The 72,089-nt window shown below is 43.4% G+C and overlaps 1 protein-coding gene across 1 annotated transcript; it reads right to left on the bottom strand.

Annotated features, from left to right (window-relative positions):
• Positions 1-31,480: 31,480 nt before the first annotated feature.
• On the bottom strand, positions 31,481-59,334 carry LOC308323836 (uncharacterized protein). Its single transcript, XM_080775688.1, has 5 exons — positions 59,054-59,334; positions 39,975-40,082; positions 35,851-36,129; positions 34,510-34,815; positions 31,481-34,255 (listed from the first exon to the last, which is right to left on the bottom strand). The coding sequence occupies exons 2-5, from the start codon at positions 40,054-40,056 to the stop codon at positions 32,556-32,558; spliced, it is 2,367 nt and encodes a 788-aa protein (XP_080631814.1). The 5' UTR covers positions 40,057-40,082; positions 59,054-59,334; the 3' UTR covers positions 31,481-32,555.
• Positions 59,335-72,089: the final 12,755 nt, after the last annotated feature.

The raw sequence follows: 72,089 nt of genomic DNA, 5'->3' as shown, positions 1-72,089 counted from the left end.
TTAAATATATTTTCAAATGGTTATTGGCGCTCCATAAATAATGGATATCTCGGCCGTCTCTGGTCCGTTTTTGACGGGGGGCATCTCGTTGCGACCGGGCCGCCCTCGGGGACTCTGCCCCGTGGGTCTCGTGCCCGGGCGGGGGTCCGCGGGGGTCCCCAGCGTATCTCAGCCGTCTCTGGTCCGTTTTGGACAGGGGGCATCTCGTTGCGACCGGGCCGCCCTCGGGGACTCGGCCCAGTGGGTCTCGTGCCCGGGTGGGGGTCCGCGGGGGTCCCCAGCGTATCTCAGCCGTCTCTGGTCCGTTTTGGCTGGGGGGCATCTCGTTGCGACCGGGCCGCCCTCGGGGACTCGGCCCCGTGGGTCTCGTGCCCGGGTGGGGGTCCGCGGGGGTCCCCGGCGTATCTCAGCCGTCTCTGGTCCGTTTCGGACAGGGGGAATCTCGTTGCGACCAGGCCACCCTCAGGGACTCGGCCCTGTGGGTAAACAATCACCACCCCTCACACTGACTGTTGAGCTGCAGTGAACCATTTGATTGGCCAATGGATATGTATCTTACTATGTATTACTTGGCTATTGTTCACAATTGCATCGAATAAAAAAAATTAAATAAAAAAAGCTGGCGGAGTGATACACTAAGACAGTAAGGTTCCACTTCATTCATTTAGTGGCAGGAAACACATTTCTCTGTGTCAATGTGAGTAAAATAAATAAACAAGTCTGCATTCCTCAACACAACGACGTTATTATGGTTGACTATAAAGGATCACATTATATGCTACCCCTGAAAGAACGTATCAAAAGGTAGGAATGTGATTTTTGGAAGCTACTTGGCTCCAGCCAAACAGTGCTAATTATTTAGCAACAGGGGCCTGTGACAGATCACAGGACACCAGTCTGAGTGTCATGTACCTATACAGTATATTATACAGGAGAATTGATAACCTTGCATTTACCTGCATTTGTTATATGTTGCTATTGTAGGAATGAGGAGGGCCTATTTGTGCACTCTGAGTTACATATGCAGTGTGAGGTTTTAAAGTTAAAGCTATACGTTTTAATGAAGTTATCCCATCCTCTTTCCTGGTTCCATAGATCCTGCACTATGATTTTTGCACGAGATGTGAAAGGAGTCATACAGCCCAGAGGATCATAATGGCTTGACACTATTTTTTTTAAATGTTCCTCATTGTAGGCTGATGGTAAATAATGTACTTGTTCTTATAACTCAGTATGTCAGTAGAGCAGTTCCGTTCGAGGCCTAATGTTAGCTCCTTGGGGTCTCCTCCATTCTCTGATAGCCACGGTTCACTTTTAGGATCTGGTGAGAGATGGTTTATTGCAGCTGTGTCATTGCTAGCTCATTATCTGATGTCAAACCCACCAACAGCAAGTAGGGGTCTCATTTTTGTCAATTAGGGACTTGGCTTTGTGAGATGAAGGGGAATTTTAAAGGCAATTATCAACATAAGAACTATGGACAGAGTTAAGGATATCCTCATTACAACATGTTTTTGCCATTAGGGCCCTCTAAGCACAGCAACATTCCCACCAGAACATGGATAAGGGAAAAAATCATCCAAGGCCTTAACATTACTAATGCGAATAATAGGGGAATTCAATAATGTGACAATTTCACTCTGAAATAGCAGCCTTGGCAGGCCATATCGTTCTTGAAGTGCTCAGAGAGCAGTGGAATATGGATAAAAATAAGTGTGTAATATGCATATGTACATCATGTGTCTCCCTTTTCCCTTTTCCAAAAAAGTCTGTGCGATCCTGGGGGTAAGGTGGGGGGGTTAAGAAGCGGACTGGGTTGCTTAGCAACCACAGAACCGCCACTATCGGAGGAAGAGACAAAAAATGTTGCCAGTAGGCAAACCATGCGGGTACATAAACAATCACATAAGGACAATTTGTGTTCTAAAAATAAAAAAACATTTACTCCTGTAAGTTATTGTGATTTCGTATGTACATGCTCAGATAAATAATGTAATGTCTCCTCCCCTGAAAAGCTTTTAAAAGACAAATTAAATAAAAAGTTGGTCACAAGCAGTGGAATATGGTCTTGCATGCTGAATCTGGCCAATTTGAGTGTTGAAGATGGTCTCTAGTAGGATCTGATATTTATATTGTTCAGTAAGTTGGGGGTGAATATCTAGGAGGTTATCTAGAGCCATTTTCAGTAGGACAAATTCACTCTCTCGAACACTTTTGAACACAGGAAGTGATGACCTGGGTATCCCATTTGCAGAGGCTATGAACAGATCCAGAATGCATCAAAGCAACACAAACCAATTTGACATGGAATCCAATAAGTCTGTATATGTACTATTTGTGCATGACTTATTCATGTAGGAGCATATAGGGCAGCAGCATACTGTATTTGTATAAAAACAATGTGTTTGTATTTTGTGTACATTTTGCCTTTTAAGCGTCGTCCATTTGAAGTCATCTGTTCTGCTGAGCAGTAAAAAAACATTTAAACGGAGTGTAACATATTGCTGCTGTCGGGCAGAAACCTTGTATGCCCATATCATATATGCCATGCCAAGCTGCCAAAAAAGGGTGATATGAAATGTCCAGTACCTCCCCAGTGCCTCCCCAAGTGCCACCCCAGTGTCTGCCCTGCAGTGTCTGCCCAGTGGCTCCCCAGTGTCCCCCTGAGTGCCTCCCCAGTGTCCCCCTGAGTTCCTCCCAGTGTCTCCCCAGTGCCTCCCCAATGTCTCCCCAGTGGCTGCAGTTTCTCCCCAGTGTCTCCCCAGTGCCTCCCTAGTGTCTCCCCAGTGTCCCCCTGAGTGTCCCCTGAGTGCCTCCCCAGTGCCTCCCCAGTGTCTCCCCAATGGCTGCAGTTTCTCCCCAGTGCCTCCCCAGTGTCTCCCCAGTGCCTCCCCAGTGACTCCCTGAGTGCCTAAGCTCTTTTTACTCATAAAGGTCCTAAGTAGGTAGCAAATACGAGAACACAAACACACACACACACACACACACCTGTAATTACATGGGTTGGTCAGAGGGGGGCGATCTCAAATGTAAAAATGACAACTTTTTAGGACCATCCCAATTTCAACACCAGGCATGCTAAAATGGCACCCTGTATCTGTTGCAGTGGTAATCCTTATAAGGACCATGATTTTGGTCCTAACTTGTCCAACGGTCCTAATATGGAAGCTCCTTTTAGGACTTTTGGTCCTAAGTAGGTAAGTTATACGAGAACACACACACACACACACACACACACACACACCAACACACAAACTTCGGTACATGGACGTAGACCATCAAGAGGAACAAGCTGTAATGGCTTAATTGCTTAAGCCCCGCCCCTGTCTTCCTATTGGCCTGCCTTTACACAGCTCTAACTATTGTTTACAACCTGCTACAGCCTCAAACTTTGGTACATGGACGTAGACCATCAAGAGGAACAAGCTGTAATGGCTTAATTGCTTAAGCCCCGCCACTCTGTATTCCTATTGGCTGGCCTTTACACAGCTATAACTTTTGTTTGCAACATGCTACAGTCTTGAAACTTGCTCCATGCACTTAGACCAAGTTGACCACCTCTCACACACGCACACACACGCACATGCACACATGTGCACACACACACACACACACACACACACACACACACACATTGAAGGTCAATGGAGAATATCGGGGAAACACGTAACTTTGTCATTTCTCAACCGTTTCAGACGCGGGGCGGCTCGCCGGAACCGAGAACCGGAACCCCCCCTGAACGAAACCAAGTGGACCCTTACAGCTCAGACATCTTAGCATGTTAGTGTGGCAGGATGGACTTGCAATGACACGGCCCATCTCCCATCCTTGTTGGTGGATGGATCAGAGTCACAGCCATTCTCCGCCCACTTATTAGTGGGCTGATTGGTAACATTATAAAGGCAGTGCGGTTCCTTTGCTAGTCAGCTGGTTGTCTCTGCTGCTGGTTTGTGGCTGCCACACCTTGCTGGTTGAGCTGGTGTGTCCACACAGTTGATACCTAACTTGCTGGCCCGTCGGGCTACAGCGTGGGGTTGTGCATATTGGTGCAGGTATGTTTATCTTATTGTTTAACTGATATCTGGCATTTGATTGTTTGACCATGAACTTGACTATGACCGCTTGTCTCTTTAGCTTTGGGCTACGCTCTGCAGGCACTCACTCCTATTGGAGTCTTGTGCTGGGTGTGCAGTGTAGCTTCACCACGCCACCCAGGTACGTGGTTTATCCTCCTCTGCAGTATTTCATTTGGTGTATTTCATTTGGTGTATTTGACGCCACGGGAATGTAAACATGGGCTGTTGTTGTTGTTATTCCAGTGGTTTCCCTACCAGCTTCCGCTGCGTGAGGCACTACGTCGGTGCGCATTGTCCCTCATTAACGTGGTAGGTTTCATTGAGCTCTCACTGTTCTTGCCTCTGCAAATTGTAGTTTTAAGTGTTAGTTTAACATGGCCGTTTGTGCTTTTAGGGCCAGCACCACACCTGCTGCTTTGCTGGGGATTCTTTATGGGGCATATCCACAAGCTTCCCCGTTCCACACAGTCCCCCCCCACTCCTTCCACAACGGCCCGGTCGGGAATCGACCACACAACCACTGGCTGTATAGGCCACCAGGGGGTCGCCAGGATTGCTTGATTTATCTTATTATTATTATTATTAATTAGTTGTCGTGTTTATGATGTATTGGAAGGCTCATCAGGCATATAAACCGACACTCTAGTATCACTACCGGGGAGTGATATGATTTTAATATATTCCACTATGAATTGTGAACTGGAATACAAGCATTACATCTGAACCTCATTGTTGTCATAATCCTACCTTTTATCCTTTCTTAATATTATTGCTGAAATGTGTAATGAATTAATTGCTAATTAAACCATTTTTGTACCTTTTGTAACCACGTTTCTGCCTGCCCTTTATCCATTGTATAACAAATCTGTGTTGGGGAGTCATTCAGTGCTCCGGATGTTCAGTATTATATTCTAGTAAATATCTCCTGGGGCGCAACTCCCCAGGTGGCGTAGTTGGCTATAGGTTAATTCAGACCATCCTGTCACATTTGGCGTGGGTCGGCAGGACATACAAGTTAAAGGTCGGCAGAGACGTGTTTTTTTTTTTCTGATTAATATTTTTTTTCTTTTCTTGTTTGTTTAGTTATGGCAGTTATCATTTGAAAAACTGTATGGGGAGTGTTTTGTGGAGCTTGGGTAATATTTTAATTATTTATTTCCGTTCCTTCCAGTTTGAAGCAAAGCAGCAGTGTGTGGCGGCGGGACCAGGGTTGGGTACGACTCCAATTGGTCAGTCTTGAAAATTTCTGTTCCTGTCATGGCTATAGAGGCGGAGCAAACAGAGGTGGAGCGGCGAGAGCTCTACAGGGAATTGATAGAGATGGCAAAAATCCAACAGGAGCAGATAAACCAGCTCACTCAGACCATGGCACTCTCACACGCCACTCGACAGTCTAGTCGGCCTAGTCAGTCTAGTCGTCCACCACCTGGTGGTCTAGTGGTCTGTTGGAGGTGTCAGAAGCGTGGCCATTTGTCCAGGCAATGTGAGGCCCGATGGCCGACTCCTTATCTTAAGTCTAAACACCGTTCAGGCAGGAGTGAGTGGAATGCTGATCCTGGGTCTCGACAGCACTCAACAAGATCTAAGCCGGAATGGCAAGAGTGGGTTCCGGAGACAGTCTTCCCAACGCAGCCACGGATGGCGCTGCCGGAACAGGTAGCTGAGGCAACTCAGGCCACCATCACAGCACCCCCTGGTCATAGCTTGTCGGACTTGCCCATGTCCCAGATAGGTCACTCGCTTGCTTCCAGGCCCAACGAGGTTGTGGCTGTCGACTTTATCATCTTGAAACCTTATGGGACAGGGTTGGTGAATGTCTTAGTCATAACTGATGTGTTTAGCAAGTACACAGTGGCCGTTCCCACCAGAGACCAACGAGCATCCACCGTTGCCAGAGTCCTGGTCTACGAAAGGTTCTACAAACTGGGGGTCCCTGGTCATATTCAGTCGGGCCAGGGCCAGAGCTTTGACGCATCACTTATACAACAGCTTTGTGGCCTGTATGGAATTAAGGGATCCTGCACTGCCCCTTGCCACCGTGCTGGCGGCGAACAGTGTGAGGGATTCAATCAAACCCTTCTGCCACAATAACACCCCCCACCGGACCACCAGTGAGACTCCTTACTGCTTGATGTTCGGTCAGAAACCACATCTACCAGTGGCGGTTCTGTTAGAGAGGGCATCGGAACCGGTAGCAGGTAGTGTAAATGGCTGGGTCGCTGAACACTAGAACCGCCTTCGGATAGCCATAAAAGGGGCCCGGGATCGGGTGAAAGTGGGGGAAGAGCAACGAAAAGTATACCATGACCACACAGTCAATGATCCTGACACCATGGCACAGGGGAGAAAAAGAAATCAAGTTAATCATGTTCATAGCACCATCCTTAAACCACAGCTTGGGAGGGAACCTCCCACTGGTAACTTCCCAAGCAACCAACGGGTTGAGAGGTCACCATCCTTGGCAGACGAAGACTCTTATGATGGCGACCTGTTTGTCCTGGCCCCAGAAATTCCTCAGCCCCGTCCTGTTTCCACCACAGGCTCACTCCCAGCGGAGACTCCTCTGTGTCCTTCTGGCCAGCCAGATTACCCCTTGGCTGAGCCTGGTAACTGCCCTACTGGGCAGGTAGTCTTAGCTTTGGGTCCGTGGTCGGATGAACCGCTCAGCAACGGAGACATTGATCGACAGGTGAGTCCAGAGTGTGGGGAATCTGATTGTGATTCAGCCCCCACTGTGCTGGTGGCTCTTCAACCAGCTGCGGTTGTGCCGATGGACTGTCATCTCCTTGGTCAAGGGAAGCATCCCGCGACCACACTGACCACCTTAGTGGAGTCCAGCAGGTCACTTCCACTCCCTACATCACTGGTCTCCTTATCGGATGACGTATCTGAAAATGGCGAGGCAGTCCGGGAAACGGCGAGGTCTATAGCTGGCCAACATCCAAACCATCACCATCTCCCACAGGCAGTGGATAGGGGGTCTGCATCGAATGCTGTCTCAGCTTCGTTGATACAGCATTGGCGCCCTTGGCGTAGTCATCGTCGGGACGACGATGCAAATGGGTGGGACGGATTGTGGCAGGATGGACGTGCAATGACACGGCCCATCTCCCATCCTTGTTGGTGGATGGATCAGAGTCACAGCCATTCTCCGCCCACTTATTAGTGGGCTGATTGGTAACATTATAAAGGCAGTGCGGTTCCTTTGCTAGTCAGCTGGTTGTCTCTGCTAATGGTTTGTGGCTGCCACACCTTGCTGGTTGAGCTGGTGTGTCCACACAGTTGATACCTAACTTGCTGGCCCGTCGGGCTACAGCGTGGGGTTGTGCATATTGGTGCAGGTATGTTTATCTTATTGTTTAACTGATATCTGGCATTTGATTGTTTGACATCATAGGTTAATTCAGACCATCCTGTCACATTAGCATTAGCATATTAGCATGATAGCATGTTAGTATTAGCATGTTAGCATGTTAGCATGATAGCATGTTAGCATGTTAGCATTAGCATGCTAGCAATGCTAACATGCGCAATAAACTTAGACAAAATACCCCATTGAAAGTCAATGGAGAGACCTGGCTCACATGTAACACAATGGACCCTTCTGAGAGGCTAAATGTCATCAAATGGTGGTCCGTGGCGCAAATGCTGCACAGACTTGGCGAGATTCAGGCACTTCAGTTGATGTATTATTTTGTATAGGATAAATTCACGATTGATCCTCTCAAGCCCTATTTAATGTATTGTAGATGATGAGAAAATAGACAATCTAGAAGCTGAGAACATATTGTAAATGTTCCACCTGTCATCAACATAGGAAGAAAGTAGCTGTATTAGTTTTGACATGTTCTGCACATGTAGATGTCATGGACACTGGTCTCACTTCCTTCCTGAACTACATGTTGTCTCAGAAAGAGAATCCTCTCCCTCTCCACAAGTGCAGCAAAGCATTATGGTCATTGTAGTAATCCAGCAGTGAGACCAGTGTCCATGACATCAGACACTTTGGAAATACTAAAATGTCTAAAAACACACATTTCCCACATAAACCCACCAGGAAATATATGGTTGCAAAAGGGCTTGTGGTTACCTTGGCTTTTTCGGTTTTTGGGACGTCTGTATACCCTGTTTAGGAGAACAAAGTTCTAGCACCGCTGCACCTCTATACAGACTGAGCGACAACACACCACTCTTTCAAGAGAGCACTGCTGCTGCTCTGCTGGTCAAACATATTTTGTTAGTCTTAAAAACATTATCTGCAGTACACCAGCCTTCAGATATTTTATTTATTTATCTTTATTTTGTATTTATTTATTTATTTGTAAAGTAAAAATGTATAGGGGTGACAAATAGCTCAACTTGCTTGTGTCACCTTTCAGATACATGTCACAGGGATGCTAAGTATTTTCCAGTCTAAATAATTTAAATGCAAATGATTACCCTAGCCTACTGTAGGAGTAGGCTATATCCTCTCTACTTATCATACTAAAAGGATCACATGCAAATCTGTTGGTCGGTCCATTCAGCAATAGGGTTACACACCCTAACCCATTATCACCTGTTCATTAACAATGGTACAGACATGCTCCTAAACATTCCACAACATTCACAACCCATGTCTTCTAACAAGGTAAGATAAAGGTGGAATTCCCGTATCCTACGACTATAAATAATAATGCACTGGTATTGTAGGCTACAGTAAAAAATAAATAATAAAAAAATGTTTCATTCATACCAATTGTCAGATAACATATCAAGTCACGTCCACAACTACTATTATTTTGTCATAGTTTTAACCATCATCACAGTATGACTAAAGGATGTGTCACCATCCTTGCACACAATTGTTAGAAAATGAAGCATTTCTCATTATACGCTAGATCTACATGTAGTCACAGTTAAGTACAATGGACAGTATGCACTCTGTAACATTAAGATTTGCTCCTGTCATGTTCAATGTAGAAAGTTCAAGTAAAATACGTGTAGACTTTTTAATGTAATTAATACTCCTATCATGTTCATTCTAGTAATAGTTTGGCATGCAGGATGTAAAAGGAAGCAGTTCTTGTCACTGTATTGTTCACAGTACAAGTTGAAGGTGAAGGACATGTGTTGTGATGAGCTTTCTGTAATGAACACACAAAGGATGTGTAGCGGTCAACCCTTTATTTGAAAAAGAAGTAATTACGGACAGTGTTTTTTACAGAGTAAATATTTTCTCTTACAATTCTATGAAGACAACATAATACAGATAATCTAAACATATAATCAAAGTAATTGAAATACACTATGATGATATGTTAGTCCAAACAACACATGTCAACTAGGCATGTGGAAAATAATCGATACGTATCGATACATCGATTATGACGTGCGCGATGCGAGTGAATCGGTTCATTCACTGTGTGTCGGTAAAATTGACGGCTGAAATCTCGATGCATCGTTCGCGGAGTGCTTGCGTCGGTAAAATCCGTGGTTGCACCGTTTTTTCATGGTAAATTTCACCCTATCCTGTGTTTCCCAGGTGCATTGAATGCACCATCACTATTTCGCGTTTGTTTTGAACACGGACGGAAGCCGTGAGGCACAGTTCTACTTCCACAACAAACTAAACTACTAAAATGGGGGAGGCGGTCCGCGCGAGCAGCAGCGAAGAGGGGATTTTTAATGCACCTGGAACGTTTAAATCTTTTGTTTGGAAATACTTTGGATTCTATAAGAAAGACGGAAAGCTGGACAAGACAAACGTGATTTGCAAACAATGTCGTGCTGTAAAACTGTACACGGGCAGCACGACAAACATGCAACAACACCTGAAAAGAATACATGGCATCACCGATAAGCCTACTGCCGCTCCTCCTCCCGAACCCTCCAGTTCCTCTTCGGATCAACAAAACTCCAGCAAATCTGGTCAGAAAAGTGTCGTATCTTATTATGGGGGTCTTCTGGCAGCAAACTCTGCCCGCGCTTTGGCTATAACTAAGGCCATCGCCTACTTCATATGTAAAGACATCCAGCCTTACAGCGTCGTGGAAAACGAGGGCTTCAGACAGCTTATGAACATATTGGAACCCAGGTACCAAATACCAGACAGGTCTGTCTTCACCGACAAACATATCCCCGATCTGTACAACAAAGTGAAAAGTGAGATAGTTGTGTCGCTGACCAGTGCCCAAAGAGTTGCACTTACAACGGATGGCTGGACGTCTTGCGCCACTGACTCCTATATCACGGTGACGGCACACCACATTAACATGGAGTGGGAAATGCAAAACTTCGTTCTCCAGACCAGAGTGTTCCGCGAGGCACACACGGGAGCAAATCTTGCAGAGTTACTGCGTGATGTTAGCCGCGAGTGGAAGATTGGCGACAAGAAGCCTGCGTTGGTCACGGATAATGCAAAAAATATGATACTGGCTGGATCCGGTGCAGAAATGAAGCCGCATGTGCGATGCATAGCGCACACACTCAATCTGTCATCGCAAAAAGCATTCAAGGTGGATGAGGTGTCACCTCTCCTGGTGAAAATAAGGAGGGTGGTAACATTTTTTCACAAAAGCACCAAAGCATCTGATGCTCTCCATGATCAGCAGCACACTCTGGCCATGCCACAACACAAGCTAATCCATGATGTTTCCACAAGGTGGAATAGTTCCCTTGCTATGTTGGAGCGTTATTGGGAACAGCAGACTGCTGTAGCACTGGTGTCAAGGAAAGTCAAGCCAAGGGGAGAACCCCTGCCTTGCCTCACAGAGGATGAGATGAAACTGATACCAGAAATTGTCAAACTGATGTCCCCCCTGGAATTGTCAACCAAGCTCCTCAGTGAGGAAAAGACCCCCACTCTCTCCATCATTGCCCCACTACTGGCCAAACTTCGGTTGGATTTTGAGCCAAAACTCAGTGATCTAGAAGTCATTGGCAAGATGAAAGAAAAATTCAGACAAGACTTTGATTCCCGTTACAACTACATCCAAGACTTCCTCAACATCGCCTCAGCACTTGATCCCCGCTTCAAAGACCTGCACTTCATGGATGCTGACGACACAGCAAAGGACATGATATTCCTGAGGATAGCAGCAGAAGTGGAGGATATGGTAAGATATATGAAAATATATATATATATGGAAAAGAAAGCTCAGTATATTGTAGTTAGTCTCACTCTTATTATTTTCTCTGTCTCAATTAAGGTTTTCTGTTTTAGTTTGAATAATTCTAATGTTATATTTATTTATTTGACATGGACAACACAATCACATTGGGCAAAGCAAATCTATTGCTTAAAATGTATAGCACTCGTGCTAGTTTAACACTTGTTCAATATCCACAGGAGGCTTTTCTAAAATAATAATAATAATAGCTTATCTCTGCTGATTATTGTCAGGCAAAGGCTGATGGCATGCTGAATGAGAGCCAGGCAGTTCAACCAGAAGGTGATGGGAGACGCCACAGGGAGGAGGAGGAGGAGGAGGCGTCGCAGGACGAGGAGGAGGAGAATAATGACGTGGACTCAGAGATGGAAGAAGAGGAGAGAGGTTTGTTTTGGGACTTATAGTTATGTTATTTATAATAGTGTGTCGATTTGAAAATAGGTGTGATGATATTGTAATGTAGACATATGGTACTGTAACTTACTTAACTAGTTTAATATTATGTTGACATTAGAAAATGGGTGTGATATAATTGTAGACATATTGTTGTAACTCATGTCTCTCTTGTCTTGTCTTGTCTTGTCTAGATGGTGACCCAGAGCCAGAGCCTCCCAAGAAGAAGTCAGCCTTGGACCTGATGCTTGGCGGTTTCCTCAGTCCGAGCGCACCAGAGAAGACCCTGTGGGAGCAGGCTAAGGAGGAAATCGCTAAATACAGGGGGAGGGAGGGGTCCGGTCTGAATGAGGATGTGCTGCAGTGGTGGAAAAAGCAAGTAGATCTTCCACTGCTGTCAAAATTAGCCAGGAGCTATTTATCCATCCCTGCTACAAGTGTCCCCTCTGAACGAGTGTTCAGCACAGCAGGGGACATTGTAACTGCAGAGCGCAGTCGGCTTCTCCCTGAACATGTGGACCAACTCATCTTCCTGAAAAAAAACCTGAAAAAAAGCCATATGAAATAATTCACAAAGATGCACAGATCTTTCTGTAAATGCCACTCTCAGTACTGAGAGTGGCATTTACAGAAAGATCTGTGCATTTCTTTCTTTTTTCTTAAGACACAGAGTTGTTTGTTTTGTTTACACTGTGATCACTGATCTCACATTGCACTATTGAAAGTGTCACTTTAAGTTAGGTGTTGTGTTACTGTTTACAGCAGTAATTGTTTACATTTTATTTTACCCTTTTATTGTTTAAATTGTTAAATTCTTCTCATTCATGACAGTTAGACTGAACTCTAGCACATCAGTCTGGCAGACAGTTAATCCTGGGCAGTGAATTATTTACTATAGTTTGTACTGTAATATTACACAAACTGTCAGACAGAGAAAACTACCGGTACTAGTAGCGTACTGTGTAGGCTACTAGTAGTGTTCTCTCAGACAGAACACCTCAGACAGAGAACACTACTAGTAGCCTACACAGTAGGCTACTAGTAGTGTCCTCTCAGACAGAACACCTCAGACAGAGAACACTACTAGTGTTCTCTCTGTCTGACAGTTTGTGTAATATATGCTCTGTAGGCCCTACAGAGCACTTGTGAGTTGCAGGTCGGTGTACTCTGTGTAACTCTGAACAAATGGAACGCAATGGACACTTACGGGTTCATTTGGTTCCATTTGTACACTCTTTAAGATAACGTCCTTGAAATGTAAATGTTAGAGAACCACTGGTATTGTAATTGCATAGCAGATGTGAAATCCACATACAAAGTGTGAGGGAAGCTGGGAACAGAGTCCTGTTCCTCATTCCTGTTGAGTTCCTGTTCCTGTTGAATAGTAATATCTTGAAAACAAAAGGCCTGTTTTGGAAAAGTGCTGTTTAAGAGGCCAAAAAGAAGTTGCATAAAGTGAAGTGATGCATACAGTAGTTACATTTACTGCCTAAGAAATAAAACCAAATGCTTTCTGTAGTACCATACTGAATTGCATCTTATTTTTGATTGAAATGTTTTCTTTGCTTTTTCGCATCATGTTGAATCGCATCGTATCGCATCGTATCGCACCGTATCGCATCGTATCGCATTGATTTGAACTAAATGGTTATCGCATCGCATCGCATCCGGAAGAGGGAGAATCGTATCGCATCGTATCGCCAGGGGATTCCATGTATCTCTAATGTATCGTTTCGCTGGCAGTGCATCGAGATGCGTATCGAATCGTGAGATGAGACGAGATTCACATGCCTAATGTCAACACAGAGACAAGTTACAATTTCACACAATTTTCTGTGAATATTAATTAATGTGACATTTTAATTGCTGAAGAATGTGGGCAAACACTGCTTCTCATATTGTTATATCAATATCATCAGGTCATTATGCAAGTTGAAAATGATTACATTTGAAAATTGATTAAATTAATTGATGTATAGTCCATCATGTTTAATGTATATAGCTGGACTAAACTGAATACTTGACATAAGTCTCAACATAATGCCACTCATCATTTAACAGCCTTTTCCTCTTTATGACACGTCTTCATGTGTGTTTTTAGATTACACTTTTGACTACAGCCCTTGCCACAAACTGTACACGTAAAGGGTCTTTCCCCTGTATGAGTCATCATGTGAACTTTTAAATCCCCATTATGACTAAAGCCCTTGCCACAAACTGTACACGTAAAGGGCTTTTCCCCTGTATGAGTCATCATGTGTCTTTTTAGATCAGTCTTTAGACGATAGCCCTTGCCACAAACTGTACACGTAAAGGGTCTTTCCCCTGTATGAGTCATCATGTGAACTTTCAAATCCCCATTATGAGTAAAGCCCTTGCCACAAACTGTACATGTAAAGGGCTTTTCCCCTGTATGAGTCATCATGTGTCTTTTTAGATCAGTCTTTAGACGACAGCCCTTGCCACAAACTGTACATGTAAAGGGCTTTTCCCCTGTATGAGTCATCATGTGCATTTTTAGATCAGTCTTTTGACTACAGCCCTTGCCACAAACTGTACACGTAAAGGGCCTTTCCCCTGTATGAGTCATCATGTGTATTTTTAAAAGGCTATTACGAGTACAGCCTTTGCCACACACTGTACATGTAAAGGGCTTTTCCCCTGAATGAATCATTGTGTGCGTCTTCAGAGTTCCCTTGCAATTAAACATTTTACCACAATCTGCACAACTAAAACATTTCTTACCAATTTGACTACTCGTGGAGTGCCTTTGTTTTGGTGATTTGAGGTCATGGAGCAGCTTGTTACTCAAAGACAAACTATTTCCTCCCATGTGTTGTTTATTGTGTGATTTCAGTGTGTTTAAACTTGACTGGTCATCCATGGTCTCATCCCACTCATCACTGTCTTCAGTGATGTCAGATTCAGAACAGTGTGAAGAGATGAGCTGATGATCACTAGTTGGTTGTGATTCCCCACAATCATGTACATCAGCTTGTGTTTCCATGTGTTGAGATGAGGTGCTGGCTACAGGTTCTGTTTGTATGCTTTCGTCATGTTTATGTTTCACTGATAGTAATGTCTCTGTTGATCCACCATCCTCCTCTGATCTTTGAAGTAGCTCATCAAGTTCCTCTTTAATCTGTAGAGACTCTGGTTCCTCTTTGATCAGACTGGAGGTTCTCTCCTCCTGTTCATCTTTAATCTGTGGAGACTCTGGTTCCTCTTTAACCAGACTGGAGGTTCTCTCCTCCTGTTTTTGTTTAATCTGTGGATACTCTGGTTCCTCTTTGATCAGACTGGAGGTTCTGTCCTCCTGTTCATGTTTAATCTGTGGAGACTCTGGTTCCTCTTTGACCAGACTGGATGTTCTCTCCTGCTGCTCAGTAAATACCTCCTCTTTACACACAAGGAGGTGTAGGGAGTCTAGACAGAAGATACAAATGAGAAACCCATTATTATATTGAACATTGGTGTCTTTGTATTGGTCAAGATTAGATGTAGCTAGGCGGGAAATAGAGGTGATAGTTCAGTTGGTGATACAAGCATGAAATTTGGTACAGATGACCTTTATATGACCATAATCGATAATCAACCTCGGGCCACGCAAAATTCCTCCATTTTCCAATATGGCCGCCAGTTTGCAATTGGACCTATACGTTTTGGACTACACCAATTCGCGGGGCCTATAAAACTTAGAATTTCCCCTAATTTTGGTATAAGATATGTCCTGGAGGTATTTCTACCAAGTGAGATAAAACAATAACATTAGGTTCCAATATGGCGGCATATTTTTCAATATGGCTGCTGAGAAATTGCATAAATATACATCTGCTTATGGTTAATCCACAGTTGGCGATACAAGCATGAAATTTGGCACAGATGACCTTTATATGACCATAATCGATAATCAACCTCGGGCCACGCAAAATTCCTCCATTTTACAAGATGGCCGCCAGTTTGCAATTGGACAGCTAGGCGGGAATAGAGGTGATAGTTCAGTTGGTGATACAAGCATGAAATTTGGTACAGATGACCTTTATATGACCATAATCGATAATCAACCTCGGGCCACGCAAGATTCCTCCATTTTCCAAGATGGCCGCCAGTTTGCAATTGGACATACGTTTTGGACTACACCAATTTGCGGGGTCTATAAAACTTAGAATTTCCCCTAATTTTGGTATAAGATATGTCCTGGGGGTATTTCTACCAAGTGAGATAAAACAATAACATTAGGTTCCAATATGGCGGCATATTTTTCAATATGGCTGCTGAGAAATTGCATAAATGTACATCTGCTCATGGTTAATCCACAGTTGGTGATACAAGCATAAAATATGGCACAGATTACCATTATACCACCCTAATTGATAATCAATTAATTATTTATTTTTCAAGATGGCCGCCAGTTTGCAATTGGACCTATACGTTTTTCAATATGGCTGCCGAGAAATTGCAGAAATATAGGCCTATATGGTTATTCCACATGAGCTTGTAACACATGCATTTGTAAATTACCATACACAGAATCCATTTATGGCACATTTTAAAGTAGGTAGGTAGATAAGTAATAGGTATACAGAGATTGGCCTACTGGCAGTATCATATTCTGTCCTCTTGGATGTATATTCAACCAGTGTTTCCCAGGCTGCACCACGGGGAGGTTTCTGTATATTCAGCCCATTTAAAAAAAACAATATGTTTACATTTTAAAGTGATTTGAATGATTTTGAATGATTTTAAATGACCTAAGATCAAATAGGGTGACATATGTTAAATATTATTATATCACCATACACAAACTTGCATCCCATAAAGCTTAGTGCTTTTTTTCTTCTTTTTTCTTTCTTTCTTTTTTCTTTTTGTTGTATTCAGGCAAGTCATTATAAACACATGGTGGCTGGACAAGTGACAGGCCAGTGTACTAGCAACTGCAACCACAGAGGTGTGTGCAAATAAGCCCAGACTTAAAACATTTGCAGCGGCCACAACATTCCTTTTTACAACCACATCGCGTCAGCTCCTGGCATGATTTGGCCACTGCTGGAAGATCTGTCCAGTGTGGAAGCCATGTTCTGTCCGTCTGGTGCCATCCCCAGTGGATTGGACTTGGCAAAACAGGACTGCACAAGAGTGACTGGCCCCATATATGTCCTGCTTGGTATGCAGCTCTCTTGCAATGTTCCTTTAGAGCGGCACTTGTTGGTGGAATGCAATCATATAATCGCTGCTTTCTAGCAAACAAGTCCAGTCGTGCCTCATTCACTTCCTTGTAGGAACTACTTTTATCGTACATGAGTACTACGAACTCCTCAAGGACTTGCATGTCTTCATCGGTTTCTGCAACAGGTGTTTATATCACCAACTGTGCATTAACCATGAACAGTACATGTAAGTACATGCAATATACCGGCAGCCATATTTGAAAAAATGCCGCCATATTGGAACCCAATATATATTTTTTTAATTGTACTTGGTAGAAATACCTCCAGAACATATTCTCTTATATCAAATTGTGGGGAAATAAAATATTTACAGCCCCAGCAAGGTCATATAGTCCAAAACGTATTTACAGTTGCAGTCATTTTTAAAACTGGCGGGCCACCTTGAAAAAATTGGAATTCTGCGTGGCCCGAGGTTGATTATCGATTAGGGACATATGAAGGACATCTGTGCCAAATGTCATGCTTGTATCACCAACTGTGGATTAACCATGAGCAGATGTACATTTATGCAATTTCTCAGCAGCCATATTGAAAAATATGGCGCCATATTGGAACCTAATGTTATTGTTTTATCTCACTTGGTATAAATACCTCCAGGACACATATCTTATACCAAAATTAGGGGAAATTCTAAGTTTTATAGACCCCGCAAATTGGTGTAGTCCAAAATGTATGTCCAATTGCAAACTGGCGGCCATCTTGGAAAATGGAGGAATTTTGTGTGGCCCGAGGTTGATTATCGATAATGGTCATATAAAGGTCATCTGTACCAAATTTCATGCTTGTATCACCAACTGAACTATCACCTCTATTCCCGCCTAGCTGTCCAATTGCAAACTAGCGGCCATCTTGGAAAATGGAGGAATTTTGCGTGGCCCGAGGTTGATTATCGATTATGGTCATATAAAGGTCATCTGTGCCAAATTTCATGCTTGTATCGCCAACTGTGGATTAACCATGAGCAGATGTACATTTATGCAATTTCTGGCGGCCATCTTGGAAAATGGAGGAATTTTGCGTGGCCCGAGGTTGATTATCGATTATGGTCATATAAAGGTCATCTGTACCAAATTTCATGCTTGTATCACCAACTGAACTATCACCTCTATTCCCGCCTAGCTGTCCAATTGCAAACTGGCGGCCATCTTGGAAAATAGAGGAATTTTGCGTGGCCCGAGGTTGATTATCGATTATGGTCATATAAAGGTAATCTGTGCCAAATGTCATGCTTGTATCGCCAACTGTGGATTAACCATGAGCAGATGTACATTTATGCAATTTCTGGCGGCCATCTTGGAAAATGGAGGAATTTTGCGTGGCCCGAGGTTGATTATCGATTATGGTCATATAAAGGTCATCTGTACCAAATTTCATGCTTGTATCATCAACTGAACTATCACCTCTATTCCCGCCTAGCTGTCCAATTGCAAACTGGCGGCCATCTTGGAAAATAGAGGAATTTTGCGTGGCCCGAGGTTGATTATCGATTATGGTCATATAAAGGTCATCTGTGCCAAATTTCATGCTTGTATCGCCAACTGTGGATTAACCATGAGCAGATGTACATTTATGCAATTTCTGGCGGCCATCTTGGAAAATGGAGGAATTTTGCGTGGCCCGAGGTTGATTATCGATTATGGTCATATAAAGGTCATCTGTACCAAATTTCATGCTTGTATCACCAACTGAACTATCATCCCCATTCCCGCCTAGCTAATAGTCCAAAACGTATTTACAGTTGCAGCCATTTTTAAAACTGGCGGGCCACCTTGAAAAAATTTGAATTCTGCGTGGCCCGAGGTTGATTATCGATTAGGGACATATGAAGGACATCTGTGCCAAATTTCATGCTTGTATCACCAACTGAACTATCATGCATTGAAAACAGCTATTTCCCGCCTAGCTAATGTGTTCAACCGGTTATGTAGTTGTGGTTGGAGGAAACTTCCACTGTTAGTTCCATATCTGTCCTAATGATGTTTTGATTTCAGTGTGAAGTGTCGCACAAATTATTGTTTCTTACATCCACAATGCTTAATTTTTAAAACAAGCCTCTCCTTGTTTCTCAAATATAATTTATAATTAGCTACAACCTATTGCTATCTGATATATCCACAGATAATGTTTTTGAATGAGAGTTTAACCTTAACATGAATGGATTGATGCAGTTGTGTTCAAACATGTTCAGGCCTGTAACACCAAATGTCACAACCACAGCCCAGATTCATACGGTACGTGAACTACAGCCCTGAAAGAGACAGGTGTACAATCCTAATGTGTCATAAAACTCCATGTTAACTGCCTGAATGAGTCAGCAATTTTTTCATCACAAACACAATTTCTTAACTCGCTCTTATAACCACGTTTTTTATCGTACCAATACCATGATCGCACACGGCGTACCTCAATGTCTCGGGTCACTCACGGCGAAAACAAAAATCGCATTCGACTTTTACTTTTTGCGATAGAGCAATTTGTTCGGACATACGTTCTCTCACTGAGTCAGTGTGCTTTTAACTTTCAATAGTGGTTGTATTCGCATAGCATAGCCCAGGTGAAAATGATACATTGTTAATGATTGAAGGTGAAGTTGACCACCTCTCACACACGCACGCACACAAACGCACGCACATGCACACATGTGCACGCACACACACACACATTGAAAGTCAATGAAGAAACCGTTTCAGACGCGGGGTGGCTCGCCGGAAACGGGCCGCCCCCCTGAGCGAAACCAAATGGACACACACACACACACCAACCCTCTCTTTCTATTGGTTGGCCTTTACACAGCTCTAACTTTTGCTTGCAGCATACTACAGTCTCAAACTTTGGTACATGGACGTAGACCATCAAGAGGAACAAGCTGTAATGGCTTAATTGCTTAAGCGCCGCCCCTCTGTTTTCCTATTGGCTGGCCTTTACACAGCTCTAACTATTGTTTACAACATGCTACAGCCTCAAACTTTGGTACATGGACGTAGACCATCAAGAGGAACAAGCTGTAATGGCTTAATTGCTTAAGCCCCGCCCCTCTGTATTCCTATTCGCTGGCCTTTACACAGCTATAACATGCTACAGTCTTGAAACTTGCTCCATGCACTTAGACCAAGTTGACCACCTCTCACAATGGAGAGACCTGGCTCACATGTAACACAATGGACCCTTCTGAGAGGCTAAATGTCATCAAATGGTGGTCCGTGGCTCAAATGCTGCACAGACTTGGCGAGCTTCAGGCACCTAGACATTTTTTTGAAATTTTGTTTCTAGTTAAACAATTACATTTCTACAAATGATCATACAATAGCATATAACATGAAAATAATCAGATGGGGGTCCCTGGTACAACACATGTTCAGATTGGGGTCCCCGGTACAACACATGTTCAGATGGGGGTCCCCGGTACAAGACATGTTCAGATGGGGGTCCCTGGTACAACACATGTTCAGATGGGGGTCTCCGGTACAACACATGTTCAGATGGGGGTCCCCGGTACAACACATGTTTAGATGGGGGTCCCCGGTACAAGACATGTTCAGATGGGGGTCCCCGGTACAACACATGTTCAGATGGGGGTCCCTGGTACAACACATTTTTAGATGGGGGTCCCCGGTACAAGACATGTTCAGATGGGGGTCCCCGGTACAACACATGTTCAGATGGGGGTCCCTGGTACAACACAGGTTCAGATGGGGGTCCCCGGTACAACACATGTTCAGATGGGGGTCCCTGGTACAACACATGTTCAGATCTTGTTTAAAACAGACTGAGTAGCTATATGATCATGTGCTGCAGGTCATCGCAGAGGTCATCAGCACAGGGATCTCCACCAGTAAACACCAGCAACCAACAAGGCAGTCCATCACCTTTGTTAGGGCTGGGGAGTAGTGTTGATTTTGTCGACTAAAACAAAAAATGTTATCAGCACCTTTGAATGCAGTGCAGGTGTGAATGCGGATTGCATTCACACCTGCACCGAATCGTAGTCAAGTACGATTGGAAGCTAAGCGAAACCCCCATTTTTGGGCGGAGTAAAATGCGGTTCTTTGCTGCGCATTAGGATTCGAATGAGCCTTCACACCTGCCAAACGAAGCGCACTTTCTGAAAATGCGCAGCAGGATTCGTTTTAATCGCAGGAAAGCTCTCTGGTGAGAATGTGACCTAGTAGGCCATAAATGGCCTACTAGTGCTCAAGCAGAGCGCGCAAGTACTTTCGACCGCTACAAACCGCTACAAACTGTCAAATCTCAGTTTCTGCCTCTATGTATGTCATTTGTAAGTTGATTAGCGGTATACTGTGGTTACTTTGCGCCCTATGCACCGTCCCAGCCTTTTCGATGCGTATGCACTGTCCCAGCAATGACTAATGACTAGACATACGTATACATATACATTATACTATATAGAGTAGTTGTAATTTGATTAGCAGTATACTGTGGTTACTTGGTGCCAAAAAGTGACAGCCGTCTTTTTCAACCGTTTTTATGTGTATGCAAATCTGTGCCTGGTTTGCTGGGACCAGATTACACATTACGTCATCGTTGAGAGCTGGGACCAGAGTACATGGTGTGTATATGTATGACTAGCTCTCAGTGATGACGTAAGAGAAATGGTCATTTGTGTAATCTGGTCCCAGCAGACCAGGCACATATTTACAAATCACATTACAACTACATACAGAGTATGTAGTTGTAATTTGATTAGCAGTATACTGTGGTTACTTGGTTCCAAAAAGTGACAGCCAGTTTTTTTCAACCGTTTTTATGTGTATGCAAGTCTGTGCCTGGTTTGCTGGGACCAGATACCACATTACGTCATCGTTGAGAGCTGGGACCAGAGTACATGGTGTCTATATGTATGACTAGCTCTCAGTGATGACGTAAGAGAAATGGTCATCTGTGTAATCTGGTCCCAGCAGACCAGGCACAGATTTACAAATTACAAATCACATTACAACTACATACAGAGTATGTAGTTGTAATTTGATTAGCAGTATACTGTGGTTACTTTGCGCCCTATGCACGTCCCAGCCTTTTCGATGCGTATGCACTGTCCCAGCAATGACTAGACATAAGTATACATATAGATTATACTATATAGAGTAGTTGTAATTTGATTAGCAGTATACTGTGGTTACTTGGTGCCAAAAAGTGACAGCCGTCTTTTTCAACCGTTTTTATGTGTATGCAAATCTGTGCCTGGTTTGCTGGGACCAGATTACACATTACGTCATCGTTGAGAGCTGGGACCAGAGTACATGGTGTGTATATGTATGACTAGCTCTCAGTGATGACGTAAAATAAATGGTCATCTGTGTAATCTGTCCCAGCAGACCAGGCACAGATTTACAAATTACTCATTTCAAATTACAACTATAGAGTATGTAGTTGTAATTTGATTAGCATTATACTGTGGTTACTTGGTGCCAAAAAGTGACAGCAGGCTTTTTCAACCGTTTTTATGTGTATGCAAATCTGTGCCTGGTTTGCTGGGACCAGATTACACATTACGTCATCGTTGAGAGCTGGGAACAGAGTACATGGTGTGTATATGTATGACTAGCTCTCAGTGATGACGTAAGAGAAATGGTCATTTGTGTAATCTGGTCCCAGCAGACCAGGCACATATTTACAAATTACAAATCACATTACAACTACATACAGAGTATGTAGTTGTAATTTGATTGGCAGTATACTGTGGTTACTTGGTTCCAAAAAGTGACAGCCAGTTTTTTTCAACCGTTTTTATGTGTATGCAAGTCTGTGCCTGGTTTGCTGGGACCAGATACCACATTACGTCATCGTTGAGAGCTGGGACCAGAGTACATGGTGTCTATATGTATGACTAGCTCTCAGTGATGACGTAAGAGAAATGGTCATCTGTGTAATCTGGTCCCAGCAGACCAGGCACATATTTACAAATTACAAATCACATTACAACTACATACAGAGTATGTAGTTGTAATTTGATTAGCAGTATACTGTGGTTACTTCGTTCCAAAAAGTGACAGCCAATTTTTTTCAACCGTTTTTATGTGTATGCAAGTCTGTGCCTGGTTTGCTGGGACCAGATACCACATTACGTCATCGTTGAGAGCTGGGACCAGAGTACATGGTGAGTATATGTATGACTAGCTCTCAGTGATGACGTAATGTGGTATCTGGTCCCAGCAAAACAGGCACAGATTTGCATACACATAAAAACGGTTGAAAAAAACTGGCTGTCACTTTGAAGAGACCAAGCGAAATTATTACTTGCGCGCTCTGCTTGCGCAAGTAATAATAAATTTTTTATATATTTGGATGACCCCAAGGACCTCTTTGACAGCTCAAATTAGCCCTTCACTAAGTCCCTCCCCAACCCATCCATGTCCAATAGGCACGTTAGCAGTGAAGAAAGCTTGACCTGCATAGGAACCGTTGCTAAACTATTTGGATTGGCATTGGACAAATCGCTTTTTGGGGTGGGATTTAGTGAAGGGCTAATTCCCGGAGAACATTGCAGTGACCACACTCAGTCCAAAAGTGTCTATTACAACTATGAAGACTTTCCTCTGTATGTACTGTAGGCGTATATATTTTTCCTTTGTACAAGGCATTGGTAAGGCATTGGTAAGCATTGTTTAGATTTTGATGTTTTTATCAATACATCTTATCAGTAGACCTGAACAGACAACTTCAGTTTTTAGTTAATACACTTAATGACATTTGGACAAATATTTTGTGGTTGCCGAATTAAAAGACCCACATGAAATGTATGTGATTAATGTATGTGCGGCTGTGGCTCAGGAGGTAGAGCAGGTTGTCCAATGATCCCTGGGTCAGCGAGCAGTTTTTAGTGCAACAGTTAAAGTACAGATAGTGCTTAAAAAAAGGGGGCAGATATAAAAATCAGGGTACTTTATTTAAGTTTAAAATGCCAACATGGTTCGACTGATATTCAAATATGAAGCAAGCAACACAAACACAGGCCCATAAATACGTGAGACAAGCAAGTCAAGCAATCAGCTTTAGTGTGGAAACACACCCAGAGCTGGTGTGCGTGGTACATCGTCATACGTATAACACAAGTAAAGCACAGAGACAATCAGCAAAGTGGGCCACATTGAAAAGAAAGCAGCAAAAAAAGAGACAACATGCAGAAAAAAAGTCATAAGTAAAAAGCAAAAATGAAATGTAATATATCTCTGCTGTCGGGAGGAAACCACCCAACTCCAAAATGTAGATTTTTCAGGAAATGAAAAATATAAAAATTTCAAGAAATTAAGAAAACTTTATTTAAAACAAAGCAATACTGCCTCATCAAAGTTGGTGTTGACTTTATATATTGTCAATTACTTCCATGAGAGGGAGAGAGGTGGTGGAGTTAGCTGTTTTAGCAGACAGTTTGAGGGTCACTGACTCGCATTCATACGAACGGTGACTGTCTGAGCTCAGCAGCTGACGTCTGACGAGCGTATTGGTGCTCGTTCATTCATCGCGCTGTTGAATGCGTGTCACTCGTTACCGGTTGTAGTTTATTAATTTGCTCCAGTTGTGTAGCATTGTGAAACGCGACGCGACTGTTTTGGTTGAGAAATGTAGAAGTAGTAGCTGTTTGGCTACATGATGCTACAGACCATGCTACAGACCATGCTAATGACTTATATGCTAACAACAACAACGTCTATCACTGGAACTTGGATAGTGTTGTACTTGTGTTTACACACGCACACACACAGACAATAGTGGTTCTCAAAGTGGGATCCGGGGAGTCAGAGTTTACAAATAGAACGAAATGGACCCTAACAGGTCCATTTGGTTCCATTTGTACCCTCTCAGAGTCTCACATTGATTTTACGATATAAATAAAAAATATATAAATTGAGGTTGTGTAAATGGCATTAAATGGGGGGTCAGTAGCCTAATGCATGTCAAACTGGGTGTCCTTGAAATAAAAATGAGAATCACTGCTATTCAATTCAATTCAAACTTTATTCAAGACACTCACAGGGGGGTCCATAGGGCAGAACACATAAAACATAAAAACACAAAGTAAACAAACTATAAATGAAATAAACAAAGCATAAACAAGCAAACAGGGGGGACTTATCTCTGTACATACAGGCTAGAACGCCAGTGGCTCCACAGCTTAGATGATAGTCTGACAGAGCTCTTAGCCGGGTTAGAGAGTGATGCAATGATGCTGTTCTCAGAGTCTGTTAACCTGCACATAAATCTGTACATCAGGTTTCGTAGCACAGCAGGGCAAGTGGGTACATTTATTTCAACAAACATTTGACTGGCACTACAGCATCTTGGGGCTTTGAGCAGCAGTCTCATGCAGTCATTATATGCCACTGTCATTTTTTGCAGGCTGCCCTTTTTGTAGTGTCGCCACAAGTGGGCAGTGTACAGCGGAGTACAATAAGCTTTAAACAGTGATATTTTCACAGGGGCAGAGCAGAAATTAAACTTGCGTATGAGTGTGTTGGCTTGGGCATACAGTTTACGCCGCTCTCTAAATATATCTCTATCATCAGATAGGTCATTTGTTATAAAATGACCCAGATATTTGGTCTCTTTGCATTCTTTTAATGCCATTCCAGACAGGTAGAAATCAGGAAATACCAGCTTACTGTCTTCCTTACTTCTCACAATCAGAGTTATGCTCTTTTTAGCGTTGTACTTCACATCAAAGTCGAGGCCGTACTGTGAGCACACTTTTAGTAACTGCTGGAGACCAGCACTGTATGGGCATAGAACCACCAAGTCATCTGCAAACATGAGGTGGTTGATGAAACAGTCACCAATGATACACCCTGTTTTACATGCATTCAACTGTACAGATAAATCGTCCATAAAAACATTAAAAAGGAAAGGAGATAAAATGCTGCCTTGCCTTACCCCATTGGTCACATGGAAAGGAGCGGAAATGGAGTTACCCCATTTAACCAGCATGGTCTGGTGTGCATACCAGTAAACCAGAATCCTTATTATACATCTAGGGGCCCCTCGCAAACATAATTTGTTAAAAAGTTTACAATGATTGACTCTGTCAAAGGCTTTAGAAGCATCAATAAAACATGTAAATACCGTGGTGTTTTGACTTGCATATTTGTCCAATATCTCCTTGAGCGCAAAGATACACATGTCAGTGCCATGTTTCTGTTTGAAACCAAACTGATTATCAGCTGTCAGTAAATACTGCTCCAGCCTACTGAGGAGAACTCTTTCCAGTACCTTAGATAAGATGCTGGCTAGAGCTATTGGCCTGTAGTTCTCAGAGCTATTCAGCTTACCCACCTTGTCCTTAATGACGGGCACTAGAATTACAGATAAAATGGATTTTGGTAGTGATCCATGAACTAAAAACCCAGTAAAACAAATGGCAAGTAAAATATGCAGTTTCCTGCTGGCATATTTCAAGTGTTCGGCAGCAATGTTATCCAGACCACAGGCCTTATTGTTAACTAATTTCAGGACAGCTTCATGTATTTCTTGTGTTGTGATAACCACCTCCTCATCTGCATCGACTGTGCCAACTTGGAAAGGGTTACTTGGAATACAGTTAAATAAATCAGAGAATTTTTTCTGCCACAGATTACATATGTCCTCCGGGCCACTTGCATCATCGACACTTGACGGTAGAGATGTTTTACAGTTATTAATAGTTCTGATTTCTTTCCAGAAATCAGTAGAACTATTATTTTGTAGTTTCTTTGCAAGTGCATCAGCCCGCATTGTATTTTCCTGTCTCTTAATGAAACGGAGTGCATATTTAAAGTTAGCGTTAGTCTGCTTTTTTCGTTCAAACAGGTGACCAGACTTATTTTTGCCTGATTCAGCCCATTCTTTGAAAGCCCTACTAGCATCAGCATGCAGTTCTGCTACATATGTATTCCAACCTGGCCTGGCAAGGCCACCATTTGCCCTATGTTTATATAAAGGCTTGCTGGCAGTTAAAAGAGACTCCACAATATGTTCATACATTGTGCACAGATCAATGCTATGGTGTGGATTTTTACAATTTAAGTCGTGACACAAAATTGCATCCTTAGGGAGTTTGATGTTATCTAGCAGAGCATTAGTTTGGCTTTGATACATTTCCAACTGGTGTTTGGTGGCCTTGGTCCAATCTAGTTTCCCTGGCTTCTTGCTGCCCTCTACTGGAGATAGCAGAGGTAGATTACCAACATTGATCAACATGGAGAGAGGAATATGGTCAGTAGTAGCCAAGTCATAGTTGATATGCATGGACTGTAAAGAGTCATGTGCATCTACAGTACTTATACAGTGATCGAGCCATGAGGTTGTATGCCAAGCCTCGCTGATATAAGTGTAGCTATCAGAGGGTAAAAGTTCCTTGCTAGAGAGGATCAAGCCATACTCAGTACAGAACTGGAGAAGATGGTTACCAAATAATGAATTGGCATCTGATATGTCTGCATTCAGATCACCGACTACATAGATGCAGGTGGACGCGTTGTCATGAATAAAAGACATGATACATGCCAATCTATTCAGATACTCATCTTCATTTAAAGTGCATTCATAGGGAGTATAGACATTTAGGATTATAAACTTTTTGTCACTGCAGTTAAATTCAATGCCGATGGCCCAATCAACATCCATTCTAACCACATTTACAAGATTGTCATATCTTTTGTTCCATAAGATTGCCACTCCACCTGGTATTCTACCCCGGACTATTTTTGTACTGAGATCCGTTGTGGACTCACCAGCACCATGGAAATCAACATGAACAGAGCTGAGTCCTTCCAGGTCCTGTCTGGCCAGGAATGTCTCTTGCAAACATAGAACGTCACAATTCAGTAGTAGTTCGTCAACAACGACACGGCGTGATTTGTCTGCCTCGCCGTGTCCCACACGCAACCCTCGGGCATTATATGAGACAACACGCAAGTTCATAATGGTCCATCAGTTTCCTGAAGCAGGCTTTGGCTCCCGAGTGGAGATGCATGGGCGATCAGGTTCTTTAGGAGCTGTAGGTCTTTCTCCCCTCCAGATCTGAGGGCTGTGCCATCATTGCTGTCTCTGGGTCTGCGTGGCTCAAAGTACCGACGTACATATACGCCAGCTGGCCAGAGTTTGGGGTCAAACATGACTGCTATGTCTTCACATTCCGCAGTTATGTGGAAGGAGCTATACCTGCTCTGAAGTGAGTCTATCTTGCGACATGTTACAGGCGTGCCTAAACTGTCAGATAGATAGGTACTTAGGGTGTCAGCCTCAAGGCCAGGGGTAAATCTGGTAGCGAACACACTCACCAGCTTGGTTGTAACTGCTGTGATGTTGCTCTCGGTGCCCGTACCTACTACTCCTATTTTCCTCCTCTGCGCCTGTTTGGGACGTACAGTGCCGGTGTTGGACTGCTTACTCCTCCCCGTCTTGACGACTGTGGTCCATGCTGGGGACTGTGAGGGGCTCAGGGTCTCATCCCGTGACTGGCGGTCGGGCGTTGCCAGGTCCAATTCCCCCCTTTCCCGGGTCGTTGGCATCTTGCCAGCCCCATGGGCCCGGCTAGAGGATCCACGGAGCTCCGTCACCGTCACTGAGGCTCCACCAGCCCCACGGGCGGGGCCAGAGGGTCCACGGGGGTCTGTCACTGCCGCTGCTGTACCACTGGCCCCGTGGGCCCGATCAGAGGATCCGCGGGGCCTCACCACTGGTGCTTCCCCCGCTCTGGGTGTCCGGCCGGAGGGTCCGCAGAGTTTTTCCATCGCTGTCAGCCTACGGTCCATGGTCGCTGCAGCCTCCCCCAGGTTCTCATTTACACCAGACTGGGCCTCCAAGGTCTCCTTTACCCGGGTTAGTTCCCAGCTCAGCTGGTTTACTCTACTGAGCAGTGCTAGAGCCCTGGCATATATTTTCAAATGGGGGTCTGTGGGCTAACAATTTGGGGTCCTTGCTCCTTGACATGGAAAAGTTTTGAGGCCAACTGACCGGACACACACAGACATTCACAGACATTATATTGTTGTTTTTATTAATTAAAAAAAATTCACACCTGTGTGAAGTGAGGGGCACTCTTATCATACGTCATCTGGCCAATCACAATTTGCTCTGGGACTCCCAATTTATATTGTAAAATCAATGTTCTTTTTACTCTGAGAGTGTACAACTGGAAATGTTCCATTTGTACACTCTCAGAGTTACAGACCCATAAGGGTCCATTTGGTTCCTAACTATATAATTTAGCTGGGGACCCCCTGGAACTCCCTCAGGTACCCCTGGGGGTCCCCGAACCCCACTTTGGGAACCACTGATATAGCCTACTATACTGTAATTGCTTAGGTCAAAGCTGTGTTACATGTACCGTTACTCACTAGTATGTATTTTTTATTCATGTCTATATATTTTTATTATCGGTTATCGTATCGGTATCGGTCTTGAGAAGCAAGAAGTTCTCGATATCGGTATCGGTTTCAAAAAATCAATATCGTGCACCCCTAGTTTGTACTAGTACACTCTCAGAGTTACAGACCTGTAAGGGTCCATTTGTACAATCTCAGTTACAGACCTATAATGAGTCCATTTGGAACCATGAGGGTCCCTGCTTTGAGAGCCACTGCTTTAAAAAAATACATAACTAATATAGAGCATATTTGATGAAATTTAGGAGCATAACTTTTGTTATAGATTATTTTGACATCTGAATTTCATTCAAAAGGAACTGCGTTTGCAGTTTGCAAGAGGCACAATGGCAAATATATATACACAAAAGAATGCTTAAAGGATAACCCATTAACCGTTTCCGTCCAGATCCTAATCGACGCATACATAGGACGTGTGTAAACGTCCTAGCGCATCCTCAATGATACCAGGCGAGAGAACAATATTTTGAATTTTTTCCTTTTTTTATTTTCCAGTTTGACTTTCGGCTACCGTATGCTACACTCTGGGCTCATGTTAGCTTACCGTTGATTTAGCTGTTAGCGCAGCAGAAAGAATGCCTCGTCTCTCCTAATCCAGGGCGCTCTTCGTGGTATTGGTCTCACGGATATACTAGCGCTTCATTTCTGCTCCTCATCCGTCTCTCCCTCAAAATATGAACGCTTTTTGGATCATATATTATATAAATTAAAACGATAGCAATGTAAGCTAGCAATGTAAAGCAAACTTATTTTGCGGATTGTTTCCGGGTCGTGGGTTTCAGAGTAAAAGGGGTCATGTCTTTCCAGCACCCCAGAGCTCCTATTTTGGCAGGAATCCCGGCACGGATTGTGATAAGCCCAGGGCTTATTTCCATTGAGGTACTGTGTTAAATTAATCGTGATATTGAAAGACAAACAATATTCAAAACATCACATACTGGTATACGAGTATAGTAAAAGAAAGATATTTACAGTAAATAGATGTGGGGGAATGGACATTATGGTCTCATGGGCACCGCTGTATCTGGCTTTCCTCCCGAGGTGGAAAGTCTGGTGACGCGAGGTTACCTACCAATCTACGTGCTCACTCAGTTCACTACAAACACTCTCTCTCTACCTCAGGGACCGGTGCTCAGGTGGTAAGCGATTCATACCACATTTCTAGTTAATAGTGAATCGATATGGACAGTGTCTCTCTCTTAAATTCATCTGCAAATACTGGAGGCACTTGGCGTCAAGGAGGTGCCACTGGAACCCCCTGGATAAGGGAGGAATCCTTATCTGAAGAGGATATATTATTTAAGAACTGAATACCAGGTTATTGTTGTTATCCATCCATCCATCTTTAACCGCTTATCTGTAGTCGGGTTACGGGGGCCACAGCTACACCAGAGAGCTCCAGAATTCCCTCTCCAGAGCCTTCCTCCTGTGGGATCCCGATACGTTCCAAGGTCAGTGAATCGATGTAATCCCTCCATCTGCGCCTTGGTCTGCCCCAGGGTCTCCTCCCAGTGGGACGTGCATGGAGGACCTCCCTAGTTAGACACCCGAGAGTCATCCTAACCAGATGCCTGAACCACCTAAGCTGGCTCCTTACCAGGCGAAGGAGCAGCGGCTCTACTCCGAGTCTCTCCTGCTGAGTCGTTATTATTATTATAATACCCAGGCCCTAGCTGCTAGCTCCGTGACCAACCTTACATTAGGCCTATAGGCTATAGCAGGCCATCTGTTTTACAGACTTAAGAGTCGTAAAACACACCAAAAAAAACTAATTTAAACTTATTTATGATAATGTTATTAATTGTCTGTTGCCTACATTCATTCACCAGCTCAGTGGCCTTGTGGTTAGAGTGTCTGCCCTGAGACTGGGAGGTTGGGGTTCAATCCCCGGCCAGGTCATAGCAAAGACTGTAAAAATGGAACCCAATGCCTCCCTGCTTGACACTCAGCATCAAGGGTTGGATTGGATTAAATCCCTGCGACATACTAGCGTCATGTCCCGGGGGTGTACTTGTACATCAAGCTGCCTCACGCTACAGAAACAGGAGATCGGCTCCTGCCCTATGGGCCTCATGGCTCTGCAAGGATACTTACTTACTACATTCATCAGCCTCCGTCCATTCTAAAGAATCCAGACTCCAACTAGATAAAGTGCCAATCGGCACAGGTCACCACCAGGGCATGTCAGGTTGTGGCCTCATGGTAGCACTACAACAGGCCGTTGAGCAATATTTGGGGCAGAGGTTCGTCGTTGGAGGGATGCAGGGACATAGTGTATATCGAATTGTGTGATGTATGGATAAAATGTGTACGAGTAATCTACAGAAATGTGTTTTGCCTAAATCGGCCTCATGGTGGCGCTATAACAGGCCGTTGAGGAATATTTGGGGCAGAGGTTCGTCATTGGCATCCAGGGAGTGGGTGTGCAAAGTTTGGCATGGATCGAGCAAACGGTGCCGGAGATTAGCTGATAACGGACGTGTTTTGCCTAAATCGGCCTCATGGTGGCGCTATAACAGGCCGTTGAGGAATATTTGGGGAAGAGGTTCGTCGTTGGCATCCAGCCACACACACACACACGGACGGACACACGGACGGAGTGCAAAACATAATTGTCTCCACCACTGTGTGTGATAAACTGACCATAAATACAACCACGGTTTAGTTTATCACTGTCTTCCCTGAAAGTTCCATTCTATAACTTCAGTATTCAGTAGAGTTGGAGGCTGACAGCCAGGGACAGACACCAGTGAAAAGACAGGCAATGCATGCAGCTAACAGCTAACGGCTACTAAACAGCTAGCGGCCAGCTAGCGAGAGCAGTGCTTGTTATACCAACGAGGCAATACACATTTGCGTTGAAAATATATCCTCCACAGTATCACTACTCTAAGCTAATTTAAAAGAACCCCTCTGACTGGCTACTATGAACATATTTAGGCTCTCTCTGTACCATTCTGCTCTGTGCAAGCAGCAGTCAGAGCAGTAGACTCGAGAGACGGAGGCATTTTCACAGCTTTGGCCATCATATCGCTACACTATATACAATACTCCCCCTTAATTACGGTATTCTTTTGCAAATCTGCGCTGATCTCAGAAATGGCCCTATGAAATCCTCAGGATGTAAATCCGTTCCTAGGACAGAGAACTTTAAGCCCTCTATATAAGAATCATTCAATAATGAGTATCTGTGTGAGGTGGGGACGGGTGGTGTATCAGGGGTAAGGCATAGAATGTGGAATGGTATTATTCCATTCCAGGTTCTGTGCCAAATTGTGTGCTCCACTGCCTGTCCTGGGGTGTCTCTCACAGGAATATATATATATATTTTTAAATAATAATAGTGTCTCCTGTGGGGACACACTGGTGATTCCGCAGGTCAGATGACCAAAAGAAACTTTTGTTACAATGTTTACAGCAAAAAGTTTGTCTTCCCGTGTGGATATGCTGGTGTGCGCTCAGGGAACCCACCGAACGGAAACGCTTTTCACAAAGTTTACAGGGGAAAGGTTTTTCTCCAGTGTGGATACGCTGGTGTGTGCTCAGGGAACTCGACGAACGGAAACTCTTGTCACAATGTTCACAGTGGAAAGATTCTTCTACAGTGTGGACATACTGGTGTTTCTTCAGGTAATCTGACGAACAGAATTTCTTGTCACAAAGTGTACAGTGGAAACGTTTTTCTCCAGCGTGGACACTCTGGTGTGTCTTCAGGGAATCTGACGTACAGAACTTCTCATCACAAAGTTTACAGGGGAAAGGTTTTTCTCCAGTGTGGACACGCTGGTGTGTCTTCAGGGAATCTGACGAACAGAAATACTTGTCACAATGTTCACAGTGGCTCGGGCTGTAGAACTGCGGTACCATAACGGGTTGGGCCGGGCACGGGCTTAACTCCACGGGTAGGGCCAATATTTTGGGCTTGAACCGGCCGCTAGTGTCTCCAGTGTGGACACGCTGGTGTCTCCGCAGGTCAGATGACCACATGAAACTTTTGTTACAAAGTTCACAGGGAAAAGTTTGTTTTCCGGTGTGGATATAATTGTGTTGCCTCAGGGAATCTGCTGAAGTGAAACTCTTGTCACAAAGTTTACAGGGGAAAGGTTTTTCTGCAGTGTGGACATGCTGGTGTTTATTCAGAGAACGTAATTGACTGAAAGTCTTGTCACAATGTTCACATTGGAAAGAATTTCCAGTGTGGATACGCTCGTGTCTCTTCAGGTCAGATGACCTTGTGAAACTTTTGTCACAATGTTTACAGTGAATAGGTTTTTCTCCAGTGTGGAGACGCTGGTGTGTCTTCAGGGAATTTGACGAACAGAAATTCTTGCCACAAAGTTTACAGTGGAAAGGTTTTTCTCCAGTGTGGACAAGCTGGTGTTTATTTAGGGTACCTGAATCAATGAAACTCTTGTCACAATGTTTACATTGGAAAGGATTTTCTCCAGTGTGGACACATTGGTGTGACTTCAGGTTTGATTTAGTGAAACTATTGTCGCAGTGTATACATTGGAAAAGTTTTTCTTCAGTGTGGAGACGCTGGTGTCTCTTCCGGTGAGATGAACTACTGAAACTCTTGTTACAATGTTTACATTGGAAAGGTTTTTCTCCAGTGTGGACACGTTCGTGTGACTTCAGGTGAGATGCATTACGGAAACTCTTGTTACAATGTTTACATTGGAAAGGCGTTTCTCCAGTGTGGACACGCAGGTGTTTCTTCAGGTTAGATTTACTGAAACTCTTGTCACAGTGTTTACATATGTGTGTTTTATTACCTGTGATAGTCAGCTGATGTGTCTGTACTTCTCCTAGTTCTGTTAAAGGCTCAGTTAAAGGTTCATCAGTGTCTCCTTGTTTCTGGCTGGAGATTTGCTGACAGGCTGCTGAGGTAATCTGTCCATTCCATTGCATTTGGAAGTAGAGGTCCTTGTGTCTCCTCCAGATGTGTTTATGGAGGAGGACCTGAGATGTGAAGGGGTTTGAACACTCAGAACAGGATAACTGAGTGTGGGAGGACTGGGGCCTCGCTCCTGAGAGAGAGAGAGAGAGAGAGAGAGAGAGAGAGAGAGAGAGAGAGAGAGAGAGAGAGACAGAGAGAGAGAGACACAGACACAGGCAGACAGAGAGAGAGACACAGACAGGGTGAGAGGGGGAGCGAAGGCAGGTTACAAATGGTGCGTACAGACAACTCGAAAAGCTTCCATCATCAAACAAGTCCTGTGTTATTTTTGTTATTATTCATCATCTATTTTTTTGTCGTTAACAATGTTTAACAATGACTGACCTCCACTGGTTTCCTCCCAATCATCACCGTCTTCAGTGACTTCAGTGTCAGATTCAAGCTCGACATCGACTTCAACTTCAGAACAGTGTGAAGAGATGTCTTCGTCATCTTCACTTGTCACTGCTAGTAATGTCAACGTTGACCCGTCAGGCTCCTCTTGTCTTTGAAGTAGCTCCTCCTGTTCCTCTTTACGCTCCTCCTGTTTATCTTTAATGTGTGGAGGCTCTGGTTCCTCCTGGAGCAGACTGGGGCTCCTCTCCTGTTCCGGAGAAACCTCCTCTTTACACACAACCATGTGCAGGATGTCTAGGAGTACAAAAAGTAACACGAGTCAACACTGGATTCCTAAAATGTAAATCATTCTTTTTACTAAATTAGCTATTACCTACCAAGATAAGATTGACTAAACAGTTACTAACTACAGGTTTTTACAATTCTGAAAGTTTTACCAAGAAGTTAGCAAAATACAAAAAGTTACTTTACCCCCAAAATGAATAATGGTCTTACAGCAAATATTTGAATCATGACATTCTGAAACAACTTCAAACAGACCTCACAGATGAAACAGTCTGACAATGAAAGCTTGAAATGTGAGTGGTAGCTGAAAATCTATGTAAAAAATGTTCTATGTTCTCCAGAGCCTGCTCTCACTCCATCCTCTCCGTTACCCCCTTACTTAGGTCTGACCACCACTTCATAACCGTCTCCCTCTCTCCACCCTCCCACCTAAACATACTCATCCTCCGACCGTCTCCACCCGACGCAATCTCGTCCTCCATTCTCTCCCCTCTACCCTCCATGGAGTCCATCCCCTCTCTCTCTCAGCTGACACTGCAACCTCATCCTTCCTCTACACTATCTGCAGTCGACCATCACTGCCCTCTCTCATCCAGGCCAGCTCATATACACCGGCTCCCTGGTTATCTGAAACCCTCAGATCTGAACGAACACCTCTCAGCCAGGGCAGCTGAAAGGAAGTGGCGCAAGACAAATCCATCAGAGGACCTTTCCCACTTTCACTCAGTCCTCTCTGCCTTCTCCCTCTCACTAACCACTGCTAAAACCTCTCCTCCTCCTTCTCCTCCCTCATTAAACCCCCTCATTCAACCTTCATCCCTAACTGCTGATGCTCTTTCGCAAATACAATGTGCTTTTGGATATGGTAAGAAGAAAAAAACATGACATAGAATAACTTTCAAACTTAAATTTAAGAGATATTCCAATGATGTATAATTTACATATCGGGATATTATCAGTACAACGATATATTTTGCCATTGTATAGTGAAAATAAGACGAAGTAAAAATATTAAAGAAATAAGGAAGAGCACATGAAACTTACTGAGGTGTGGGTGGTCTTCAGCTTCCTGTTTAATAGAGATGTCCTCAGGTTCCTGTTTAATAGAGATGTCCTCAGGTTCCCGTTTAATAGAGATGTCCTCAGGTTCCCGTTTAATAGAGATGTCCTCAGGTTCCCGTTTAATAGAGATGTCTTCAGGTTCCCGTTTAATAGAAACGAGTCTGCCTGAGTCTGGAGAATTCATCTTCATCGGCAGTCTGGACTCCACACACTCATCTGGAGAGTTCATCTTCACCTGCAGTCTGGACTCCACACACTTGCCTGAAATGAAGCAATTGAATAAGGCCTTTAATAACACTGCCACATAAAATGTGTGAAAGAATGTATTTCCTGTCCTTGTATTGAGTATTGAAAGAAATGAAACATAATGGGGAATATATTGGTTGAAATTATGGTTGAATATTTAGTGTACGGAGAATATAATATATTGTGCTTTGTGTAGTTGAACCATGGTCATACATTTTCTGTTGATAAAATGACAGTTTGGTCATTTGGGGAGCTGTGGGGAAATGTATGTGAGCAATAGTTCTAGGAATAGTTCCAATTCCAGGAAGTGAACTGCCAGGAAGCTATAAAGGAACAGGAAGTGAGGCACCGAGCCTGGGTTCCATTTTGGGCAGTTAGAAGAGTGTTTGATGTGGTTGTTACTCATTTGTCAAACACACTCTTTTCAATACTAAGCTAAATCAGAACTGAACTCTAACCAATACGCAGTTTGACCGAAGAACTTTGGTTGTGGGAAGAAGTAAAGTTTGGTCGGACATTTCTGAAGCTTTGAAATCTAAGCGAACAATTCAGTGTTTGTGCACAAAGGAACCAGCCGAGGACTTCTGACTTAAAGGTTGGGTGAGGAGGATATATGTTTTCTTTTTTCCAACGCTCGGTTTACTTTGATTACTTTTTGGGGATCATTACAATACGGGAAAAACTAATCTGAAGTGAATTTCCAGTTACATTTTGAAGAGACTTTGATTGTTCAGTTGTATTATTTTTGTTTGATCTACTTTAAACAATATAAAGACATTGCAATTTAAGTTAAGAAATAGTTTGTTTTCCTTTTGCTCTGCAATACAGTTCATTTCCAGTATAAAGATTTCCAGTCCGTTGAGGCGGGAGGTCTTGGATTTCGCAGGGAAGGGCAAAGTCTTCGCCCTGACCTCCCCGGTCCTGGGGGGGCCCGATCAGGAACAACTCATCGGCCGTAGGTCGCATTGACCTGGTTCTGGCCTTCATATCTTACCGAGATGTAACTTAGCGAGCTGGGCCGGGTCGCCATCCTCCCTGGAGATGCGGCCGGGTTAGCGTATGCCCTTAGAGCAGGGTAACATAACCTGTATCCTCATTCACGACCGCAGCAGGCATATAACCAAGATTCCTTTGGTCTACTCTGAACAATGCCAGCTGTCCAAGCGCCGCTATGTCTCCACCCTGTTAGCCCAGTAACCCCTAATCTCTTCACTGGGACGGGTGCTATCGTGAGTAGCACCCAAACGACAACGTGACACCCCAACATGCCATCAGTCGTTCAAAACCTACCCTGAGACCCTAGCGGTAGATCCGGGGTCCAAACAGTGGGTGAGACTAGGTGAGGTTAGAGCCATAGAGCTCAAGAAAGGGGCTCCGGAGGGCCAGCGCCAAGCTGGGCCTCGTTCCGGGTCTGCCACCGATACAGGGGCTGTCCGTAATAGGCACCTCCACGCACAGCTTGACGCTAGGAGCGTGGAGCGGGAACTGAGGAGACCAGTGTCGACTTGTGGTATCACTAGTAGACATTGACGGCCCCAACAGGTTGTCGGGGCACGTCCTATGTAAGATAGGCCCTTGTCAAACCACTTGTTACTGTAGGACAGTTGGTGCTCGAGTCTGGGGTGAATCTACGGCTGGGAGTCAGGGCTTGTCGTGCAAGTTCTATCAGGCTCCGTCTGGCTTGGTAGGATAACAGCCTAGCACAACCCCCCCCCCCCCGATTCTTTGGGACCCAATGACACTGGCTCAAGGCTGTGTTCATGATCCCGGGGAAATTCAACCAGACTATTCTCCTGGCTGGGGGATGAGCCACGTCACCCCAGTGAAACACTCCGCTTCGTCCGAAATAGGTGGGAGTGAGTTGCGACGCTTGCACATATAGTGTGGTGCCCAAACACAGAGGTGACTATAGTCAACAACGTGAATTAGATTGGGTCGATATATCTAGTGGGACCAGGGCTCGACAGTGCGACTAGGTACTCGCATTTGCGACTAAAAATATCACTGTGCGAGTTGTAAAATTCAATTTGTAGCACAGGTGCGACTACAGGATTTGACCATTCAATCGTGATAAAGACAAGTCTCTGTCTACAGCAAGTGCACATTCTATAGTCTCGGTTCTATACCTACATTTATATTTCTGAACGGCGGTGTCGTTCGCCAAAAAGAGCAGAGCTACAAGCTAACAACGTGTCGCGGCTCAATGCGGTTTTCATTTGAAGATCTGTCCCTTTGCTCCCACCGCCCCGCCCCTCCCTGTGTTGCTGATCAGTTCTCTTCTCTTCCCTGTCAGCAGCGGAGCGAACGCAACAGGATAGCATGTATTGGTAGCACAGAAGACAGAAGGAGTTGCTAGGACCCCGACACGTTGAATACTAAAGTTATTTAGACATTTTGTAATGTTAAAACATCACTTGATATACCTTTTAACCAAACGTGGGTGAAACAGCGTGCAGCCACGCACGTAAAGAGTGCACGTGCGCACGCACATGGAGTGGACGGATTGATGTATACCGGTATACCAAAACAACCCTTGCTAAGCACCTCGCTAAAAGCGTGTGCGCAGCAGCGCAATACGAATGACCGACCTGGCTGGATATATTAGTCAGTGGCTAGCTCAGGACCAGGTCCATAAGGAGAATGTTACATTACTAATTCACCATCGAGTAGCCTCTGCACTAAATGTCACACTCCCATGATAGAACAGCAAGATAAAAACGGATAGTATGTCCATCCATTCATAAAATGAATTGACTATCTATCTATCTATCTATCTATCTATCTATCTGCATACCAAACTAATAGTCTATCAGTATAAAAACAAATTGATTATATAGATTATATAAAAAAATATGATATCCAGATGAATATCAATATTGTGATAATTTCTGAAAAGATATTGTGATATATTTTGTCATATTGCCTGCCCCTACCTCATATCACTTTATTAAAGAAAAATCACACCTGTGTGAAGTGAGGCGCACTCTTATCATCATACATCATGTTTTAATTTACGTCATATTTAGCAGAATTTTGACCTAATTTCTCCGTTCATTGTCAATGGCAAATATTGAGACGTGTGGGGACTAAAGCTGTATATAGGAGGGGTGCTCCTAAAATTATTTGTGTGCTACTAGATTTTTCAACTTAGGCGCACACGTGCTACTTGAAAAAATGCTAAGCGTCGAGCCCTGAGTGGGACTCCAGTTGTTATTTTATTTACTTTTATTCACATATGTTTTAGGATCCATTTTATGATTTTATAGTTTGTCTTTGTCTTCAAATGGATCAGCGCCAGTTTGTTTCTGATCTTCTTAAACCATATGTTCCATCTAGATCACCGAGGTCAGCTAATAAAATGCTCCTTGTCATCCCTAAGGCAAGGTGTGAGAGAAGAGAAGAGGCACCGAGCCTTTTCAGTCATTGCTCCTAAACTGTCAGGCTGGTCAGGCTGGCTCCAACACTACCCGATTTCAAAACACATCTTGAAACTATCTTTTATTCCTTTAATTTTAAACCGTGATTAATGTTGTATTACCGACTGTTTAACTGCATTGTATTATGTTTTCATTACCGTATTGTATTATGTTTTATTATTGCTTTGCCTTATTGTACAGCACTTTGGTCAACTTTGTTGTTTTAAATGTGCTTTATAAATAAAGCTGGATTGGATACTTTCTTGATCACCTTTGTTGCCATGCTTTCAACTGTCAGTTTCTTGTCAAGAATACAGACCTCATATGTAATATTTGTAATTATTTGCTGGAGATTACCATGTCATCAACTCTGACCTTGAAATCATTTACATTGATCTTACTGAGGGAATGTTTGGTTCTGAAAAAGAATAGATTCTGTTTTACCAATGAGGAGTGAATTTTTGTTATCGGTAAGCCAAGTACGGATCTTGGTGAATTCGGAACTGGGAGCCTCCTCCGACTGCATTTTGTCCTCGCTCCAGATCAGGGGTGCTGAGAGAGAGAGAGAGAGAGAGAGAGAGAGAGAAGAAGAAAGCCAGGTTAAAATTGGTATTTTTTCAAGTAACTTGAAAGGCTCTTTGTGTGGGAGCACCTGTTCATGAACTAATTCTTAGTCGATAGTGCTGAGGTTTCTTTCACATTGCATTTGTGCAAAAATACGATGTGCTTTTGGATATGGTAATAAGAAAACAAAAAAATAAACGATCCAAAAGAAAAGGAAATATTGTTTGGAATATATGATATTTTCTGTTTTATTTGTTATGTTATAGTTTGCAGTGCTAAATACAGGTCAAATTGATTCAACAGGGTACTGTATTAGTATAATTTTTAGGGACTTCTTGGTTTATTTGATTATCTAACCACGATTGTTAAACCCTTGTGTCATTCTCTTGCTTAGCTCAAATATGTTAAGTACTTCTATTTTTTATGTATTTTCTTCAAATGTATTATGATGTATTCTTTTGATATTGATGGAAAATTCACAATTATTGTTTAATTAAGTTGTTGTTTAATTAACAAGAGGAAGGATTTGACGAGGAATTTCCATCATCAAAGCTCGTTTGAAGCTCATTTGAATACATTGAATTCGTCTAGACAACGTTAGCTTTGAAGCTCTGAAACATGCTGTGAGAACAGAACCTAACACTTGGCTCTATCCTGGAACCTATCCTCACCTGTTCCCCCCATCCCCCTCTCTTCCTGTGTCTGCAAGCAAATGGTCCTTTCATCGGTACGAGCTTGTATTCACTTCTGCGTCCTGCCCCTGGGTCCACCTTGTGGGTGGGAATAACTGTATATAAACTGTATCTCTGTGCTTGTATCGTCATGCCTGCCTTGGAGACCCGCCTGTGTGCTTGCAGCATCCGTGTACTGGTGTGCACGTTAAATAAACTTCAACAAAGGGAACTTGCTTGCCTCATGATTCCTCACGCGTTTAGAGTGTGTAAAACTGCCACGTCAGTCATTATTCCGACAATCCAATATTCCGACCATAGAAATTCCCCTTTTTTCACCCCAACAGTCCGACATAACATTACCCCGACAAAGGTTTCTACTGTTATGTCAGAAAGGCGCATGGCACTTAGAGAGAGAGAGCGAGAGAGAGAGATTGAGGGGGGGGTGGAACCCCTTCATATACTTACAAGTAGCCCCCTTATGCAAATAGCGAAAATAGCTGGTCTGCAAGCTCAACTTTTTGCGCAACCCGCAATGCTTTGAGTGAGTGAGAGACGTCCGAATCTGTAGGCTATATTTAATTTTTTGTATCCTTTATTTGACTGAGAATTCCACTATTCTGCTGTGCTCTCTCTCTCTCTCAATCTCCATCTTTCTCTCTCTCTCACCTTCACCGGAACATACAGTATTTGTTCATTGAGCGTGGCCAGCGTGTGTGTGTGTCGCATGTGTGCGAACTTTGAGACAAGTTGTATGTCCACCTGACAGTGGTGCATTACATTGCATTTTGATTTGAAATAAATAATGATGAATAGATGTACCATAGTCTACTGTTGCTTGGGTGTGTGCTGTGTGTGTTTTTTTTAGACAATAGACAACTTAGCACTTGATTTAACCATGAAAGAAATGAAGACGATGAAGGATATATCGTCAAGGGGTTGGCAATGATTGACACACTTGTTATTAATATGGGCGGGTCAAAATGGGTACGCCCTGGATGAAATGTATGTTTCACCATATATAAAATACCATGACTCTCCGGGTCCTACTAATTAACCCACTGTAGGCCTACTAGATTTTAATTTTCATTTGAGGGAGTCATGGTATTTTATATGGCCTATCAGTGAAACATACATTTCATCAGACACGTCCATAATCATCTGTACTAACAAGTGTGTCAATCATTGCCAACCCCTTGACAATATCCTTCATCGTCTTTATTTCTTTCATAGTTAAATAGTCTTTATTTCTTTCATAGTTAAATCAAGTGCTAAGTGGTCTATTGTCAAAAACACACACACACACACACACACACACACACACGCAACAGTACTTCAATTCATCATTATTTATTTCAAATCGAAATACAATGTAATGCACTACTGTCAGGCGGACATACAACTAGTCTCGAAGTTCGCATGCACGCACGCACGCATGCGACACACACACACACACACACACACACACACATGCACGCATACACACACACACACACACACCACGGCGCTGGCCACGCTCAATGAAGTTGAAACACACGCTCAGCATCGCAGGATGCAAGTTGAGCTTGCAGATCAGCTATTTTCTTTTTTTATCTACCGTTTTCCGTGTCGGACTATTGTCCTGTCTAACCTATGCTTTTCGGACTATTTCTAGAACTTCTGTCGGGTAATGACAAAAAGCCGGAATGGAGGACAATGGTGCGACACATGTCGGACTATTGCCTGTCGGATTATTGGGGTGTCGGAAAAGCGTGCGCAGCCCACTAAATACACATCTATAGTGAGTATTGAACAATACGTTAATAAAGTCATAGAAAAACTTTTTTTTTTAATTGAAGTCTCAAACAGGTCAGCTTGTTTCTGCAACCAATGGACCCAACACTCCAATCTCAAAATCCCACATAGAAATTCAGTGGCAAAATAAATTATAATAAAAATAAATAAAATGTGTTTTGGGATAGTTTGCACTGCAGTCAACAGGACAGTGAACTGTCAGTGTGGAAGCCTGACTGCCATTTTGGGCTTGCTTTCTCTGCTTTGCTGCATGCTTCAGTCTTCCATGTCTACAAAAAAATAATGAAAAAATACCCCACAGTGAATGCAAGCCAGCAGCCTGTTTAGTAACTCAACCGACCATGCATGCATTGATTACAGGTTAAAATAATACCTACAGTTTATAGTCTGCTAAGATAGCGCACCTCTTCATAAACCAATATTATGCACCTCTTCATAAACCAATATTATTTTAAGTCTTAAGAACGGGACATATGATGAAAATTGACCAGATCTACATGTGCGTCTACATCTACAATGTGCGCAGAGGACACAATTATTTGTGAGCTTGATGTTCTGCTAATTTCGATGCGATAAACGACCAGGTTAACGGTGCCGGTGACAAAGATTAACGTGAAAGCAGATCAACTTGAAATCGCGTCTCCGTCGTCCTAGTAACTGCTGATGTTCCATTGTGGTCCTACACGGACCCCACACTGCGTAGCTGTTCTCGTCAATGCCAACTTATCAAAACATACCGATCTGATTCTCGTTTGGATTAAGAAGCGTCGGGGAGACGGACGGACACTCACATTGGGTTGTGGTTGCACACCCTGTATTTTGTTGTTGTGATTGTTGTTGAGAAACAGGAAGACACTCGCCTTCTTCCTGTGACTGTCTATGTACAACAATTCGTTTTATAAATGCAACTATGAGTAAACATATGCGTCACATACATTAACTATGCAGCCCATGTAATGCGTCAAAATAAACGCATCGATGAAATAATAAATACATACCGTAAATAAATGAACGTTTTTTTTCTGACGGGGTTCGAACTTTGTCCTCCGTTTGTCGGCATAAAGTTCCCCAGTCATGGAGCGTATGCCTACTACAGTGAGCCATTCTAGCCATGACATTTTGTAATCGTAATCAAATCATAGCTTATAAAAGCAGCCATCACAACTCAAAACGAACTGGGAACTAGATCAACTTGAAATCTCATTCAGATTCACACCGATTTCCAAAACGGCTGTTTAATAAGCCTACAGATTTGTTTTTAACATCACCATCTCACCATCATCACCTATATAAGTTCACCTTATGGTAATTAATGTTATACAGGCCACATAGAAATAGTAAATATGATGCATGATAGGTTAAAGTAACAATTTCTTTATAACATGACCTAAATATGCCCAAAAGCCCAGGTGGAGCGAGATCAATTCGTGGCGGTGGGGACTCGCCACGACCTATTTTTTTACGCCATGACGTATTCTTCATTATCCGCCATGGCAGAACAAAATTCGCCGTGGCGAGTACAGAATCCGCCGTGGCGGCGACTCGCCACGACCTATTTTTTTACGCCATGACGTATTCTTCATTATCCGCCGTGGCGAGTACATAATCCGCCATTGTTTATTTTTTTTTTGCGTGCCGTGGTGCAGGTTTTATTGTCCTAGTAGTACTATTCTCGGAATTATTTCATCCTCTTGTAGCGTAACGGTTAGCGCTCTCGCCCCTATAGTCAAGGCACTGTGCCGGGCCAGGTTCGATTCTTGCAAAAAACAAACTTTTTTTTTTTAAAGTTATTTTTTTACCCGTACATACAGTGTGTGTGCGTGCGTGCGTATACAGTGTGCGTGCGTGTATGCGTGCGTGCGTATACAGTGTGTGTGTGTGTGTGTGTGTGTGTGCTTCATCGTATTTATTATTATTATTATTATTATTAATATGCAGGTAATAATAATAAATACGATGAAGCACGCACGCACGCATATACAGTGTGTGTGCGTGCGTGCGTATACAGTGTGCGTGCGTGTATGCGTGCGTATACAGTGTGTGTGTGCGTGCGTGCGTGCGTGCTTCATCGTATTTATTATTATTACCTGCATATTAATAATAATAATAATAATAATAATAATAAATACGATGAAGCACGCACGCACACACACACACTGTATACGCACGCATACACGCACGCACACTGTATACGCACGCACGCACACACACTGTATGTACGGGTAAAAAAATAACTTTAAAAAAAAAAAGTTTGTTTTTTGCAAGAATCGAACCTGGCCCGGCACAGTGCCTTGACTATAGGGGCGAGAGCGCTAACCGTTACGCTACAAGAGGATGAAATAATTCCGAGAATAGTACTACTAGGACAATAAAACCTGCACCACGGCACGAAAAAAAAAAAAAACAATGGCGGATTCTGTACTCGCCACGGCGGATAATGAAGAATACGTCATGGCGTAAAAAAATAGGTCGTGGCGAGTCTCCGCCACGGCGGATTCTGTACTCGCCACGGCGGATTTTGTTCTGCCATGGCGGATAATGAAGAATACGTCATGGCGTAAAAAAATAGGTCGTGGCGAGTCGCCACCGCCACGAATTGATCTCGCTGTCTCTCCAAAAGCCACATTACACTGACGTGACTTGGTCAGTCAATGTGCTCCAAATTATCAAAGCGAATGGTGCTAATGTTTCAGTTTCACACACAATATTCTGCCCATTTAAAGCGTCAAAATAAACGCATCAACGGATGGATGAATATAAATAAAAGGCTCTCATGGGATTCGAAGTTTTGAACTGTCAGCATCTGTGCACCAGTCAGAAGCATGTGCGCCATTCTATACACACTATCTGTTATCAGCACCTTCCAATAGAATAGGGACAATATGGCTATACTGGCATACTCAGTGTTTCAGTATGTGATAATGTCACAGTTGTCACTGATGTCAATGACAGAGGCGCGCCGTGTCTGGTGGCCTTGAGCCACGTGAGGCACCGCCGAGCGAGTCATTGACAAAAAGCCGGAATGGGGGACATTGCTCAAAGACACTTTGACACCAACTCTGGGGGAAGCTGGGATCGAACTGGCAACCCTGCGTTCACCATGCGTTTACTCTACCCCTGAGCCATTGCTGCCCGATCAGTGATCACTTACACCTGAGTAATTGGGGTGTGATTAACAAACAGGTTCTGCACAAAGACACAAAGAGACAAGAGACAAAGAGCGAGCAAGTAAAGTAAAGATAGCATATATAGATAGCGTATAGATCATAGTTTAGAGCATAGTATAGAGTAAAGAGTATAGTATAGTATAGATTATAGTTAGTATAGAGCATAGTATAGACTAGAGTAAAGAGTATATAGAGTATAGTATAGAGTATAGTTAGTATAGAGTATAGTATAAAGCTTAGTATAGACTAGAAGAGCATAGAGTATATAGTGTAGATATGGACCCAGTAAGGTATAGTATAAACTCCATGGTATCATCCCTCCTGCCAGTGCCATAACCCCGCAGGGGACATTTAATTTCAAGAGGACGGCTGAGCACTATATGCTTAAGGGTATGTATTCTGTCACACTATCAATTCTACATAATATATTTGTCTTATACAATTAGAAATGTAATGATTAGAATATCAAATATATAAATACAGAATTGATCAACTCTAAAACTGTGGCGTTCACATACACCTGAGTAGATGATCAAATGTCTTAAAGTATCTTGGAAAGCTCTGCTTTACATTTCTCATTCATCTGTACTAGATGGAGTCCTTCATTACCTCTGCCAGCGCCGCAAGAACGAGGAGAACCATTATGCAAAGGTAAATGTGTTTCATGGTTACTTTTAGTGCTCAAACTATTTAATTGATCAAAAGAGGAATCTTAAAGGACCACTTCACCACTTTTAAACCTGTCTTCATATAGTGAGGATGAATGCAATTAGGCTATATATAAATCATATGAAGATGGGTTGAAAAGTGGTGAAGTGGTCCTTTCAGTATCTGTCAATCTCATCTCTATATGCTATTTACCTATACAGGTGGTGTCATCGGCTGCTGAGGCCTCTGCCCTCTTTAGGGAATTACATGCCAGTGATATCGGTGGTCACTGCGGTGTGGAGAAGACCCATGAGTTTGACGCAGTGATCAGCCAATATTACTGGCCTGGAATGCAGAATGACATCCGCAAATGGGTAAGTTGGAGGGGTCAAGTTTCATCCAAATTAATATTCTTTGTACATGCTGGCCAATTTAGGAAAACAATGTCAAATTGAAGCATCAATTTAAATGCATGTGCTTGTAGATCACCTTCACTTACTGTTTGTGCTTGACCAATAAGGCCTGTGATATACATTAATGTTCATATCATTTGATTTAAGATCAAGGAGTGTCCTGAGTGCCAGGTGAAGAGAGGCAACCTCAAGGAGAAGGTCCAATACCAGCCAATCACTGTGAGTGTTCAACTGAATATAGCATGCATCTACATTTGCTGAGATGGGCTACCAACATCTGTGTCATGGTGGATTATTTTACGAAGTGGTCGGAGGCATATCCACTGCCAAACAAAAAGGCAGAGGTAAAATAAATCTTTTTTTTTCTTTCTTTCTGTACGTCTTTAAATTTCCTGATGAAATTCACCCATTCTACAATAAAAAGAAAAAAAAAAGAAAAAAAAGTGAATCCAATTTTCAATCAATCAGGTGGTGACAGACTGCGTCCTGGACTGGGTCTACAAATTCGGGGCCCCCCAGCGTCTGTTGACAATTTAGCACAAACAATAGATATATACATTTAGGTATGTGCCAAATTTGCACATTACGCTATTAGGGCTATTGAACTTATTACACTATTTCACTATTCCACTATTACAGTTTATATTATTGTGATGGCATCCTAGTGCCTGTGTAATTGTAAAATCCATTGCTCGCTGTCTGAATACTAAAAATAAAACAAAATGTTTATAGCTACTTTACATTTGTATTGGTAAACTATCATTTTTTTCTGTGTATAGTTGGGGAGGGACTCAAATCGTTGATCGGAATGTTAATTGTAGTGTTATGTATTTAAATATTGTGTCAAATGTTACGAATCCCCATTTATTCTTAATGGAAAATGTAATTTTAGGTGAATTATGGGCATCAAGCGGAGCTTTTCTGCCCCATACCACCCCCAAACCAATGGGCTGGTAGAAAAGATGAACGGCACCATCCAGAGGTACGTTGCATACTGTCAACTTGTCAGATACACCTCTACAACATGACTGGTGTACATTAAAAGCGTCTGAATGTCTGCTCTTATGTTATGTGGCTATTTTCAGGTCTCTTACAGGACTCTGTAACAAGCACCCCACACTGTGGGACAAACACCTCCAACCCATAATGTTCGCCCTGAGGACAAAGAAACAGTTGACAACCAAATACTCGCCGTACTACCTCATGTTTGGCAGGGAGGCCAGATATCTTAACAAATTAAATGATCACTTGCAGATTGATGCCCTGGACTGGGAGGTCATTGTGGGGGTGGTGTGTGAAAAAGGCCACTATACTCTGCTAGTAAGTGACCTTTAATCAATTCAAATTAAAACGTCAAAGGCTTAGTTGTATCCCAAAGAGGACCGTGTGGTCATGATTGACCCAATGGGTGCCCAAGAAGAAGGGATTAAACAGGCTGCAAACGCAACAAGGCAAGTAAATCAAGATTCATTGTAATTGTTCAATGTTTTCGGATATGCAAGTAACAAACTTTTTCTTCTTCAGAGCTTATATGCGCCGGATGAGAGCGGGAACCATTTCACGGCGGTGGTGCTGTGAAACAATCCCCCATCCCCGCCAAAGGGATCCCACAGCATGTGGGGTGTTTGTGTGCAAAGTAAGATTATATATCCTAACAATGTAATGCATTCTTAAAGAACACGGCTAACACTAACTTTATTATTATTTAAGCTTGCAGAGATGTTGGTGTTGGGCACCAGGGTGGAGGAGGACCTGCTGGACATCGATACAGTCAGATGCAGCATGGGAATCATTCTCATGGAGAATTCTGGTAGGGTTAAATCAAATGCATTTCATCTTCATCAAACCAAAATATTTTACTTCAATTAACTGAATGTGCAATTTAAATATTTTTGAATAGATGATCCGACACATCTGTGTCGTTTTTGTGGGGAAGTCCACAAGGGGACAGCAGCTATGGATAATTGGGTAGGAAACCATTACAGTTCTTTACATGGAGAGCACTCTTTACATGGAGAGCACATGCTTATTAACCAAAACAATGACAATATATCCATCTTCTTTCAGATTCAATGCGATCTACATGTGCATTGTAGTTCCACTGGGTGTGTGTAGGAATTACAACCACAAGTGGTTGTGCCCAGCCTGCACATAACCCAATATAGCGCCGTTCCGTCCATGGCAGCTGTGGTAACTGCATTTGTAACTGTAGTAATTCCTATGTTTTACATGTATGGCAATAAAGGCTTCCGATTCTGATTCTGTGGCAGACAAGTCAATGGACTATATAAATCTTTGTGTATTTTGTAGGGGTGCTAGCCCCTACTATGCTCAATTTTGTGTTTGTGTACCCCATAGCGATTATTTGATTGGCTGAGCATGGAATGTGAGGATAAAGTGATGACAGAAAAGTGAGGACGTGAAAATGTATGATAGTGCTCCTCACTTTACACTTTTTTTTTAGGGCCCAAAAAACATAACCAGTCTTGTGGCTCTTGACCTAGTCTGGACATGCAGACTTCTGCAAAGGTTAAATTTTAATTTAAATGCAATGTTATTTAGACAGATGCTGAGTTCATTGTTTACATTATCCTATGGTTTTCAAAGTACAAATTCTAATTTGGATAGTAGGCTATATTGTTTAGATTAGACTGTCTTTGCTTTACCTGTGTTTCTAGTTTACTGAGGCATATATGTCATATGTCTCTCTTGATTTGATGCATTTATCCCTAATTGTGTAGTAGTTTGTGTAAGTTCAACCCTACCAAAGTCAATTGATGGTGCATTTCTACACTGCCAATCGATGTCACATGCTCCATCAGCATTGAGCAGACTGTAATCACTGAGGTGATCATTAGCAATCTGACATGTTTACACTGTAGAAAAATGGCAAGAATTGTACTCTTGTGTACCGTGTATGGGATGTGAAAAATTTAAACACGACTTTTGAATCATACAGGTGTTGGCTGATTTACCATGCATCTTCGCTCTTTGTGTAAATGGTGTGGGGGTTTCCCCTTGAGGGTGCCATGTTGTTCAGAGTATCTGAGAGAGATTTTATTTGGTGCCGTCCTGAACTGTTAAGTCTCTGTAGGCTAAGTGAACATGTTGTTGCCTTAATGCCTTTGCAGATGCTGCAACTGCATCTTAAAACCTATTTCTGTGTGATTACATTAGATTCAAGCTTAACTGTTAACATCCTAATGTGACTGATTGTGAGAAACGTTATTCTTCACACTGGAATTTAACCCACATGTTTTAGTCGTGTCCGTTCTGGAATAATTACTTTGACACAATGTCCAAAATATTTACAATCTCAAATATTTCCCACATACTGAGCACTGATGCCATCTTTGGAGTTCCAGAAGACTATGCAAGGTTCACTCCCAAACTTTGTGGTTTTTGGGGCTTTTACCATCTACCTCTCCAGTGGAAGTCTACCTAAACCACCCTAGTATTATTTCTAGGACATTACTTCTCTCAAACATTGGGTAGACAGATAAATAATGTCCTAGAAATAATTGGATATTCAATCTGGATCTGGAATCCTTTCTTGACTCCCCTCCATCTAATCCCCACTCACTGAATGATTGAGGCCCCTGGCACTCTCTCTTCTCCTCTGTCTACATTTCCTTCTCTATCCCTATTTCTATTTGGTCTTTGGCATATTCTTTGTTTTCAAAAAGGATTATGTAGGCTACAATGTTTTTTATATTTAATTTGTTCTCACTTTCTGATGGACACTCCAATGCCTGGCTTTCCGAAATTACATCATATCAATATGTCAATATGTCAATATTCAATCATTTGTAAATGGTAGCCTACCACATTGGCTTCTCAAACACTTTGCCATGCATATTTAGTCTCATGTTTGAAAACAAATCTAACCTATCGTGTCATATTTATTATTTACTATTTCTGAGCAGCCTGTATAACAATGACGATAGGCCAATGGTGAATTTAGGTGATGATGATGGTTGGAGATATGCAACCAATCTGTAGGCTATTAAACAGTCTTGTTGGAAATAAATGTGCCTGTGGTGAATGAGATCTCACCTTAATCTACAGGTCCATGTCCCATTTATTTTCATGGCTGCAAGGTTTTATACTCTATCATTTGAATATGATTGCACAATATTGTTGCTAGGAATGGCGTGTTGGATTATGCTCCAGGTCTAGCAAACGTTATGCTGCCAAAGGGAGGGGTTCGAATCCCTTCATAAACTAGGCTACAGACTTCCCAAAACAGGTCAGGCTCCTACTTGGCCTCACCCCCCGAACCCACCTCACCCCTGCCCATTGACAGGCTGGAATGGCTTAGGCTCGACGACAGAGTTTCTGCAAACTGTTAAATAAATGTTTCAATCAATCAATCAGAAAGTGAGAACAAATAAAATATTCAAAAAAACATCGTAGCCTACAGAATCTTGCTTTTTGAAAACAAAAACGATGCCAAAGACCAAATAGAAATAGGGATAGAAGGAATAAAGGTAGTCAGAGGAGCCAGGGGGGTGTAGTATTTAGTTTAGACTATATAGTCATTGGTTAGAGTAGACCAGTCATTTGTCTTACAACTACAAGCTATCTCAAACCCTCACCCTAACCCTAACCTCCCACGGGGCAACACACCTAAACCTAACCTTTATTGTTCAGAGATGAAGTGCACATAATGGCACACTGGGCTATGCTTCAGACTGGTGTGCTCCTGCTGACATTGGGAGGAGTTCGAATCCTGTGAGATGTTGACAATTATTTATTTATTTATTCAGTCATCCGTTGATGCGTTTATTTTGACGCTTTAAATGGGCAGAATATTGTGTGTGAAACTGCAGAACCATTAGCACCATTCGCTTTGATAATTTGGAGCACATTGACTGACCAAGTCACGTCAGTGTAATGTGGCTTTTGGGCATATTTAGGTCATGTTATAAAGAAATTGTTACTTCTTTAAGCTATCATATTTACTATTTCTATGTGGCCTGTATAACATTAATTACCATAAGGTGAACTTATATAGGTGATGATGGTGAGATGGTGATGTTAAAAACAAATATGTAGCCGTTTTGGAAATCGGTGTGATGAATGAGATTTCAAGTTGATCTAGTTCCCAGTTCGTTTTGAGTTGTGATGGCTGCTTTTATAACCTATGATTTGATTAGATTACAAATTGTCATGGCTAGAATGGCTCACTGTAGTAGGCATACGCTCCATGACTGGGGAACTTTATGCCGACAAACGGAGGACAAAGTTCGAACCCCGTCAGAAACAAACGTTTATGGAGATAGACAGTCACAGGAAGACGGGGTTGTCTTCCTGTTTTAATAACAAAACATACGGCTAGCCTGAGTAGCGGCTCCGTCTTATGAGCTAATTTAGAACTTCCTGTCTGAGAGCTAGCTAATTTAAGACATCCGGTTGCCTTCAGAATAAGATAAGGTTATTTAATTCGTTAATTAAATAATTATTACATTACATTATTAGTATTATTATTACATTACAGTTATTGTAAAGACACACATTATGTTTCTGTGTAAAAATAAGTAATTAAAGTTATCTAAATGGATAAATGCTATTCACTGGAGTGCATGGACTTTATAAAGTGGACACTGGACAAAAGACGGCTCCGCGAGGCAACTATCTGGACATACCCACGCGTCCGGGGACATGTCCTCTACCACCCCACCGTCTCCGCTAAGCGGGAGAGGTGTAAAATTCACAGCTGGAGCCCTTCTACTGGGGTCAATGCAAAAAAATTACCGTTTCCGGACCCAGAATGGACACTGGACAAAAGACGGCTCCGCGAGGCAACTATCTGGACATACCCACGCGTCCGGGGAGATGTCCTCTACCACCCCACAGTCTCCGCTAAGCAGGAGAGGTGTAAAATTCACAGCTGGAGCCCTTCTACTGGGGTCAATGCAAAAAAATTACCGTTTCCGGACCCAGAATGGACACTGGACAAAAGACGGCTCCGCGAGGCAACTATCTGGACATACCCACGCGTCCGGGGAGATGTCCTCTACCACCCCACAGTCTCCGCTAAGCGGGAGACGTGTAAAATTCACAGCTGGAGCCCTTCTACTGGGGTCAATGCAAAAAAATTACCGTTTCCGGACCCAGAATGGACACTGGACAAAAGACGGCTCCGCGAGGCAACTATCTGGACATACCCACGCGTCCGGGGAGATGTCCTCTACCACCCCACAGTCTCCGCTAAGCGGGAGAGGTGTAAAATTCACAGCTGGAGCCCTTCTACTGGGGTCAATGCAAAAAAATTACCGTTTCCGGACCCAGAATGGACACTGGACAAAAGACGGCTCCGCAAGGCAACTATCTGGACATACCCACGCGTCCGGGGAGATGTCCTCTACCACCCCACAGTCTCCGCTAAGCGGGAGAGGTGTAAAATTCACAGCAGCAGAGATTCTACTGGGGTCAATGCAAAGAAATGTACCGTTTCTGGACCCAGAATGGACACTGGACAAAAGACGGCTCCGCGAGGCAACTATCTGGACATACCCACGCGTCCGGGGAGATGTCCTCTACCACCCCACAGTCTCCGCTAAGCGGGAGAGGTGTAAAATTCACAGCTGGAGCCCTTCTACTGGGGTCAATGCAAAAAAATGACCGTTTCCGGACCCAGAATGGACACTGGACAAAAGACGGCTCCGCGAGGCAACTATCTGGACATACCCACGCGTCCGGGGAGATGTCCTCTACCACCCCACAGTCTCCGCTAAGCGGGAGAGGTGTAAAATTCACAGCTGGAGCCCTTCTACTGGGGTCAATGCAAATAAATTACCGTTTCCGGACCCAGAATGGACACTGGATTTTTTACAATTTTACACCTCTCCCGCTTAGCGGAGAGTGGGGTGTGGTAGAGGACATCTCCCCGGATGCGTGGGTATGTCCAGATAGTTGCCTCGCGGAGCCGTCTTTTGTCCAGTGTCCACTTTATGAAGTCCATGCACTCCAGTGAATAGCATTTATCCATTTAGATAACTTTATTATTATTATTATTATTATTTAATTACTTGTTTTTACACAGAAACATAATGTGTGTCTTATAGCATCATTTAAATGCTTAATTTGTAGTTTTAATGTGCAAATTAAACTTTTTTTCAATACTCTAGAGGTACTCTTATTTTGAAGAGATCGTCCACCGGAAGCCTTAAATTAGCTCACTAGATTAGCTCACAAGACAGTGCCCTGAGTGGCCTCGGTCCCAGGCTTATACTGATCTGCGGCTAAGGTCCACATCGCAATGCGAGTGCCCGAGAATCGGATCGGATAACGGATAGGGTATGTGTTGGCATTGTGACAGAAAAAAAGTGGCATTTGCGAGGACAGCTACGCATTCTGTCGCCGTTAGAACATCGGCGACGGATGATGTCATTTCATTTTGATCTGATTTCATCCAAATCGGATACAGGAAACTAGCACCACGCACCACACACCACACACTCTCTCCCCTAGCCCCATATGTGCCCTCTCCCTACGCTCATTCTGTAGCTCCGAGATGAGGTCACACACTAGGCCCCTCCCACGCGTTTCAGGAACGGCGCAAGCTTCCGCAATATACGTTTCTTATCCTTACCACACCATTAATCCAAAACGTGTATGGACCATGCACCTTTACACTAATTCATACATAGGAGCGCCGCAGAAAATCCCGCCGCTCCTATGTATGAAAGCCTTTACGTCCCGTCTTTTGTCAGTCGCTTCCATGTTTATCAAGGAAGTTGAAAAGCTTTAGCGCCTCCCCGGCGCCTCCCCTGGTCGAAAATTTCCAACTGACTTCAGTTCACTCGACATGCACGCGCACACGCACACTTCCTTGATAAACATGGAAGCGACTGACAAAAGACGGGACGTAAAGGCTTTCATACATAGGAGCGGCGGGATTTTCTGCGCCGCTCCTATGTATGAATTAGTGTAAAGGTGCATGGTCCATACACGTTTTGGATTAATGGTGTGGTAAGGATAAGAAACGTATATTGCGGAAGCTTGCGCCGTTCCTGAAACGTGTGGGAGGGGCCTAGTGTGTGACCTCATCTCGGACCCAGCTAGCAAGTCATCGCGCGCCGCCTGCGTGAGGCGGTCCACGCGCGCCGCCGATCGTGTCCTCCGCCGGGCGCGTCGCACGATGTGGCCGCGTCGTTCTTGATCAGCGTGTGCTGTGCGCGCCGACGCGCGTGTAGCCGGCGCCCCGCTACTCTGCCGCGCCTCGAACGTCAGCTACCGAAGGCAGCAGCAGGACAGCGTGGAGCTGTCTTTTGACACCACTCCCCCCCCCCCCCATATATATTGCGACCCCGCACCCCTCCTCCCCCATGCTCACCTCCCTCCCACATATTTATAGAAACATAATAAAGCAGCAAATGTATACTTAATTTTGTTTTAGGAAAAAAAAAGTTACAATGAAATCATTTAGACAGCCATTAAACATAGGCACATAGAAAAAATATGTAAACAACCAAGTTTAGAATACAAGTGGTTGATTTTTATGTAATTTTGCTGAGAATGCACTTTAAGACCACTCTTTGAGAACCACTGGCTTCTAAAATCTATAAAACAGTAAAACACCAACTTTACTGAAACCACCAGAACATGTTGGATAAGATTGTGTCCACATTTCCACACAGTTTTCAGAAAAACCTATGTTTCTATATTAGTGGTTCTCAAATTATGTTATGTCAAGGACCCCAGAAATATTATGAAATTGGCCGCTGACACCTACAGTATCTGAAAATATGTTGTTCCAGGGACTACCCAGAAGCAAAGATGAGTTAAAAACGTTTGCTCTGAAACAATATATATTCAAAGATTTGCACATTTTCAGGATAAGACTAAATAGCAGACCTACAAGCTCGTAGTGCGGTCCCTGGAACGACATATTTTCAGATTGGAGTAAATCGTTTGAACACCAATGATACAGAAACATCTAGGCTTTTCAGAAAACAGTCATACCATTTTAACACTTTAACCATAATTTTAAAAGTCGTTAGATTGTTGGCAGATCTACAAGCTCACGAGCTTGCAGATTTGCTATTTTTGAAAAATTGTGAAAATGTGGCCCAAACACAGTGAACGTTTTAACTAAAATCTGTGAGGATTTAGGATGGAATCAGTTCTCAAGTTTAATTTCTTATAAACACCAAGTCTATTCTGTGTGGAGTTAGTTATGTAAGCCCGGTAATGTTGCAATAACAGTTACACAGCAATAAACAGAACACACAATCGAGATTCACCTTTTGAGCAAGAAATCGTGCAGCATACATTCAAGAGTCCATTTGGAAACCCCTATATCGGTGGGTTTGAACCCTTTTCATGCCAAAGTTATTCAGCATTTGAGCCACGGACCACCGTTTGATGAGCTGCCTGCCGTGCCTGTCCGTTTCCTTCCTTTATGAAGCCTGACTGGTGGTGGCCGCCAGCAGAAGTTCCAGAATGCACCCTGTCCAACGTCTCCGGCTCTCAGACCCCAGGTCCCTGTCACTGAAGTCCAAGATCCCCTGGTTTTAGCCACTTTAACCATTATTTAAAAAGCTGTAAGCTGTTGAAAACGAGCTTGTAGATTTGCTAATTTTGAAACATCGTGAAAATGTGGCACAAATCTGTAAATATATATTCTTTTGCAGCAAACGTTTTAACTAAAATCTGTGAGGATTTAGAAGACTTATCAGTTCTCAAGTTTAAGTGCTTAAGTCTTTAAAACACCAATTCTCTTCTGAGTGGAGTCAGGAGTTTCTGAGCGTAGCAATGTGTGTATGTCCCCGTGTCTGTATGTCCGAGCACGGAAGTGCGTTCCTTGAGGTCTGGATGTTGCGTATAGTAGAGGGTCAGGGAAACCCGACTGGTGGTAGCCTTTCCAGCAGAGGTTGCATTTGAAGTCGATAGGTCTTCCTCCAGCGAAAGTTCGTCTGAAATCACAGAATTAATTAAATAAATTATTTTCACCTTAATCATAGGCCTACCTACCATCACTGCTGTGAAATGTGGGATAATGTTTTGATGGCTGTGAGAACCACTGCCTTAACCCATTTAGACCTGAGGACGCATCTGTGTCGCCTCATAGGTTTTAAACATTATTTTAAAAGCTGTTATCTGTTGAAAAATAGCAGATCTACAAGCTCATAGTGTGGCACAGAGTGCCACAGTACTCATCATAATACACCTCAGTCATTTAAAATGTTATGATGCTAACAATGGTACACAGTTACACATTGTTGGGTGCCAATTTTCTGTCCTTGGTAAAATGAACAATTACCTTAAATTAAAGAACGATGTCTCAGCTCTGTACAGCATGTCACCTTGTCTGTAAAATGAAATCAAATTCAAGTCAAATTTCTTTCAAATGTAACAGCAAACTTGAGGCAAGAGAGCTTGTAGCATGCAACCTTAATTCAGTGGTAGAAATGTTCTTACCGTTTGTACGCCCAACAGATCCAAGTCCTGTGTCTGAAATCACAGTAACAACAAAATGATAAACATTGTATGTACATAAAATCAATTTGATGAAAACAGAAGATCTACAAGCACACAATGTGCTGCGAGCTTGTAGACCAGCTATATTCAGCATGCAACCAAGTGTAAAAATCAGGCTTAGAATAAAACAACAAAATGACTAAAATGACAAAAATTAAATCAAAATGTGTTGTAATTAGACAAATCTTTATTTGCAATTGTGGCCTAGCAAAAGCCTTTTGAGCGGGGATGAATTGGGCTAATAATCACACAACACATCCCTCTTTACAGCTTAGTTGACAGTTAACTCCGTGCTTTGCACGTTATGAGCTTTAATATACATAAAAGAACACATTGTAGTTGTAAGTAGGCCTACTTACTTTAGAGACTTTAGACTGTTTAGAGACAGGAAAAGACAAAGATACAAAATTGAAATTTGTTTTTAGTAAAAAAACGTTCAGTTGTTTCAAAAAGTAATTACTTAATTCAGTGGTTCCCACCAAATAACTGTTCAGACAGAGCAGTTTTTGTGAGTTCCTTTAGAGGAGACAACAGAGAGAAGAGTAAAAGAAATGGCTCAGAACGTACCTGCATGGCAATGCTCATTTTGGTCACTGCATCTGCACCTATAATAGAATAACAAAAAAAGTCTGTTTTAAACATTAGCCTACTATGTGATATTTTTTACATTTGCAAGACAGACATTTGACGAAGATTTAGCCTTGCAGACCCCACATACACACAGACCCCATGCTGTATTGATGTGGTACCATAGGAGAAGTTCTGAAACAAAGAATGACAAAAAATGTGATTTACAGCTAAATGCTGTTTATGTAGTCTACACAAGCAACGTATCAAATCTTATCTAATTCGAATAATTGTGTTTAAGGACTTATCAACACAATAAGAAGTTACAAAAGAGAGCCTTTTAAAATAGCATGAGTTATACGTTTGCTAATTCTAACCCTATCCCCTCGTCCAAACAATAGATTGCCCAGGTAGCTAGGCTAGCTAGCTAGAGGGAAACATACACAGATAAAGATCGAAACGATTCTAACACGTGCAATTACACTACACACGGTAGATATCGGATATAAAAATACACTGACCTTTCAACTGAATTTCTCCGGAGAAAAACTGTGTAAGAACTAATATAAGCATTTGTTGGAGAGTCTTGTCTTCTGCCTCCACCGTACGTCGATTCAACAGTCAACAAAAACAACAACACTGCAATGCATGCCGGGTAAAGCCTCGGCTCCAGGCTAGGGAGGCTAGCCTGAACTAAAGTTACAATTACTAGTCTGCAGGTACATATTATTATTATTATTATTATTATTATTATTAATAACAACAACAATAATAATAATAATAAATATAACCGCAAGAAGAAGAAGTAGAAGAAGAATCCACTTAATTATATTCAATAGTTAAAAAATTATGTATTTTATACATATAATGCACATCCTTGTCTGAGAGAGAGAGAGAGACGGGCGGGGGAGGCAAGCCTTACGTCAGCGTGAGGAGGGACTGTAAATCGCTGTAAATCACCAGGCATTAAAAAGTAACTGAGCGCGATCGTTTGACGCGAGGACAGCGGGGGGAAGTCCAAGCCAGCCCGGGCGTGCTACGCTGTGAAGGCGACAGCGGGAGGCGGTAGCTAGCGGGGAAATGTTAGCTGGGGAGCTACAGAATGAGCGTAGGGAGAGGGCACATATGGGGCTATCTCTCCCCATGCCTTCGGCCTGGTGGAGACAATAAAGACAAACGGATGAAACATAACGTGAATCAGTTCATCTTACCTGCTGTGTTTCAGTGGTTGAGCTGCTAACAAACGTCCTCCTGCTGCTTAACGATGACACTGTTTTGAAACGACACGTTTAAGTTTTCTTTGTATGTTAAAGTGTCGACTGTCAGGCGCCATGTTGTTTTAACAAACTTCGTATTGTTCTTCCGTGGATTTTAGCGGCAGTTTGCATCCATTGTGTTACTTCCAACTGTCTTTTAAAATAATTGAGCAAATATAGCGTAGCTTCTGCCCACTTTCACCACATTATTTCCAATAGTAGTATATCTGGTTCGTTTATAGTGCTAGTCCGGGTTGTTTAGTGACTCGAAGACAGTGTTGCCAACTCTCGTGAGAGACATAAGCCAACCCAACTCCAAAAACAAGCCAAAACAAACCCAATAATATGACCATATAATCCTAATAAAAATATTTGATGCATTTATCATTATAAATACTATGTATGTCTTTGATAATTCATGTTTTAGTAATTTATTATACTAAGAATTAGCCTATAAAGAAAATAAAATGATCTCTGGGGGACAAAATAAGCCAAAAGTCGCGGGAAATAAGGTAGACTTGGCAACCCTGTTCGTGTGCGCGGGGCGTATACATAGGGTTGTGCACATGCACACTAGCGCTAGAGCGTACGTACCATAAACGGTCAATAGGGGGAGCCATGGTATAGCGTAATACTATGCAGCATTGGAATTGTATTATAGCAAATACATTACACCAATATTATCCTACCTTCATTCTTACGTAACCCCAGCTAATCCAACTCTTTCCATTCCCTCCTTTCTTCGGTATACTTCCTGCAGTAGCCTACTCGTACGTCTCTAAATGTTTTGATGAATTGAACAATTGGTGGACCCTCTTGTAAACGTGTAGGCTAATGCTTTATGGTGTCGTCCACTCACAGTTAACAGTCTTTGTATTGAGTTGTGCTTGAAATGTACTGTAATTCTGCAAACTGTAAATAAATCTATCAATCAATAAGATTTTTTTTTGTTTTGTACAGCGTGACTTTTTAATGTTTTCAAAAGTAACAGTACGTTACATCATCACTCCAATATGACAGAGGGGGAGGCATTGTTATGGGAGTGTCTCCTCTTCATATAGGAGCTCTTTGCCCAGGGCAGTGTTCAGATATAAGGTGGACGATCTCTTCAAAATAAGAGTATCCTGAATCCATTGAAAAAATATTTTCACATTAAACTATAAATTCATTAATTTAAACGATGCTCTGCAACACACATTATGTTTCTGTGTAAATAATAATAATGATAACAATGGGACGTATCTTCAGGGATGTATCCTAAGGTCATCACCTGGGACGTATCCTCAGTGATGTATCCCTAGGTCATCACCTGGGACGTATCCTCAGTGATGTATCCTAAGGTCATCACCTGGGAGGTATCCTCTGTGATGTATCCTAAGGTCAACTGGGACGTATCCTCAGTGATGTATCCTGAGGTCATCACCTGGGATGTATCCTCAGTGATGTATCCCTAGGTCATCACCTGGGACGTATCCTCAGTGATGTATCCTAAGGTCATCACCTGGGACGTATCCTCAGTGATGTATCTTAAGGTCAACTGGGACGTATCCTCAGTGATGTATACTATAAGGTCATCACCTGGGATGTATCCTCAGTGATTTATCCTAAGGTCAACTGGGACTTATCCTCAGTGATGTATCCTAAGGTCATCACCTGGGACATATCCTCGTTGATGTATCCTAAGAAGGTCACCTGGGACGTATCCTCAGTGATGTATCCCAAGGACATTGGGGTTTCGGGTCTCTCAAACATCATACCCCTCACTCAGGTGACCCAGCCGGGGTGATCAAGTCCCGACTTACGTTCCTATACCCTCGATCAGTCCCATTAGGGCAAAACCAGGGCCACACAATCCATTGGAACTACTCCAGAACTATACTCTACCAGGGCTGGGAGGTCTGCCGCGTGGAAGGACTAGGCCAACAATGTCTTTCTGGAGTTACAGTATATGCAATCTCCTCCTCGTTTAATAAACCTGACGTGTCACTGGAATGTCAAATGTGCTGTGCCAGCCCAGCGCAAGTGCATGGGAACCGCATCGGCGATATAGGCTAACCCAGCCAGTCAGCCCACCACCACCAGTACCATATATTTTGGCTGCACATTAATATAATTGACAGTTGACAGTCCTGCAGCCACTGCAGCGACTAGCGACTGCGAGGCAATCTAAATAGACTGTCGAACGTGCATGGTCGATGTGATAGAGAGAGACAGACAGACGGGACAGGAGGAGCACCTGCAAAACAGCAGCGTGTGTGTGCCTATTTGTTATTTAATTATGGTTCAGGTTCAGGTTTTCGTTCACTAATATATCTTGTTGTATATTAAATTAAAAATACTTTAATAATTTAATATACAACTAACAACACACAGTGAAAGTTGCTTGCAAATTGCGATATGTGCGTGCGTGCGTGGCGTGCGGGGAGTGAGGCGGGCAGCAAGGGAAGCGAAGCGAGAGGAGAAACAGACAGCTTTATTTAATGTGTCATGTAGGTACGTGCGTGCATGACAGCAAGGCATGCGAGGTGAGAGGGAAACAGACAGGGTAGGCCTACAACTTTATTTAATTCATGCAGGTGTTCGTTTTTTATTTATTTAACAACACCCCGGTTAGTTGGGCTTGCAAGTTGCGTGTGCGTGCTGTGCGTCTGTGCGTGTGTATGAGAGAGGGGGGGTGAGGCGGGCAGCAGCAAGGCACGGGAGAAACCTATTTTTTCATGTTACCATGGTTTCAGGAAACGTATTGCCGTTTTCAAGTCGCAAAAACGAGGGCGAGGCTTGATTTCATAGGGCGTGCCAGATAGATTAGAAACGAAAATGCAACTTCACAGATGATTTACGGAAAAAGTATCCGTGTTTTCGTCCTGGCCGTGACAAATCTGAAGCAGAATGCACTGTGTGCAAAGCAGGAACGTATGTATCTGTGGCAAATAAAGGTGCCAGCGATCTACGAGCCCATATCGAAACTACAAAGCACAAAACAGCTCTAGACTACGGGGTGAGAGCTCGTCTGCTAAATTGACAGAGTACCTTGATAGACTGTTGTGTTGTCTGCTCTCCGTGAGGAAAGCTTGAAATGCCAAAGAACTATCTCATCATTGACATGCAGAAAAAGTATATAGGCTACTGTTTTCTTAGCTTTGTGACTGACCAATGAGAAGCAGATTGTATTGTCTGCAAAGGAACTATGTGTCTGTCACAAATAAAGCAGATTGTATTGTCTGCAAAGGAACTATGTGTCTGTCACAAATAAAAGCAAGCCCATGTCATGTCAACAACACAGACAAGGCAGCTGTGCGCGAGGCGAGTCCTGCAAATTAAATTGACCCAATATTATTTTGTACAACCTAGCAAAGCATAAGATATGATGGTTTGGAGAATAGGCTGGTCTCTCTTTTTACAAGAGATAAGCCATTGCATACAGGTTCTCAAACTTTTTAATTTCAAGGACCCCCCATAACTCCGAGAGTAAAACCAAATGGACCCATAAGAGTCCCATTTGATTCCATTTGTACACTCTCAGAGTTACAGACCTGTAAGGGTCCATTTGGTACGTATATAGAAAAAATAAAATACAGAGGTACATCAAAAACAAGACAAAACACTCTCAGGTCAATAACAGAAGACCTCAGGGACCGTCTAAAAAGGGGCATGTCTATGAAAAACATGAAAGGCTCAGTTCTTCATTAAGGCCATTAGGTTCTAAAGTGTCAAGTGTGTGTATTCACTGTGCTTCTCTGCGGAGCAATTTGTTGATTATATCACCTCCCCGTGGCGGGGCTGTGACTTTTTTCTATTCCCCAAAATTTAAGGGAAGCTGGTGACCCATGATTAGCCTCTTTATAATGCCTGCATGGCCATAGCATAATCAAGGTTTTGGGTTCGAATGGCGGTTTTATGTTCTCCAATTCTTAATTTGAATTGTCTTTTTGTTTGGCCTATGTATGCTAGTCCACATGGACACTTGAGCATATATATGACATGTGTTGAATTGCAGTTAATAAAAGATGATATTTTATGTTTTTTACCTGTGCGTGGATGGGTAAAAAAATTAGCATTAAAATAATTGGAGCATTGTGCGCAGTTACTGCATTTATGAAAGGGGGGGGGGGGGTTGAGAGCCATGTCGAGGGGGGAGGGGGGGGGGCATTCATGTCCGAGTGGACTAGACGGTTTCTGAGGCTTCTGGAGCGTCTGAAAGAAAAGAAAGGTGGGTCAGTACATATGTTTACAAGTTTGGGATCACTTTTCAGGATGCCAGTGTTTAAGAAATGCATTTTTGATTATCCCTGCCGCTGGTGTGTAAGATGTGGAGAAACAGATTCGTGTTGGTGTCTGCTTTTTCTTTTTAGTAAGAAGGGATGTTCTGTCAGTGTGAAGCGTGATGTGTCTTTTTTACAGGGCTCCGTGGATTAATTTACCTAATTCCTTTGTTGGAGTTGCTGTTGAAATGAATAGGAGGTCCAAGCAGGCATATTTCCTTCTTTCCATTTATTGATCATCAATCAGTTACAGGTTTCAAGCATTCGTTCCATGGTTACAGCATATTGAGGCCTTCGTCCCAGGCAGAGCCCCTAGGTTCCCCTTCTCTCTCTCTGCTGTCCCTCACTCACAGTTCTAACTGATTCTCCGTTCCATCTTATACATCCCCAATCTGTGGGTGTCACCTTGTCCCTGTGTGTGTGTGTGTGTGTGTGTGTGTGTGTGTGTGTGTGTGTTGACCCTTAAGGCTCTATTGCCTCTTGTCAACAAGTTACCACAGGTGGTCTTATTTTCAAAGCATTCTTCAGTGTGGTAAAACCTCACAATGTCCACTATGCAGGATCTCACAGCTGTTACGAACTGACTATCTTAAAGTGTCCCTAGGCTATCTTAGTGACTTGCTATTCTAAATGACCTCTTCACTTAGGCTTTGCTGCATGTGAACTCCTATAAGTGTTCTGTGTACAATTATGGGATATGTTGAGAGGCATAATCTATCAAAATATACATCATATCCCCCCTTCTGGGGAATTACATATTCCCCAGACATAATTCATATTTCATAAATGACCAAAATTATTTTTCAAAAAAAAACAATGTTCACTTTTTTTTTCTTTTCTCAAAAAACTCAAAAATGTTCAAATTCCCCAACTGTCTCCCTTCATAGGTAATAACCCTCTTCCCCCCTGGATACTGAGAAGGTAAAACACAGTCAGGTTAACACAAAACTCAAAACAAAACGAACAAAATCAAAGGCTATGTTATTTGAAAGTCCTGATTTGAGAATTCCTCACAGCAAATAAAACTTAAAATATTAAAAGAAAACTGTAAATATAATTAAACAGAATGATTAAAATTAATTCAAATCTATAAATGTTCCCCAACATTCTTTCTCATACAGACAGGCCTGGCCAGGACTTCAATACACTCACAGACACATACGAATACCCCTTGCACCTCTGACCCCCCTTCCCCCCTGCCAGCTGAGCAAGGGAGAGGGAAGAGAGGCTGATTCCTGTACCTGTATGGACATTAATATTTGTGTGGAAGTGAATTCCAATATCGACTTAATAAGAATAATATTCCCTTATAAATATCCCCTTCTCCCCCCCCTCAGTTTGTGAGTAACCTTCACAAAACAATGGACAGATGAATGACCCTGCAGAAGCCGTCATCTAACCCATGACTTGGAAAGGCACACACAAACCAAGAGCTAAAACAATATTTGTATTACTAATTAGAATATAATTCTTATTTTTGGATTTCACTGTGATATTTAAGTAAAGTCTAAAATATTCATCTGATCACTATTAACCTATCTTCTTCGTATGACAATTAATATAACTTATAAAGCAAATCAAACCGTTTAGGACATCATTCCTAAACTGAACTACCCCTTTTCATTAGAAAGTCTTTCCTTCCCTAAACTAAACAAGTATCAAAAAACAAAACGAGGTGACACTACATTTTCTCAGTGCCCCTAGATAGAGCAACATCTAGAAAAGGTCAGTGTCGGATGACAGCTAGGTGACAGATCTAAAACCATGGTTTCAATAGCACAGAGAGGGGCGTGTCAAGTCAACTGTCTCCTTTAGCTGTCCAACTCATTGTTCATGAGATCCGGTCAACTTGACTTCCCTCAAAGTTTCCCGTTTCTGGTCACATTGTCCAGAAAAATGACCATACTGACCACATTTATGACAAACTCCTCTCATTCTCCAGCTTTCTGGGCTGTGACGTGTCAGTGGAATATATCCTTGCTGAGATGCAGCCCACTGACAGGGTGGCACAGGTGGCTGCCATCCCCCCTGTTGCCATCCCTGCTGTGACGGTGGGTTTTCGCACTGCGGCTTCTGTGGTGGCCCCAAGAAATCAGGTGTCGCTCGTACTCTCCATGGCAGAAGTGGTTGCTGAGGTGCTGTAGATTGTTGCTGACCCATCCCCTGTTGAGTCTGTGGCATCGGCTGCTGCTGGTTCTGCTGTTGTTGAGGGACCCCCTGCTGGTTCTGCTGTTGGTTACCTGTCAAGACAACAGTGCAGTACCACTGCGAGTGATTCATCCCGCCACATCGAAAACAGCCTGTGTAATTGGAGCCACGTGCAGCATTAAAGCGCCGACCCTTTTGTTGACCTCCAAACTGGTTTTGCGGAGTTTCCATCATAGCGGTCACAACTGTTGCCTGTATAGCTTGTTGTGACTCTTTCAGCTGGGTCTTCGCCAACAGCCGAATCACGTCCACGTCGTTCTGCTTCTGCTCTTCTGCCCTTTTGCGGAACAGCCCAACCCAATGCACAATCTGTTCAATGTACATTTTGAGAGGCATCTTCGCCAGGCCCACAATCGTCTCCAAGTTAGCTCTGACCTTTTCAGGAAGTCCTAGTTCAATCTTCGAGCGGACAATAGCCCGTTCCATCTGATTACGCTCAGGATCTTTTCCTGTGACATCCATCCATTTTTGAGCAACCCTGGCGTAATAGTCACGTGGATTTTCGGAGTCTCCCAGCGAATCTATCGTAAAAGTATCCGGATGCATATTGTAAGGAAAAATATATTTCAGTGTACTCCACAAAACATTTCGGTGGACTGAAAAAAGGTCTGAGTCCCCCAGGGTCGAATCCACATGCTGTGCAGCTAGGCCAGCATGGATCAGAACGTTTTCCAGGCCAAGTGTGCCAATCTTACTTGAAAGTAATTTCTTAAATTCTGCCATAGTCAACTGAGTGTCCACCATCAAGGCATCAAACTTCCGACACCACTGATATGCTCCTTCCTCAAGTTCTGGCAACTCGTTATGGCAGTACTCCATATTCCTGCTCTTCACCATCACCGGGAGCATCCTGTCGTCCGCCTGTCGTTCGATCTCCCCCCTGGAGTGTCGTGGAGAGCTCGCCTGCCAGTCTGCAGGGCCCCTGTAGGTGTCGGAATGGTAGCCCTGCTGTGTACGAGCTCCACTGTCCTCCTTCTCTTCCTCCTGTTGACTCGATTCCACACGCCTCCCCGTGCGTCCAGCAGCTCTGTCACTGCACTGTCTGTGCTCCAGCTCTTTCAGCTTCTTAGAACGGTGGTTGTATAGCTGGACCAGGTCACTTTCTTGACCTTTCAATCCAGCCAAACGCTCCTCAAAGTACGTAGTAGCGGCTGAATCCGCCCTATTCACCTGCATAGTCTCCATCGTCTCAGTAATCTGCCTGCAAAGAACATTGAGACTATTGCCCAGAGAGTTCAGCTCTATGACAGCGTCCCTCCTCTCTTCCTTCTGCGACTGGCTGTCGCTATTGTCACTGCCACCAACAGAAATGGTGCTCATGGCCGGATCGGGGCTTGTTATCTGGCTATCATGGGCAGAGGTACGGCTTCCCCCATCCCCTGCATGTACTGTACGTCCCTCCACTTGAGCTATAATATCCCGACTGTGCGGGTCATATCCCCCAAAAGTCAAAGTCTTTTTGCCCCTTGGCGCAGCCACCGGAGAGTAGCTTCTGTAGATGTCGTCACCTCCATGTAAACTGTCTCTGTGGCTGTGGCCAGCCTCATCCTGCAGGTCAGTGAGGTCACCCAAATCGAGGATCAGATGTGCCTCTTTCATCAGAATTTCACTCAACCGTGTTTCTATAGAACGCATATACTGTCTCTGTGTCCTCAATTTACTGGTCAAGTCCTCTTTCAGGCAACGTACCCGTTCCAGCTCTTTCTTAACAGAGCATCGAGTGTCGCTGTCCTCTGGCCGTTGCTTTGATGTCCTCATGTCTCCGCTGTCATGAACTTTCACCTCAGCCTTTGCTGAGAGCACATTGCTGTGGTCCACAATGTCAATGCACTGTCGCTTCTTGTCCGGTACTGACTCACTGACATTGGGGCCTTCCTTACAGAACATATCTAATACTGATAATTCAGTCTTGCGTTTGAGTTTCCGCTCATTCGTTTTCTGATCTGCTCTGTATCCATGCACAAGAACCCTTATGGCATTGATGACTTCTGCATCAAAAGTACCCTCCAGAGGCCATGGTCTGTCAATGTCCGGCCAACGCTCGTTAAATTTCTTTGAAATCTTCAAAATATCCTTGCATGAAACTGAATTTTTCTCTTGGACAATGTCCACTGGGATTATCCCTGTGTCCATCATATCTACTAAATAGTAAATAATCTAGACACTAGACACTAAACTTTCACACAGTCACACTGTGACACACTCATGCTGTGTCTCCTCTCACTCAGTCACAGACATGCATGCTCATTTGCATACTGTCCCCACAGAATGAGTAGAAACTCACTTCAAGGAAAACATTCAATACTGTCTCTCTCACACCATCCACACAGGAAAGTGTAAAATAAAGAAATTAGAAAACCACTGACAGTGACAATCTGCAACTTAAAATAAAAGAAACATAGAAATGCCTCTATTTTATTTTTAGACTAGCAAGTCAAGTCACTGACTGAGGGAAGAGATTGACCCCCCCCTGCATGCACTCCACACAGGCGTCAAATGCACTCAATCACTCCCTCATTTATATCTACAGTAAGCAACTGTTTTGTCCCAGAATCAAATTATCCATGCAGGCTATATTGTTTTTGACTAAAATAAAAACCTGTAGGCTTAACAATCCAAATTAACCTATACCTAATTTTACAAAGGAGAATTTTACAATGAGAAATGTATTCTCATTTACCTCCTAAATTTAGCCCCCAATTTGGACCCCAAATTAAAGCCAATTTAATTTTAAACCTGAATTAAACCCCCAATTTAATATCAATATTACTCCCTCCTCTGAAACATGTTCCACATGTTATACCTAAAAGAAAAGATAATACAATAGGCCAGCCCAAATAATAATACCCAAGCCTAAAGCATAAATCCTCCCCCGCTCTAGCACACAAAGGTCTCCCCTGCGTGAGAATGTGTGAGTCTCCCAGAAGAGAAACACACAGACGCACCCTGTGCCTCTATACCATATAGCAAGAGCGAATAAATGAATCAAATGCCAAATCACTCCCAAAAACGTGTAAGTCACTGGACCGCACAAACTCACAAAGATGCTCCATACCAGCACAGACTCATAGACAGACTTACACTCAAACAAACAAATGAATGTAGCACATACACACACAACCATACCATGCATAGGCTACACTACCATTTAACTCCTAAACTCTGTCCACTCCCTAACAGAAGCAGACTCCAATAACCTAATCACTAACCTAACCAATAACTTGCCTAACACAGCGTCCAGATGTACACTATGGTCCTAACACGTACGCTTAACACAAGAATGATAAGCCTATTCCATCACTCCAACTTCACTTCAGTCCTCGGGTTCCATCCAAACTCACGTCAAAGGCAACAAAAAAAATCCACAGATACGCAGGTCCGTTTTGCGTGGCGTAGAAAATCTTCACCAACATTTCTCCAACATCGGGGCGCCATTTATGGAATCAATAATTCTATGCAATAGCCCACTCAACCTGTTGTATTTGGTGGGAACTGGCTTAATATGCAAGGCAGCTGTCTCAGAGGCCTGGCTTTGTTATTTAGAGTCAAGGTGTTGTTGGCCTGTTTACATGTTTGAAGCCAGATCCTGGGTCACACCTAAAGAATTTAACATGCGAAAAGAACAATTGATCAAGGCCTACAGTGATTTACCTTCCTGGGAGGGGCCAATGCCAGTCTGGAACTATGTGTATTTGTGACTCTGTTTTAAGGCCATTGGTTTTTATGGGAAAGGGGGTCATTCTCTCCGACGGCCTTGGCTGTCGGAGGTGAGCGTATGCTATGCTTCACTGCTGTGCTGTACTCTGAATAAACTACTCATGGAACATCGAATCCTGTCTGCCGTTGCACATTTACTCTCCTGGATGGTATAAAATATACGACAAGCGCACTGTTAAAGGCTGTATCCAGGTTTTCTTGGTTACAGCCTCTTTCTCGTGCGTAAGTATTGGCCTTTAGGGATGTTACGGATGAGTTGTTTTGAGTGGTTGCTATCTGCTCTAAGTAGGGTGTTCCTTCTGAGCGGTTTGCGGTAGATGGTGGTGTTGAATAGGCCATCTGCGCTCTTGAATATTGTCAAGTCTAAAAAAATAATTCTGTCGTTATCAAACTCCATGGTGAAAGTTAAGTATTTAGTAGTGGAGTTAACATATTGAAGGAACAAATGCAGCTCATCGGTGGTACCTTTCCATATTAAAGCCACATCATCAATGTATCTGTGCCACAGTGTGATTTTGGGAAGGAAAATGTTGTTAACAGGGTTATAGATAAACCGTTCTTCCCAAAAATCCATGACTATAGACAGGCATATGAAGGGGCAAATACACTGCCCATGGCAGTCCCTTTGTTACGGCTCACTCCTCCTCACCTCCACATGCAAGCACCGCTTAGCCACTCCCCCCTCACTGACTACTCCATGGCTCTACTCAGCACACCTGCTCTCCTGCACCAATCCTCTGCACCTGTCTTCCATCCTGCAATCAAGCACTGCCTCTACAAGAACCCAGTCTGCCCTTCATTCCATGCCAGAGCTTCACATGTCTACATGTATGGTAAAGTACAGCTCAAGCCTTTATGTGTTGTTAAACTGAGTTAGAGCTATAGTTACTGCTTTAGCCTTACTTAGCTATTTCCCAGCCGTGCAACTTTACACGGTTTCAACTCCTGCCTTGTTGTTTATCTGAAGACTGACGCCTCCTCTCCTTCTCCTCCTCAGTGTTTGGAATCCCATGCTGAGTTTGGCCAACCTGGAGAGCCACCGATCTACTACTACCCCACTCCCTTCCATACAAACCTTTTGTGAATAAACCTGAACTAAACCTGAACAACGCCTCCTCTCTTGCTGTGCACTTGGGTCACACTTACTAAATATAACAGTAAGCTCTGGCCATCGGGACCCAGCCAGCATGGAGAAATCATTTCAGGTCCAGGGACAAGTTTTGAATGAACACTCTCGCCTATTAACGGAGGCTTCTAATGCTGTCATAAGTATTAAAGAGGATCTCCAAGGGGTTACAGCTCTTCAACAGTCCCAGGCCAACCAACAGCAAGCCCAGGTGGACCAGCTCTCTGCCGTGGTCCAGAATCTCGCTGACCAGGTTGCTGCACTCAGTGCTCGACTCCTTCCACCCACGGCTCCCCCCGTGCCCGCTTCTGCCCAGTCTGGGCCTGCTCCAGACCCGGCCCTCGTGCCACCCACTCGAGAGCCCCATCTGGTGGCACCGGCTCTCTATGACGGGTCTTTCGCCCACTGCCGTGAATTCCTCATGCAGTGTGAGTATGTTTTTGCACTTCAACCGAGCATGTATTCTACTGCCGCCGCCCGCATAGCCTACATAGCAAATCTCACCACCGGTCAGGCTCGCCGGTGGGTTATGGCTAGTCGTGAGGGCTCGGCACATTACATGCATGACTATGCTGCATTTTCTGAGGAGTTCAGGACTGTGTTCGATCATGATGTCCATGGTCAGGATGCAGACTCAGTCCTTTCCACCCTCCAGCAGGGTTCTAGCTCTGTGGCGGAGTATGCCACAGAGTTTCGTATCCTTGCAGCTCGTTGTCAGTGGAACGAGCCTGCTTTGTTCAGTGCTTTCCGGCGGGGCTTGTCAGAGCCCGTGAAGGATGCCTTGTCTGGGAGAGAGAAGCCCTGCACGTTGAACCAACTCATCTCCCTCTCTATTTCCCTTGATGAGCGTCACCGGGAACGCAAACGTGAGAAGGCTCACCAGTCTCGTCCTGCTGCTGGGCCGTCTTCCTCGCCATCAGCCAGCCTTAGCCGGCCTGCTCTCCTTCCTGATCTCGCTACCTCCGCCGGTGAGGAGCCTATGCAGTTGGGCCGAGCCCGCTTAACCTCTGCTGAACGTGACCACCGAAGATTACGGGGGCTCTGCATGTATTGTGCAGGTTCAGCACACTCTGTGGACTCTTGCCCCATTCTGCATTCCAGAGCCTCCTCAGGCCGACTGCCAAAAGACAGGGCTCACCCGCTCGGGGGTTCCGAGTGAGCCGCTTGTCCGACCCCCTGTCCCGCTCCAGCAAGTCCAGGTTCATTGTCACTCTTGCCTGGTCGGGGCACACACTCACCGTTCCTGCCCTGATAGACTCTGGTGCTGATGAGAGCTTCGTGGACCAACGTTACGCCCAGGAGGTAGGACTCCCCATTGTGCCTCTGGAGAAGTCCCTCTCTGCTTTCGCTTTGGATGGCCACCCCATGGGTCCTGTCACACACCAATGCGGGGCTTTCACCCTCACTGTTTCAGGAAATCACGTAGAGAGCATCCGCCCCTACGTCATCGACTCTCCTGACACACCTTTCATCCTAGGCAGACCTTGGCTGGAGCTCCACAATCCTCACGTCTGTTGGAGTTCGGGCCGCATTCTCAGCTGGAGCATTCCCTGCCACGCCTGCTGCCTTCGGTCTGCCCAGAAGCCTTCTCTGCCTGAACGACCCAGTCTTGTCCCTCCTGATCTTTCCAAGGTCCCTCCTGAGTACCACGACCTGGGTGAGGCATTCAGTAAGGAGC

The sequence above is a fragment of the Protomyctophum bolini genome (assembly GCF_963924005.1).
Source record: "Protomyctophum bolini genome assembly, chromosome: 11".
NCBI classification, from domain to species: Eukaryota; Metazoa; Chordata; class Actinopteri; order Myctophiformes; family Myctophidae; genus Protomyctophum; species Protomyctophum bolini.
This window is presented reverse-complemented; position numbering and strand designations above follow the sequence as displayed.

Bases quoted from the DNA above. Each gene is read 5' to 3' on its own strand.
- LOC308323836 (XM_080775688.1), bottom strand. From the start codon at position 40,056: ATGCAGTCGGAGGAGGCTCCCAGTTCCGAATTCACCAAGATCCGTACT. The intron at 36,130-39,974 runs GTAAAACAGAAT...GCTTCATTTCAG, and splicing joins CAAAAATTCACTCCTCATTG to GCAAGTGTGTGGAGTCCAGA. The intron at 34,816-35,850 runs GTAAGTTTCATG...TTGTACTCCTAG, and splicing joins TGAAGACCACCCACACCTCA to ACATCCTGCACATGGTTGTG.